Source organism: Lepidochelys olivacea (assembly GCF_965140295.1).
Source record: "Lepidochelys olivacea isolate rLepOli2 genome assembly, chromosome: 2".
NCBI classification, from domain to species: Eukaryota; Metazoa; Chordata; order Testudines; family Cheloniidae; genus Lepidochelys; species Lepidochelys olivacea.
In genome coordinates, this window is record NC_140412.1 from 260,614,679 (window position 1) to 260,686,767 (window position 72,089).

At 43.6% G+C, this 72,089-nt stretch overlaps 1 protein-coding gene across 1 annotated transcript; it reads left to right on the forward strand.

The window, feature by feature from the left end:
* The first annotated feature begins 19,204 nt into the window (after positions 1–19,204).
* Positions 19,205–45,730, forward strand: AQP1 (aquaporin 1 (Colton blood group)). The gene is made up of 4 exons (XM_084621985.1): positions 19,205–19,674; positions 40,655–40,819; positions 42,181–42,261; positions 43,952–45,730. The coding sequence occupies exons 1-4, from the start codon at positions 19,285–19,287 to the stop codon at positions 44,129–44,131; spliced, it is 816 nt and encodes a 271-aa protein (XP_084478111.1). The 5' UTR covers positions 19,205–19,284; the 3' UTR covers positions 44,132–45,730.
* Positions 45,731–72,089: the final 26,359 nt, after the last annotated feature.

The following is a 72,089-nucleotide window of genomic DNA, read 5'->3' on the forward strand; positions in this document are numbered from 1 at the left end:
GGTATTCATTGGTGCTGGCTGGGTATGGCTCACCTAAGGGCTTCAGCAGAAACACCTGCTGGCCTTAGCAGACAGGGGGCTATATAAAGCTGGCAGAAAGGAAGCTAAGCGGGGGACCTGGAAAGGGAGGAGCCTGTGGCTCCAGTTCCCTTCTGGCCTGAAGAAGCGAGCTGTCCCCCAGGGAGCAGCATGGAGTGGGCTGTACATAGACGGAGGTGGGAACTGACCCTGTGAATCAAAGGGCACTGGTGCTGGCATGCTACGTGGTCTCCGTCTGATTTGTGGCACGAGCAGCGAAGGGCTCCGTTAACAGTGGCACGGGGTGAGAGAGACACCACTCACCATAGAGCACAGCATGCCATTGGTGCCATAAGGAAGCCAGACTCTGGCCTGTCACCATGTGGGTGAATGTCGGGGACTCCCCTACACTTGTGACCCTGCTCAAGGGTTTTTAGAACTCCGTAAGAGAGCATAGCCCTTAATTCCTCCGGCTGTGTCAGAGAGAGCGGGGTGAAGGCGACGCCATGTGAGACTGACCAGGCATCGAGGGGCAGGAGAATGCACCTTCTCTCTAAAGGTGGTGTAGGTGCCATGCTGTGCCCTACCGGGGTGTCACCAGGAACAATTCCTCTCAGGAACCCCGAGTGCAACATGGTTCCTTCTCATCTCCTCTGCTATGCCTGCCCCACATCTTCTCAGGGTGTGTCTAGACTGCAATTAAAAACCCATGGATGGCCCATGCCAGCTGACCCTCGCTTGGGCTAAGGGGATGTTTAATTGCAGTGTAGACGTTCAGGCTAGGGCTGGAGCCTTCTAAGACCCATGAGGGGGAAGGGTTCCATGGCTCATGCTGCAGCCTGTCTATATTGCAATTATACATCCCCTTAGCCTGACCCCTGCAAGACCGAGTCAGCTGCCACAGGCAAGCCACAAGTGACTAATTTCAGGGTAGACATACCCTCAGTCACAGGATGTTGGCTACCCTCCCTTTCAACATGCTTGAGGAGTTCAAAAGCTTCCAGGAGAGAGATCTCAAACCATTTTTCTGTTGTAACTAGGGGTCACGGTATGGAGAAGTTCAGAACCATTGATGTCCTGTACAAGGTAGCACGGCCTAGATAAGTAATACCACTAAATAAAAATAACAACATCAAAGTGTGTACCAGGCTGTCTCCTAAAATAGAAAATTAGGGGCTTTCAAAAAACAGACTTTCTTTTATGAGCAGCTTGCAAAATATCATACTCTCCATCCAATATATTTGCATACGTAATTAGACCATAATCTCTGAATACTTTCTCTGCTATGCCATATATATATTACTTAGTAAACTGAAAAGGTCGATTCTGCTTCCTTTATAGGAGCTTGACCTGCATAGCCAATAAAAGATTGCCAATTTTGCAAGCACTTGCAGTATGTTTGGGTTTCTTTTTAGATGAGTAAGCATTTCTACAGCCAGAATTCTCTGTTCTTTGAGCCATTTATTTCTTTTCAGAGAGATGTGCACTGAACCAGTCCCAGGCAGCAGTGAGTCTTCCAACTGTCAGTTAAATAGCACAGCCAGGTCATTCTCTTTTTTTCCTTTGGATTCGGAGCATTCACACCCTGTGCAGCAGATGTGATTTTACTCTGCTTCCTCAGCGGTTGCTTCTTCCCCCTTTCCCTGTTCAATTTCCCTTTCTCATTTTGTAGGACTTTTATGTATCTCATCTATGCTCTTCTGTTTCCGTGCATCCACTCCTCATCAATTATTCTACAGCACAAAAAAGTGTGATAGGTGCTTCACAGGACACATAAGAAAACATAGTCCATGCACCTTAAAGCTTGCAGTCTAAGGTCCTGCAGTTTGTCACATAGGGATGAACTGCTGCACTCAGATGGAGCTGCACTGAAGTCTGCTTTCAAGCAATTAGTTGTAGGATTGAGCCCTAAATATTAGACCTGATGAAGCCAAGGATGATGATAAAAACAGTAGGAATGGGAAGGGGAATGGAAGTATGTTGTTCTCTAGCAATCTATTAATACAATATTACTGTTAGAGCAGTTATTATGGGGATCATGAATAACTAAATTTTCAGGAGGGACAGCCTGGCCATATAATAAAATATTAAGAACAATACTTAGCTATTTTAAAACATGTTTTATCAGTCAATGTCAAAGCACTTGGCAAAGGAGGTCAGTATCACCATCCCCTTTTTTGCAGATGGGGAAACTGAGGCACAGAGAGGGGACGTGACTTGCCCGAGGTCAGCAACAAAGCTGAGACTAGAACTGTCTCCTGCATTGCAGTCCAGTGCCAATAGGCAACACTGCTCTCCCACTTAATAGATATCTCACTTAATCAATTCCTTACCATGGCTGGGGCCTCAGCCACTAGTGCATCTCAGTCCCTCCTGTTCTCTGCATGTGACAAGAGAATTCTTTGGTCTAACTTCGGTTGTTGGGCTTGCTGAGGAGATGGCCAAGCTTGTGAAATACAGCAAGTCTGATTAGATGATCAGATGGTCCCTTCTGCCTTTAGACTCCATGACCTAAATCTGCAGCTACTTTCTTCAAGACATTCAAAAATACTGGCTTGCTGGTTTTGTTGTTGCTGTTACACTGTTCACTACTGCAGATAACTTTATTTACACATTATCACATTCTAACTAGCAGCGAACAATCTATTACATTGGGGGCCTGATTCCAATCTCTCACCAGTTTTACAGTGGTGCAAGACCCCTGATTGCAACACTGCTTTGCATTTAGAATTATCCTCATGAGATTTAGCAGTATATTTTCATTCAGTCAACGGCAAGAGAAGAATGCAGCTAGGAGTTCATAGAATTTATTTCTGACTGATTATTTTATTCTAATTACAGTATGTGGTAAGAATAATAAAGAACAGGAATTTTGAGTTCACAAAGATTTTATTATGAATAGCTTGAATTCCACTTTGGCAAAAGACACTGTAAAACCATGAAAGCATTTTGCTGGACTTCTTAGTTCCCTTCAGAATGGACCCAGGCACCTCACAGAACAAAGCACTGGCTGATCTAGAGCTGACAGAATCTGATGCCGACGCACTTGGCTTTCTGTGTTTAGGAATTAGGTGGATCTAAGAGTTCAGGAAGCAGCATTGCTGTGATGTTAGCGTGGAGACTGGCTCAGCAGAAAAGGAATTCATATCTAAATATGGCATGTGAAAGAGTACATATCCGCTGTTTCAAAGTCCATGCTTCTAAAGTAAGAGCACCAGAAAGATGTAGACAAACTAGAAGGAATTCAGAGAGGAAGAGCAAAGAACTAAAGGCTAAGGTTTAGGATGAAAGACTTTAGCCCTCCCAACCTGCTGATGGTCCAAGATATGTGTGGATTTCCTATGAATCTCAATCCATCCACTGAAGCTTAGTTTTTCCTAACTGGTCTTCCCCATTGGGAAACCATGATCCTGCTGGGTTTCCACTAGTGATGGCCATAGATTCTACCTTCCAGAAGACATTAACACAGGCATGTCAAAAAAGTTTATGCTGAAATATCCCTAGAGTACTGAAGCAGGGAAGGGTTTATGCTGCAGGAAACAGTGATCTTACCACCTATGGATCCCCCCCCAAGTTTCCCATCAAACCAGGGGGACCCCAGTTCTGTGGTTTACCTGCAAATAAGTTTCTACAGGGAGAAAGGGAGCATTCTGGTGAGCTTCTGCTCTCCTGACATGACCCCCATCTCACTACAGCTCTATTCTAATGTATTTATCTCCCTGCTGCCAGAAGAACTGGAGGTGAGCCTAATTTTGCTCCTGGAGTTCTCAGAACAGGAAAAAACTCATTTAAAAGTCATCTCAGGTCCTGTGAGAATATCCCCAGTTGGAATAGACTGAGAATCCAATTAATGAGCTAAACTTTGTAGGGTTGGTGGGGCTCCCATGGAAATACACCCGGGTGAGATATTTTCATGGACATGGACAGGAGACTATCACAGCAGCCCAGGGTGCGTCTTCATTTTTCGTGCTCTCTGAAGAGGCATAAAGATTTCAAAGACTAGGAGAGCAGAGGAAGAAAACCCCCATCTGAAGAAAAATCGTGAAATACTCTCGGCCACTGCTAGCAACAAAACAGTCTCTCAAGGGCAAAAGGAAATAACTTAAGAAGGGAGCTTAAGGAAGCAGTGAAATCTCACACACAATCATGGTACCCTCTATCCCAAATGGCCGCTGTGTACTCTCTCCCTTTCTGGGAAACATATCCCATATAATGAAATCATATCAGATGGACATTAATGAGCCTCAATGGGCTCATTTTCCCTATGCTGTTTGCCAGCGCTGAACCTTTGAAATGTGTAGCCGAGTAAAAATAATATAGGGGATATTAGTCCCCCATAGACCGTAACTGAGCATGCATCTCAGTCTTGTGCAGCTAGCCCCCCATTATCAACAATGAAGGATAACTGTGAAAATCCTACCAGCATTAAAGGGTAGACTTTAAACTCTGTGGGTTCTTTCAAGGTGAAATTCACCCCCCCAGTGTGCGGAGGGCCAGCGCAATCCTACACACCACTGAAATCCCATTTGAGATCCCAAATAGGACATAGGTGGGATTTAAATGATGCATAAGCTTTGGGTTGGGCCTCCGTACAGGGCTGAATTGCTCCCTCAGCCATTAATGGAGGAGTAAGTGGGCGTGTTTCATAGAACAAAACATAACGTGTCACTGACATGATGCTGCCAATTCCATGGCCGTAAAAGTTGCTACCTTCATATTCCCTGCAGCAGGAATCACTGCACACTTTGGTTAGCTGGGCAAGGTCCCCCCAGAGTCTGTTACTTGCCATTCTGCTATGTTTTAAAAAAAATCCTTCCCATTTCCAGCAGGCAGAGATACCCGGTGTACAGGAATCCCAAACATTGGTAGTTGCCCTATGTCACTGTATAGACAGGAGCTTTATCTATTGTGCAACACACACACAGCCCTGATTTAGCATGAGAGGGACAGAAAGGTACCAAACCAGAACTAAAGAACATGTTTTTTTCTTGTATTGGCCACTGTAAACTGGAAAAATACGTGCTATAGTGTAAGACTTCCACACCTAATATTGATGGGACAGACGTGTGGCAAAATACACTGGGGACGCTGTTCAAGAACATTTTATCCTAGTGACGATATTACCTGCGTACTCCTGTCACAGATATTGAGAACGTAGGACTAGGCTGTATAAATGCTGGCTGTGCAACTTAGACCAAACTGCGCCTTCAGCGGCCCAGGCCGACAGTGCACATGATTATTAATCCGCTGGCACTTTATGTTCATCTGTCTTTGTTTCATAGATTTTAAGGCCACAACAGACCACTATGAACGACGAGGCTGACTGCCTGCACTGCACAGGCCATAGAATCTCAATCAGTGATTCCTGCCTCAATCCGTATAACTTGCGGTTAAGCTAAAATATAGCTCTTAGACAGTCACGTGGTCTTGATTTAAAGACTCCGTGTGCTGGACAATTAATTTACCACTTCCCTTGGTAACCTATTCCAGTGGTTCTACCTTGAACCACTTCCCCCTTTTCAGCATGGGTCTCTCGGCTCATGTAGAGGGCTCAGCAAGTGGCCCTTAAGATGAAAGTAAACACAGAGATCCAGTAAATTGTCTCCTCTCAGATCCCAAGTGAAACCCTGGCTGTTGACCAGCGACTAAGCAGGTGGCAAGCTCTGATGGTTCTTCTTCCCCTTGCTTCCTTTCAAACTTCCTTTCTCGGACCAACTCCCCCCCTATTCCTATCCCAACATTGGTAACAACAAAACACACCACTAACTCAGCTGCGCCGATCATCACCACATACATTTGCTTGTGTGTTATTTTCCCGTCCTTGTCCCTTTGTCTCCTCTTGTGTCTTTTAGATGGTGAAGCTCCCTGAAGCAGGGATTGTGGCCCAGGTCATCAGAGGTAGCTAGGCACCCCTCTGCCATTAATTCAGTGCCTAAATAATTTTGTGTCCTTACCTGCATTTGTGTAATGCACAGCACAATGGGGCTATGACCCTGCCTAATAGAAATGTTATATAATAATTATAACAATAAACACCTATCCCTGTGGTTAGCAGCTTGGGATGCACTCTACTGCCGACTGAGGAATCTGAGAAGCAGGCTGAGCCAATATTTGCATTCAGACAGCTGACCCGCTTCTTTGAGGTATCTGGTGGAGTTTGTTCAAGTCCACTAAATCCTATTATCTGGATCGTCTTTCTGAATACAGTCAGTCATCCAGCTGCACTTCATCTTCTCTTCGCACTGACAATCCAGGCATTATTGTGAGGCACATTAATTACGGGGACAGATTCCATTATTTTGGGTGTTTGCAGAGCACAGTTTAACCTTGGGTGGTGAGCTGCATCTCAGACAACCAGCCTAGCTAAAGTAGGGCTCATGCTTACAGGACTAAACCCTGAAGCCCCTACTTTGTGCTTATAAGCCCACCTCTGCCAGCTCCTTCTTTCCCTTCACAGAGTGAGGGGGTTGTGTGGGCTACATCTCTCACAGCCACAGGACGAGGAGGTGCATTGTTTTCCTTTGCCCCCTGTCCCCTGCTGCTCTGCCACCCCCTCCCCGGAGACCTTCGCTCCCTTCCACACAGGGCAGCAGAGGGGAGTCAGTAAGATTTCCCTGCCACCTCACTAGCTGTGGATGTAGGGTGCGGGTTCAGTGGCTGTCTGCTGGAGTGCAGCATTAGTCGTGCTGTTCATTACTGGCCTGATCCATCCCTCATGGAAGCCAATGGTAGTCTCTTCATTTACATCAGTGGGAGCTAGAGCAAGCCCTATTTACTCATCCTTTTCGCTTTGCTCTCTCTCCTCTTATACATGGTAATAATCTTGTCAGTGGTGTGGCTGATGGGGGGGAGGGGGGAAGGGAAGGGCCAGTCCTGAGGCTGACTTTTATCCTAAAGCCATCAGTGATCTGCTTCATTTTCAGATTTTCTATGCCATTTGAACAGGAAACTCCTTTTGGTGCCCTCTCATTTAGATCACCCACAAAATGTTGTCCATTGTCCTTAACTTACGTGCCACACAGTGTCAGTGGCAGGGCTGGGCCTGGATTCCACCACTTCCTGGCTCCCTCTCATCCCACCAGCTGCTTCTTTAACTCAATCTACATATTGATAGATATTGATATTTTAAGACAACTTGCACTACTGTCTGTTGATTTTTGTCCAGATTTGCTCAGCCTAGGCTTGTTTTTCTGAATGGATTTGGCCTTTTTAAGATACTTGTTTCCAAGCCCCCCTGTTGGCGTAGGTAGCATCTTCACTGAAGCGCGAGAGCTATGCACCTGCACTGATGCACCATTTAAATGTAGGCCTACCTTTATACTAAAAGCCCTGGGTTTAGGTCAGTGGGAATCTCTTCACTCGTGTCAGTGTGGGTTACATCCTGGCCCACTTGCATCGTATCTCCTCATTGAGATGAGGGGGAGGTGGAAGAATGGAAGGGACTTTGAAGGGAACCCTTTCTTACTGGGGAGGTTAGGACAGAACTGTGAAGACAAGAACAGCCACACTGGGTAAGACCAATGGTTCATCTAGCTCAGGATCCGGTCTTCTGACAGTGGCCAGTGCCAGATGCTTCAGAGGGAATGAACACAAGAGGGCAATTATACAGTAATCCATCCAGTCCCCGCTTCCGGCAGTTAGAGGTTTAGGGACACCTGGAGAATGGAATTGCATCCCTGACCATCTTGGCTAATAAGCATTGATGGATCTATCCTCCATAAACTTATCTAGTTCTTTTTTGATCCCATTTATACTTTTGGCCTTCATGACGTCCCCTGGCAATGAGTACCGCAGATGGACTGTGCATTGTGTGAAGAAATACTTCCTTATGTTTGCTTTTAAACCTGCTGCCTATTAAATGCATTGGGTGACCCCTAGTACTAGTGCTATGTGAAGGGATAAATAACACTTCCCTGTTCACTTTCTCGACACCAGTCATGATTGTATAGACCCCTGTGATATCCCCCTTTACTCATCTCCCTTTTAAGCTAAGTCCCTGTCTCTTTAATCCCTCCTCCTATGGAAGCTGTTCCATTCCCCTAGCCATTCTTATTACCTTTCTCTGCAGTTTTTCCAATTCTATTCTATCTTTTCTTGAGATCAGTCCCCAGACTGCACTCAATATTCAAGGTGTTGGCGTACCATGGATTTATACAGTGGAATATTAGCTTTCTTGACTGCCACTGAACACTGAGTGGATATTTTCAGGGAACTATCCACAATGCCTCCACGATCTCTTTCTTGAGTAGTAATAGCTAATTTAGACCCCACCATTTTGTATGTTTAGTTGGGATTATTTTTTCATTTCATTCACCAACATTCAATTCCATCTGCCGTTTTGTCACCCACTTTAGTGAGAGAGGAGACTGCAAAATGGACAAATGAGATAACGTGGGAAAGATTGAAACTTATTTTTTTTCCTGGCTCTCAGCTGTATTTCCCGCAGGGAAAGTTGGGATTAGTACAATTAAGTGATTCTGGTATTTAAAGCCATGCATCTGAGGCCAAGGTGAAACCTTTTACTTTGGCAAGGGCTTGTTATGGATCCTGTGGTTCTGTATGCTGCTATTTCTAAGGGGATGAAGGGCTATGATATCTTGTGGTCCGAGAAACAGCCCCGGGGTACCACCACTGCTTGAGCCTGGACAGAGTAATTGATCTCCTCCCAAAAGGATATCGTTTTATGGTATCTCAAGCTGCAATGACCTCTAGAGAGTTTGTCTTGATTAGTGTCATCTAGTGAGGGGGAGCTGGTTACAGTGTTTAGCCCACTTTTAGTGAATTGGCTCCTATGCTGATGGCTTTACTGGTGTCATCGCGTTCTCATTAAGAGATGCAGAAAAACAATATTAAAGCGCACCTCTCGCTCCTGGAATGTGCTATTGGCGTCTAATGAATAGGACTCTGAGGACATGAAGGGGATTGAGAAAGAGAGAGAGAAGGAGCTGTCGCAGGCAAAAGAGGAAGACTGGGACTGAGGGATGAGTGGGGAAAGAGGGAGGATAAGAGATGTGGGGAACTGTAAGAATGGGCATAAAGGGCCCGGTCCTACCTGGGTGCTGGATGCTCCCGTGGAAGTTGAAAGAAACTGAGGTTGCTCAGCATCTTGCAGGATTGTGTCCAAAGTGACTGAAAGTATCCAAAATAGCATGGGAACTACAGTGTACATTGCACCTCCTCTAACACAGAGCACGAGCACTGTGGGGAGGGTTTGCCAGGGCCACAAATAGCTGTGACTGGGATCGTTGCTGCTCACCAAAGTGTTGCACAAGCAAGATCAACAGCGATGGGAAGCAACCGGGCGGATCAGGGTTATGCCTCCTGCATAGACAGCGCGACAAGGCAGCAGAGCACTCGGAGACCTGCGGAACGTGGGACAGCATGACCGGGCACAGGCTGCAGTAGGGCATGGAAGTGGTCCCCAGGAGCACATGGCATGTGTGGTGCTGTGTGATGACTGTGTCATGACCGTCCCTTTAACCTCTGCCTGGAGAAGGATAGCAATGAACTAGGACTCTACAGGGCTGGGCTCAGTTCCCGGCTCTGCTACATTCTCACTGGGTGACACTTGGTGTGCCTCTCTGTGCCTCAGTTCCCAGTTTGCAAAATCAGATCAAAATCTCCCACCCTTTGTCTGTCTTGTCCATTGAGAATGCAAGCTCCCTCGGCTAAGCTCTGTCTCTGACTATGCCTTTTTACAGCTTCTAGTATGATGGAGCTTGCTCTTGGTTGGGGCTTCCATTTTAATAGACATCATAAATAACAAAGAATACATTGTCCGTACAGCCTAACAGAGTGGTATCTCAGTGCCCCAAAAGCAGGGCTCAGATTCAACCAGTAAGCACAGGTGCAGTACACCATCACCTCGTTCATGCTGCCTTCTTGCTCTACAGTAGCTAAGCTTTCACTGAAAAACAAACAAACAAAAAGTCAGTCTCTACCTCGCCTGGCTGTGGGGATGGCCCTGAAGACATGAATCAATTGTAACCGATGCCAGCGATGTCCGCTCGCTTTTGCGGAACCCTGAAACAATAGCTCTGAGAGGAGCAACACGCCTCATTCATCTCAGCGAGGGCTAGCTCAGAGGCCCAATCACAATACTTTAAATGTACACATGGTTTCCACCGTTTCACTGCCCTTTGAAGCATGTCGGAAAGGAGAGGGGAGGAGGTGGTGTCATGAAGACGTCCAGCCCCTGCTCTGAGGGACAGCTCATTTTGTGCTTATGAGTGAACTGCCACTTTTTGCTCCCCACCCGCCCCAGTCAAGACAGAGACACACTTAAGGAGCTCAGTAGAGCCAAGCTGGACATCTGAACACTCCTGGGGGAACCGAGCTCAAGGAGCCCAACTGGGCATATGAGCCCTATAGCTTGAGGAGCTGAGGCGAGCCCATGTGTGTATTCAGCCCCCCATGCATGTTTTCAGAGCCAAAGAAGCCCAGAGAGCATGTGTGGTCATATTTCAGCCATTTGCACCATCCATGATGAGCGGTGTGGAGAGGTGGGTGGAGTTTATTTTGTGGGTGGAGCTTGGGATAGTAGCACCGCCTTTTTAGTTCCACTCTGACCTCTGCCCCAAAGTAACGCTAACCACACTGCAGGTCTCTTGTCCTTATTGTTACACCACACTCTTTGTTTTCCCTTCCCAAGCTGCCCTTTCCCTTGAAGATCACCACATTTCCCTGCCATCTGTCCTTACAGAACGTGCTACTGGGGATCTGGGGCTTGCATCCCCTGTACAAAGCCCCTGTGCAGATGTTTTACCTGGAGCCACACAGCTGCATGCAGCTCTGCATTGCAAGATGCTTGTTTTACTCTAATCTAATCAAATCTGTTTTAATACATTCATCGCCAGGGCATCTGAGCCCTCACTGCACACAGGCACCATTTGAGGAAATCAGAGGGTGCAGGACTTTTGGCAAAGGGCCATGCCCCGTCTTGGTATGGCTCTGAACGCTGCAAGGGAGTGCAGCCAGTGTGAAGCTCAGCCTGCATCTTGGGAACCAAGGGCAATGATCACAGGCTGAAAGATTTTGATGTATCTGCCCTGTCTTTGTTCAAATACAAGCAGCTTTGGCTGCATTCATCCTTGCTTGTGCAACTGATGGAACAATCAGGTCCACACAGTGTAACAGATATGTGTGTGTTTGTGTGTGCATGTGCATTTGTGCATGCATGTCGTGGTTAATCCCGCGGCTAAGCATAGTGCTTGCTATTGACACGCAGGAAACCAGGCAACAGCACATACCCACAAGACAGCAACCAACGCCCAATCTCAAAATATGCCTTTGTCATATCTGGAAGGTGCAATGCTGGCTCCCTTTTGTTACCACTTCCCCTCACCCCTTACCTCCCCTCCCCAGGTCCCCCAGTGCCGGGGGAAACATGACAAGATTTGACCAATCTTTCAAATTACAGGTGTGTACAAAAACCTAGTTTAAGAGTCATTGAAATGTGCCATTACCCTACCTAAAGATACAGGGCCAAATCTGTAGCTGGTGTAAATGGCATAACTCCATTATCCTGAGTGGAGCTATGCTGATTAACGCCTGCTGAAGAATTGACCCTGGTATATTAATTTAGATGGAGTAAATGGGTCCAAAGAGTCAAAGATGTTAACATAACGCAATCACTGTCAAACGTTAAACAGATTCAAACAAGGTTTGGGGTTCGATATACAGACACTTCTGCATGCTTAGTACCCTGGCAAACACACCTTTAAAATTCCTTTATAACCTTGTAGGAAAGATACAGAAAAGAAGGGAAAACAATTAAAGCATTTAAAATTTAAAGCATAAGATAAGGCTTTCATTTTAACAACTTCCCTTTAGCTGGAGAGAGTTTTTAAGAGGAAAATCATCCTTGTTTGACAGTCATTTATGTAGTGCCAAAGACAGTAGTACCTGTCCTTTTTGGGGAAAAGAAAAGAAGTTACTTAAGATGGGCTGGAGCTGTCCTTGCTGCTCTTGTTAAAGTCTGGTCCCGTTTCCTCAAAGACAAACGTATACACAAAAATGGGGAAAAAAAAGACCAGCAAAGATAGAAAATGCAACTTGCACTTGCAACCTCATTGCCGGAGAACCACAGCACAACACATGGTCTTATCAGCCACTCTGAGATTTGGCAAACTTGTACCAGCATGGGGTTGTTTAGGGCACTGCTTTTAGCTGCTGCTCTCTGGCCCAGTATGATCAGGACACCTTTTCACAATTAGAATGACGAAGGCTTGGGGTCACAGGAGATGGTGGGGTGGGCAGCCACGATGGTGAACCTTGTTCCAGTGGTCAATTTTTCTCCCCAAAGTCTCTTCCTTTAAGGACCCCCATCCAGACTCCTGTGGCTACATCAGGCTAGTCATGAGAAGACATTTTGGAGTAAGAAATTCTCCAGTGTTGTTGTGTCCTACTGTATTTTATATTTCACCGGGATGGACACTGTGACCATATTCCAAGAACTGCAGAGATACAACCTGAAAAGCAAACCAGAACTAAAGTCTCAGCTATTCTTCCCCGGTGAATTTGGCTTGATGTCCATCAGATGCCTCATGAGCTGCAATCTATTATACAATCATTCTGGGCACTTATGGGCCCAAATTCTCCCCTGGTGTAAATGTGCTCAGCTCTGTCAACTTCAGTGGAGTTTCATCCCCTTATGTTCACAAAGAATTTGGTCCTTCTTCAGGTCTGTTTTTTATTACTCAGAAACTGTTGAGTATGGAAATGACTGTCCAGAGGCCTATATGCTGGTGTTCTCTGTCCAGATGTTCACACCACAAAAACCACAACCAATGGTGCACACTGGGAAACTCTAGGCTGCCTCTGTCCTCTGTTGTTTTCCCATTATGACTGTAAGCTCACTGAGGCAGGGACCATGTCTTCTATGCCATCATATGTAGCACCAGCCAGTGCCAATGCTAACAAAATAATAATTATTATAAGTCGAGCTCTTAGCACTACCTACGTTTAAGGTTGCTCAATGCTCTCCAGCATAATACTGCATTCTCAGATTTTGCTAGCTTAACCACTGGGGCTGAAATGCTCCATGCTGGGTGTCTGCCTTGGGCTGATTTTTTTTAAAAACCATTTCTAAAAACAAGACTAGGGGAAAATATGTCACGTTGCCTATCTTTAAAAAAAGCCTTACAGCTGTTTTATAGAGACGCCCTTGCGCCTCCAGGCTTTGAGGCAGTGACTTGACATTTGGCAGTGGGGGGGAGGGCGGGGAAAATCACCCTAATTCTCTCATAGGCTTTTTTGGCATCCCTGTGAAAAACCACTCAAATTTCGCCAAGCTACAAGCCTTTGAAAAATCAGTTTGCATATGTTCAGTAGAGACTTGTTGGAGTTTGGCAGCTAAAGACTTAGAACAGTCTCTGTGTACCAGATCTGCTTCATCCTGGGGCTTCAGGAGCTGAGCAGGTCCCTGAAATTGTTCTTCTTGGCAGTCATGGGCCCTTGTGGCACCAGAAGTGGCATCAGGGCAACTGTCTCTCCTGAGCTCTAAATACCCTCTTTGCTGGCACCCAAGTAGCATGAAGAAGGAGCAATAGGAAAAGTTAGGCTTTCTGTGTGTAATAATATAACAATAAAGGCCTGAAGACCTCTCTTGTGCAGAACTTGCTGGGCATTTATAAATGGACTTACTGCATATACCTGCTATCTTAACAAGTAGGAGAGGGATCCCTGCTCACTGGAAAGCAAGCTGAAGCCAAGAAAGGGCCAGCAACCTGATTTCAGTTCCAGTGGTGTAAATCTGGATTAACACTGTAATCAGTGGATTTACTCTCGCTAAACACTGGTGTAACTAAGAGCAGAATCTGGGACAAAGCACCTGCTCCAAAGCACAGCTTGGATTTATAATAAAAAGCAGACAGTGAACTCCCACACTGAAGGCCCAACTCTGCTGCCACTGACTTTGGGCAGAGGGGAGGAGTTGTCAGTGGCTCTAACACTCTGTGTAGTAAAATCACCAGAGCAATTGCCAGTTACCCACTATAGCAGCACCACCTATCAGGTCTGGCTTGGGGGGCAAACCACTGCCTCAGTTTCTCCCCCATGAGCTCCCCAATAATTTAAACATGGGCTTTAATTTGTCAAGAAACACACCTTCTTGGGGTCTAGCATAGGCGGCGGGTGAAACTTCCCCTGGGGGAGGCTAGTTCCCTGTCCCACCTCTTCCACTCATGGCCCTGCCCATACTCCACTCCTGCTCCGTCCCAGGCCCTGCCCCCACTCTGCCCCAGCCCCACCCTCTCCCCTGCTCGGCTCCCTCCCCACTCAGCCCCCCCGCTGCTGCTCACTGAATCCCTCCTCTCCTCGACCCCGCTCCCTCACAGGGGTAGGGGGTGAGGAGGGACATGGCAAGGGGCGGGGGGCGGGGGAGTCTCAAAGGGAGGAGGGTGGAAGAGAGGAGGGATGTGACGAGTGGCAGGGACATCTGGAGATGGGGGCATGGAGAGGAGGGACTCACCAGGCAGTGGCAGGTGGTGGGGGCGTCGGGAAAGGGGCCGAGCAGGGAGGGGAAGAGGCAGAGTGCAGGTGGGGACACCACAACCCAGGTGGGTCGTCAACAGCTGCACCAGGGGAGGCTTAGCACGTGGGGTCTAAGTTTATTAACAAAGTTCACAAGGAAACTTGAGGACTCCTAGCCACAACCCTGGCTGTAGGGCTCCTTAATCTTGTCGCTCTTGAGGCTTTCCGCTAGCGTCTTTGCTCTCTATCAAGCAGCAACACCGAGGGCTTCCTATCTGGTATCTCCCTTTTCTCTCTCTGACTCTCTACGATCCTCTTATCTATGTCCTGGAGGCCTGATGAAGCCACATGAGCTGTCCTGATATTGCTCATTTTCTCCACCTCCATCGGGGGGGTGGGTGCGCTAAACATGCCACTGAAGGGCCAGTCACGCCATGACATCCCTGAAAATGTTTGGCTGGTAAAGTTGCAGGATCGCTCTACTCCTTGTAAAGAGTAACGGTAGCTTGCTGAACGAAGTGTGCCTTTTTACACTGATCACCTGGGCCTCCGGGACTGTGTGCATTCCTCCCCCCGCACCCGCTTTGACTTTTACACTTCCTTCACATAAGTGGAAAATTCCCAAAGATGCAATGTTCGCTTTGTTGACAGACGAAAACACATTTTAAATGAGAGCCCAGTATCGCGTTTCTCATTCAAATGGTAGGGAAATCTGAGCAATTAGGCATATCAGGGATGATATGAAGCAAATGAACTAATTTGTTTTCTGAGGGTTTGTTCGCTTGGAGCAGTAATGCGTTCTATGGACTGTGATTTCTAAACCATATTAACATGATGCACATTAATTGATCTGTGTAGACCCTGCTGGTGTGCACTGAAGGTTCCCTAGTGTGCTTTAACACCGTAATACATTAATCATTTAGTGTGAGACGTGGGGTTGCTTGCTAGGATTTGGGTATATCTCAGCAAATCAATTCCCTGCCATTGCAGGGGCCTTGGGCACTGGTACACCACAGTGCTTTCTGTTCTCTATTTGTGGCACGCAATATTTTAGTCTTTGGAGGGCTGTAATACTTTGATCTAATTCAGGTTGTTGGGTTCACTGCAGGGGTGGTGGGTGAGGTTTAGTGGCCTGTTGTATACAGGAAGCCAGGCTGATGTGCTGGTCCCATCTGGCCTTAAATACTATGACTTTTATGCATGTGGGATTTGAGGTAGATAAAATAGCATCACAGGATTATTTGAATGGTATAGCATAATATTCCAGAGGTATCATATGAAAATACAGATTTCTTCCCGTGCCTGTATCTCATAAATTCTTTCTCCTACTGCTACCAGTTTTTGTACTCTCACTCTGTATTATTGATTTGTTTGTTTGCACTGGGATAGATCCCCACAGTGCTAGGCATTGTACAAACACAGAACAAAAACAGGCCCAAAGAGCTTACAACAGGGACCGGCAACCTTTGGCACACAGCCCACCAGGGTAAGCCCCCTGCCGGGCCGGGCCAGTTTGTTTACCTGCTGTGTCCACAGGTTCGGCTGATCACGGCTCCCACTGGCCACGGTTCGCCGTTCCAGGCCAGTGGGGGCTGCGGGAAGCAGCGGCCAGCACATCCCCCGGCCCACGCTGCTTTCCACAGCCCCCGTTGGCCTGGAGTGGCAAACCGCGGCCAGTGGGAGCTGTGATCGGCCGAACCTGTGGACATGGCAGGTAAACAAATCGGCCCAGCCCGCCAGGGGGCTTACCCTGACAGGTTGCGTGGCAAAGGTTGCCAATCCCTGGCTTACAATTGAAATAAAAGACAAGAGACAGGTGGATGCAAGTGGACAGAGGGGTAGCTCATGTGTCAAGGTTCCTCCCCCACTCTGAACTCTAGGGTACAGATGTGGGGACCTGCATGAAAAACCTCCTAAGCTTATCTTTACCAGCTTAGGTCAAAACTTCCCCAAGGTACAAAATATTCCACCCGTTGTCCTTGGATTGGCCGCTACCACCACCAAACTAATACTGGTTACTGGGGAAGAGCTGTTTGGACGCGTCTTTCCCCCCAAAATACTTCCCAAAACCTTGCACCCCATTTCCTGGACAAGGTTTGGTAAAAAGCCTCACCAATTTGCCTAGGTGACTACAGACCCAGACCCTTGGATCTTAAGAACAATGAACAATCCTCCCAACACTTGCACCCCCCCTTTCCTGGGAAATGTTGGATAAAAAGCCTCACCAATTTGCATAGGTGACCACAGACCCAAACCCTTGGATCTGAGAACAATGAAAAAGCATTCAGTTTTCTTACAAGAAGACTTTTAATAAAAATAGAAATAAATAGAAATAAAGAAATCCCCCCTGCAAAATCAGGATGGTAGATATCTTACAGGGTAATTAGATTAAAAAACATAGAGAACCCCTCTAGGCAAAACCTTAAGTTACAAAAAAGATACACAGACAGAAATAGTTATTCTATTCAGCACAGTTCTTTTCTCAGCCATTTAAAGAAATCATAATCTAACACGTACCTAGCTAGATTACTTACTAAAAGTTCTAAGACTCCATTCCTAGTTTATCCCCGGCAGAAACCAGTATAAGACAGACGCACAGACCCTTTGTTTCTCTCCCTCCTCCCAGCTTTTGAAAGTATCTTGTCTCCTCATTGGTCATTTTGGTCAGGTGCCAGCGAGGTTACCTTTAGCTTCTTAACCCTTTACAGGTGAGAGGAGTTTTCCCCTGGCCAGGAGGGATTTCAAAGGGGTTTACCCTTCCCTTTATTTTTATGACATCATGGAAACAACGAGGCAATAATCTAAATGCCTTATCTATCTTTAAATTGGTTTGGAAAGCAATTTGTGAGAAAGATGCTGTACATGAGAGAGTCTATTGTTTAAACTGTAGCTAGTGCTGAATTTATTTTCTGTACTATAATGCCCTTGTTGCATATGGGTGACTTAATTTGGTTCTGTTTTGTTTGTGGGTCAGATTAACCCTTACTGCAATCAGAAAGATAACATGAAGGATTAATTTGTAATTTTTTCTATATTGTTTTTTTGTTTCATTGATGCAGGTATGGAGTATAGGCATGTTCTATAACACTATGAATAAAGCTGGTCATAAAGAAAACCAAGCACATCTGCTGAACAGAAGGTATGCAACCACAGTGCAATAGATTGCAAACAGCTTAGCATCTGGATTTTGATTTTTTAGAAAGTCAGCATTTTACATTAAATAAGATTTAAAAGTTCTTTATACAAAATCTCCTTGACTGTATAACTTTATCTGTGTGTGTATCTGTCAGTGGTGGGTTTATTTTTCTTTTTTTTTTTTCATATACATAATATGTGCTGTACCAGTTTAAAAGTCTCAAAGGGACTGTAGGTACACACTAGAAATTTACAGTAATACATATTCATAGTAAGCTTTTTTCTTCTTTTTTAAGAAGAAGAAAAACAATTAGGTTGGTTTTAAATTTGTTTATGCTCTAAGAACTGTTTCCCCACCCCCTGAATCAGAGTCAACTCACAGGAAAACTTTGAAGCCAGTATTTGAAAAATGAAGAGACTTTGACTTAGAGAACAGTGAATTGCCAGACTTTCAAGTGCACATAGATCTGACAACTCAGGGAGTTAAACCAAGGGAATTAGGTAGGTCTTAAAGCGGTAACAGCCCAGGCTCTTAGACCTTTTGCATTTAAAGATGTTTTGGTATCATTGGAAGATTAATTTTGTATACAAAATAAAGCACATCGTTTTCGTCTCCCTCTCTGGCCAGTATTGTTTATCTGCAGCAGAAGTCAGTCTCCCGGGGACAGCAAGGACAGCTGCCCTCTGGAAGAGGAGGGTTAAAAAAAAAAGTGTGTACACTACTTTCTCTGCAGGACTTGGGTAAGTAGATCCCAGAGTGGCTTATTTACTGCTAATAGGGGTGTCAACTGGGGAAGATTTGAGAGACCCAAACAGTCCTTACAAGGACATAATATGGGTGCATAGAATATAGGTTATTTGTTATATATATATTTATATATTACAAGCACATAAGTGACAAGTGCAACACACACACACACACACACACACAAAGTGCCAGATTCTGATCTCAGTTACACCAGTAAAAAACGGAATAACTCCATTCTCTGCAATTGAATTGTTTCTGATCATAATTACACCTGTATAAAGCCTCCAAATTACTTCAATAATTTTAGATTGACACTGGGATAGCAAAATTGACACTGCCTGCCTGGTTTAAAATGAAATACAATGTGATCTTTACAGTCTCTGGAGTGCACTTTTAGCTGTCAGTTTAATTTACCCACTTTCAGTTGTCACAGCCAGCCTCTGCTGAAATCGAGACCGATTAAAATACAAGCCTGCACAGATACCTTGTTTTTTGGTTGAGTCCAAAGAGAGAGAAATCCTGTAAAACCTTGCAGCCCAGCTTGCATGCTGAATTACCACATAGAGGGTAACCAAGTGATGGTAAAACTCCTGAGGCACCCCGAAGCACTCTTTTATAAGGATTTTAAAAAGCCTCTTAAAAATGGCAGCAGAGATCAGAGTCTCTGAGAGGAGGGGAAGTGAGGGGGAAAAAAAAAAGAGAAGAAAAACTTTGGCATGCATGTAGTGCCTTACATCAATCTATGTAGATGTTCTTTCCTCCTTTTGTGTAACACCCCTTTCCTCCTACAGACCACCCAAAGCCCTATAAATAATCCAAGAACTCTGTTTTTTCTTCAGCTTTCTCCTCCGATCTCAAAAGAGAAATATCAAGCAGGGGAAGGGAGGGAGAGAGAGAGAAAGAGAGAAAAGATGGCTAGTGAATTCAAAAAGAAAATGTTTTGGAGGGCAGTAGTGGCTGAATTCTTAGCCATGAGCCTCTTTATTTTTATCAGCATCGGCTCAGCACTGGGCTACAATTTTCCTGTAGTCGGCAACAAGACAGCCACAGCCACTCAAGACAATGTGAAGGTCTCGCTGGCTTTTGGGATCGCGATTGCAACCATGGCACAAAGTGTGGGTCACATCAGTGGTGCCCACCTGAACCCAGCGGTGACCCTGGGTCTTCTGCTGAGCTGTCAGATCAGCGTCTTGAAGGCTTTCATGTACATCGTTGCCCAGTGCCTAGGAGCAGTGGTAGCCACGGCGATTCTTTCTGGAGTCACTTCATCTCTTCCAAACAACTCCCTTGGGCTCAATGCGGTAAAGCTGATAAATTTTTCTTTCCCACTTTCAAGCAGAAGTTTTAATGTAAGATCACTAACCTACTGAGGAGGGCAATCTGGTGTCTGGGGATTGTTTGAGGCAGCCAGTCATAATGGAAGACACTGTGTTTAAAATAAAAAGAAAAGGAGTACTTGTGGCACCTTAGAGACTAACCAATTTATTAGAGCATAAGCTTTCATGAGCTACAGCTCACTTCCTCAGATGCATATCGTGGAAACTGCAGCAGGCTTTATATATACACAGAGAATATGAAACAATACCTATTCCCACCCCACTGTCCTGCTGGTAATAGCGCAGGACAGTGGGGTGGGAATAGGTATTGTTTCATATTCTCTGTGTATATATAAAGCCTGCTGCAGTTTCCACGATATGCATCTGAGGAAGTGAGCTGTAGCTCACGAAAGCTTATACTCTAATAAATTGGTTAGTCTCTAAGGTGCCACAAGTACTCCTTTTCTTTTTGCGAATACAGACTAACACGGCTGTTACTCTGAAACCTGTGTTTAAAATAGGGCTTCATCCAAAGCCCACTGAAGTCAATGGGAGCCTCTGCCTTGACTTCAATTGCCATGGGATAAAGTTTTTAGGGCTCATGCTGTCACTTGCTAGTACAGCTACTACTGTAAGCTTACAGATATACAAACCATCCTCTATAAGACAGAGATCAAGGAGAAGGTCCTCTTTTTCCTGAAACAAGGTCGTATGTTACTGGTTACTGGAATCACATTATGTTTGTGTTTGCTTTTGTACGTCAAGCATGAGATATTCAAAGTTGCCTAAAGGATTTAGATACCCAATTCCCATTAAAAATATTGGCAATTGGGTATCCAAATACCTTAGCAGACTTTGAAAATCTCAGTCTACATATCTTTTCTGGTGATGTCATTTAATGTGCATAGATGAATATATATTTTTATTTTTTTCAGGTTACTCTGTATAGGCTACCTAATTAGGGGCTCAGATAACCCCAGGATGGAGGCTAAGAACATAGGTACCTAACTAAACACAGAGAGAAAAAGGTGGGGGGGGAGGAGGGAGCGAGATCTGTAGCAAAGCAAATCCTGTTGTCAAAAATCTACAATGAAATGTACGTGTTGCATTACCCTGAGAGCCGAATTGCTCTCTGACACCGAGTTACAGTTGCCACTTCTTGTGTTTTTGTTTGTTTAGAAATACACTCATGGAAATGTTGAATTCTGCATTGCTCTGTCCAAGAGGTGGTGAGGCAACTGTCTATAATAGGAGCCCTGGTTTCAATACTTTTACAGCCAGATGTTTGTGGCTGTGTGACTGTGGACAGTAATTTCAATAAAGCTGCTCCAATCATTTCAGTGAAGCTGTTCCTCCTTAAAACACTGGCATTTGACCAGAGTGGCAACTAAATGGATCCACATATCTTTAAGCATTTGTTTGGCTTAGAATGAGCCTATTTTCAATGTCAGTCACATAGCCACAAACACCTTGTTAGTGTTACCTACAGGAATATTAAAACTGGGATTTCCCTTATGGCTAGTTTCAGAGTAACAGCCGTGTTAGTCTGTATTTGCAAAAAGAAAAGGAGTACTTGTGGCACCTTAGAGACTAACCAATTTAAATCGGTTAGTCTCTAAGGTGCCACAAGTACTCCTTTTCCCTTATGGCTAGTTACTCCATCTGATTCTGTACAGTGCACTTTTTTCAAATCTTCTGGATGTTCCCTCCCATATAAAAAAATTAAGGTGGCAGTTTGTAACATTAATATTCAGCACCCAGTTTAATTCACGGGGCATATTTGCAAGAGAAGGTTTTGATCAGAATGTGTCTTTTGCTACAGGTAAGCCCTTTATGGGCAAGAGAAAACAAACAGAACAAGTCAAAGAGTATTAAATGAACAAATAATGTGTTGTGGTTTAACATGCGGTGGTGTCTACAGGCAATTACAATGAAATTATGAAAAATATAGTAAAAGTTGGTATTTAATAAGTTACTCCAGAGAAACAAGTGGGTGTCATTGGTCTTCATGCTCCATTGCAATATTAGGTTTCAAAGTAGCAGCCATATTAGTCTGTATCCGCAAAATTACTCCTTTTCTTATTGCAATATTAGTTGCTTGTTTACCTCTCTGGAATCTGTGGATACAGAGGATTTGATGATCCATCTATCCACTCAGCTTCCAAATTTTGATGATAATTATGGGCCTGACACAAAGCCCATGGGAATCAATGAGCATCTTTCCATTGACTTCAATAGGCTTTGGATCAGGGTCTAAAAATGGTATGTACTCTTTCCCTCTGAAACCAATGTTGGAGGGAACTAGACCATGCAGGAGAGAAGCACATGGGACATGATGTAACCAAAGAGGTTTCCTGCAAATACCTAGCGGCCAGCTGCCATTAAATGCGGGTGGTCTGTTTCCCAGAGTGTTAGCATTTGGATTTCCCCGTCTGCACGCTGGCCGGCCATGAAACCCTCATGCACTGGTTCACCCTAAATCGCAGAGCCCTGAACCTGGACTTTTGTTGGGTGGATACATGACACCAGACAAACCCCCTTTTGTTTCTTGGACTACCCCCTAAATTATAAGTTACACTGCACGAGCTGGGAGCTGGGGGCCCCAAAGAGAAGAGTCTGGGAGGCAGGGGGCAAGACTGGGAAGATAGGGCTGGAATGACAAGAAGGCAGGGAGAAAAGCCTACAGGGATAATAAAGCAAATACAGGTTGGCTCTGAGAGGGAAAGAACCATTTCTTGAGAGAAAATGTTCCCTCCACTTGGGCATGTGCCTCAGCCTTTCGGCACTATACCACAAAATCAGGGACTATTTTTTCCCCAGATGAGCCAATATTTTACCCCATTGCCCTCCCAGCCAGCCAATGTATGTACTAAATCTAATTGCATATGCAAAGTGTCGGGGTGGAATCAATGGTAATTTTTCCATTGGCTTCAGTGGGACTCGATTTTACCCCAGGAACCTTAAAAATTCCACCCGACCTGCAGGAAGGAAGCCTCTGAGTCTTTACAGCAACTGAGTGGAATTCAATGGAATTTGTGCTTTTAGGGGAAGAGAGTACCCTGCAGGGGAAAACCATGGTATTTTATGGCTCCAGCGCCGTGTGTGACCATATCCCCAAGTTGGAATTTGTCCAGGACACTGGTCAGAACCCTTATCATGCAATTAATGTAGCTCTCTAAGGTGACATCGCAAGTGTGGGTATCAATGGTCTTCATTGTCAAATATTCAGAAGAAATGATTTTTCATTCAGTGCTAAATGTTCTGGCTGGAGTCTCGGTGGGGGAATCTCTCTGGAGATGGGGAGAGCAGCAGCTGTTGTTTTCCCTTTGAGAGAAATAGAGAGGAAAACAAATTTATTTGCTTCCCACTGGCCAGTCCAGATTGGCTGGGTGGCTAAGTTCGGTGCCGGGGAAAACAGCACAGCAGCTGCCCTGACAAGAAGGGTTTTTCAGAACCTGTCACGATAGGTCACATGGGAAAAAAACGCACAGGTCAAGCCTCAGAGCAGGCTGGATCCGCCCTTAAACAGAAGATAAGCAGAAACAATGTAGATCTGCCTTTGCACAGTGCTGCCCGCTTTAACTAGAGTACAATAGGGAAGGGATAGAACTTATATTATTGCCAACAGCTTCAGCTGCTTGTGCTTTCAGTGGGAATAAGAGGGTACATGACTCTGAATGTGTGGAGGAAAAAAAAGAAGGGGCTTTTAGGCTGGGCTATGGTTCCTAGAGGAGTGGTTTCTGTTGTAACATCATCAGAGTTTATTAGGGTCAAGTTTTCTCAGTTTTCATGAGCCCCCCACTCCCCCCAAAGGGCAAGCACCTTTGCACGTGACAAGGGTGAGTGAATAGACCACCTGCTGTGGACACGCAGTCTCAGACCTGTATGTGTGCATCGTGGTAATAGTGACCCTCTCTGCCTATCAACAGCAAACCAAACAGACAAAAAGAAATGCAAGCAAACTGAGCAAAATGACAGCAGTTATAACAAAACACACCAAGAAACATGCAAGGGTGCAGAGAAAGAGGGTGCAGGGAGGGAGCAGGGAAAGGTATTGAACTCCTTTAAAGGGTTTACTTTTAGGGACTATACGGTGCTAATGGAACCCACACACCTGCTGGGTCTGGTGTTCTGTCCCCTCTAATGGCGCTGAGACCACTAGGAGATTAATGAGTTTGCTCTCCAGCCTTAGCTAAGAGCCATATGGCTTGAGGCTCATGCATTTAACTCTAGAAGTCCCAGGTTCAGTCCTGCCCGCCGATGACTGGGGCCTGTCAGTGTTACACTAAGATGACCACATTAAAAGGGCCTGATCCAAAAGCCACTGCCATGAAGGGAAATATATTTATTTTGTTCAGCAGGCTTTGAATCAGACACTAGTGCTGAGGGCCAGTAAGAGACAAGCTGGGTATGTGCAATTCTAAAAATCTGGCCCTCCCTTGTCAGTCTTTAACACAGTGTTAACACAGGAAAGGTATCTGTTTGCAGTTCAGATGAAGCATCTCTTTCCATCAACTTGCATCTTTTTTTTTTTTTGATAATTTCAGCTTCTCACCCCAAACTAGTTTCCACATGGTAGAACTGTAAGAGCAGAGTAAATCCAAGACACACAACCTTAGCTTTTGAATGTAGCTGATTATTCTATGTTTGAGACAGATCTGTAAGCTATGGATTGTTAACGTGTCATTTACTTACGCTAAACAGACTACTAATGGTCAACAACCTGCTTAAGTTAATGAAAAGCAGGCAAGAGGCAACTGATATGTGGTCAGATAACTGCTGTAGCAAAGATATTTGCTGCCCATCAATGATTATCTCAACACTTCTATCAGATTGCAGTAAAATATGTTATGCCAATTTTAAGTCAATTTTTCCTATGGCTGAAATTATAAGATTGTGAAAAATGTATGCACTGCTTCATGAATTCATAATTTACTGCACTTTCTGTGGCTTTGTATACTTATTAAAGCTGCTGAGAACCCCACTGTGAAGCTTAGCAAGCAAGCTCCTTGCTTGTTCTAAAAGACCTTTCTTCAAGTTTGGAAAACTAGTGATAATTCTGCCTTAAATTAAATGAAAGAATTTAAAGCAAGGAAAATAAATATGAGTACTAGAGGAGATTTAATCTAGACAGAGGAGGAAAAACAAGAACAATAAATACAATCAGCTCTGTTTTAAGGGAGCATGCAGTGGACTAACAGAAATTGGTTACATAAAGGAGATGTCTTTCTAACAAAGCCAGAACGCAATTGGATTCAGTATATTCAGAGATATTTTGGAGCAGTCTCCAAGGAGATCACACTAATAAAGGTGTCCTTTTGTATGGGTTTCACTTCACGTTGTTCCTCGAGTGTGCTTTGGACTTTCTCTCTAATGGATAGACCCTCTGCCACACCCATAGTCAAGTAGGCTGTGTTCCACTGATGAATCAACAGTGGCAGATGCATGAATGTACAAGCTGGGATGCAAAATGGTTTTATGGTGTCTGGTTAACCAGGCCTGGAGATGACTCAAAAGTCTTGCCCAAAAGAGGAAGGAGGGGGCTTCACCACAACAGCAGCTCTTCACCACAGCAGGATCAGTGCTCGCAGTAACCACTACTTTCATGCCCCTTCCCTCCCCAGCAATTTGCAATTACAGGGCGAATCCATGCGCACCTGTTCAATGCAAGTAACTCTCTGAGGAGAACAAGCCGTGGTCTCTGAGTCTTGTTCAGCACCAGGACTGATTTCTCAGCCCAGCAGTCATTTTGATATTTTCTAAACAAATCGTTTCCGTTTTTCAATGTCAAATGACTTTTCGTTTTGAATTTTACTTCGGCTGACTTTTTGAAAGGACTTAAAAAAAACCTCCTTGAAAAGTAAATGAAACGTTTTGGGTTTGGGTCAAACTTTTGTTCTGTTTTTAGTTCATTGAAAAATTGAAAAAATTTCAGGGTTGGGTGGACCCAAAACACCTTTTTTTTTTTTTTTTTTTGGTTCTGCCACCAAACCAAAGAATTGGTTATTCACACAGCTCTTATCACAGATTAGAGAAAGCTCTGGTCTCTCTGAGGCTGTGTTATCACCACTGTGCCAGGAGTGGCTTCTGTGGATGGTAGGAGGGCTCATATGTTGTGCTGTGGTGATTCAGTTTTTCCTGTTTCCCTCTTTCATTATGGCTGCTCCCTCAGACTGTGATCTCATCCAATCTTAAACTAAACAAAATCAGATTGAGTCAGGAGTTGGGTGGTGGAACTTACAAAGAAAACCCCAGTGTTTTAGAAGTCAAGGATGGTGAATAAGTAGGCAGGATTTTTTCCTCTGAGCCAGCCCCGTGTTATGGAGTATTGGACTCCTGGAGGTGCCACTGGACAGATGAGACAGAAATCTGAGGTCTGGACTTCTTACAGACATTATAGAGGGCATGACACTCTTTATAAGACAAAGACTTGAGTCCTTGCTCCCTGGTCACATTTCAACATAAGTAATTACATTCTGCATACCTAAATTCCCTCTGTGGTTTCAATTAACCACAGTATTCTCTCTCTCCTGCTGGCCTAGCCTGTTGTGTTGTTATGTTCTGCATTATTAAACACACACTGTAGCTGCTGTATTGCATTCCAGAGGTGGCTGCATTTCAGTGGTGGGCAAAATGATCCTTGCATACAATATATAATTTGTAGAGCTCTTTGAGATTCCGGGGGGATGAAGAGACCTATAGAATTATCCTTATAATATTTCAGTCTTTTAGCTGAACTTCATACCAGAGTAGTAGCTAACAGCATTCGGCTAGGGAGATGGGTGACTTTGATAAGATACAGAGCACAAGAAAATCACTGTTTGAAAACCGCAGTGGTGTTGCTATGTTAGTAACTTGTTTCTATAGTGAGAGAAGATCCACCTTTTGAATGAGACATACAACTGGAGCCCTCGGCTAAATGTTATAGTTAATTTAGGAAGAACAAGAGCGTTAGCCATTATTTCCTGGCTATGTTACCTTTTTAGTGTCCCGATGCAGTTTCACTTGGAGAAGTTATTCTTTCCTTCCCTACCTAAAAATGAGTGATTAGTGTTTCTCATGCAGCATAGCTGCTCTCTACCACCCCAGAAATGTCCTGTGCTCTCTGCAATGGGCGAGTCACGCCCAATATATGTATTTTGAAACCCTTTTGGTAAAAGACACTATACTTATAACTGTTTGCAGTGTTGTTGGAGCTGTGTTGCTCCCAGGATATTAGAGAAACAAAGTAGGTGAGGTGATATCGTTTATTGGACTAACTTCTGTTGGTGAGAGAGACAAGCTTTTGAGCATACACAGAGCTCTTCTTCAACACTGCGTCTGGGAAAGTTTCTCAGCATGTCACAGCTAAATACAAGTTGGAACACATTGTATTTAGCTGTAACACTCTGAATATCTTTCCCAGACCTGAAGAAGAGCTCTGTGTTAGCTCCAAAGCTTGTGTCTTTCACCAACAGAAGTTGGTCCACTAAAAGAAATTACCGAACCCAGCTTTTTTCTCTACTATACTTATGAGATAGCCTTATCACTAAGTAAATGAGATCCTTGCACAACGTGCGTAGTGTCTAGGGAATACGGTTTGGCTGGAGGTATTAATTCCACCCAAATCAGCACATCTGCTTAATGCATGGAACTATCCCCTCCTGACCGCTTCTTAAGAAAATATAATTGACATGATGGCCCTGAACCTACAGTATGATAATGCTCCTATCCAATGGAGTGAAGCAGCCATAAAACCAGCTGAACGGGCCGCTTGAAGATTTCCTCAGTGTGGGAGCTCCTTAAATGGCACAGAGCTACAGTGGCAGCTGCTAAACCGCACCCTGGCTCATAGTACAGTGGGTGTGGATGGGGGAAAGGGGTGTAGCAATCCTTGGCTTCTAGAATCACTTTTTGGGACCATCCACCTGCCAGTCCAGTCTCTAGGCTTAGAATAGAGCACCCCTGGGGATGTTTTATGCCCGGAAGTGGACCACTAGCAGTTGGATGGTGGTGGCTAGAGGAGTATTAGGAGGAGGTAAACATTCCTGTTTGGAAAGTGCTGTGAAATCCTCAGAATAAATGTGCTATTTAAATACAAAATATTATATTCTCTGACTTTAAATTTTGGGAGAAAATCTATAGACTTGCATAAGAATGGGATACAATAGACCTAATCATACCTATTAGTTTTGTTCACGCTACTAAAAGGAAATGTGCAATCTTTTAAAACCCCTTGAGGAGGTCCCAGCAATTTAAGAGTGAGTAGAACTGTCTGGAACATATTTGATGATTTTTTTTTCCTCAGTGAAAAACCAGAACTTCCTCCCCCCACGCCCTGAAAATTTTTTGGTGAAATTTGTTTTCTGATCTAGAGTTTTCCATTCTAAAGTGGAGACGTGTTGGCTAAGATTTGTAGGAAACTCTCACTACCACCACCCTGTCTGTTTTGTGGCTAAGCAGTGAATGTTACTTTCTAGAATCTTTGATTTGGCGTCTTTCACTTTAGGCTCAGGGCAGGCCTATGAGAAGCATAGCAAGCATCACAGATTTCACTGGAAGAGATGCCCTGGCAGAGCTGTGTATAGGTGAAACTTGCCCCAGGCCACGCAGGGCTACCAAGCCTTCCTTTCTAGGGATGAACCAAATTCAGTTGAGATTCACTAGGCATGAAAAAAGTAGCTATCTGTATTGATCCAGACTGGGAATCTGGCACATGAGGGAGTAATCTGGAAATAAATGGGGAGGGGAAGAGGTCTTTCTGGTGAGAGGCAGGATGGAGGGAAGGAATGAGGTAATGGAAGTAGCTTGTGGGAGTCTCCGAGTCCAATTCTCCGCTTGTGTAAATGGGTAAAACTTTATGGAAGTCAATGGAGCTGTGTCCACTTATACCAGCCGAAAATGTGGCTCTCTGGGTGTATGGAAGATGGCAACTATTTAAAGGATAAGAGAATCCTAGAAAATGTAGGAATCAGAGTTGTATAAAGACATATCTATGACAACCCTTTTTTTTTTCTCTCTGAGCACCAAATTAGTTCACAAATTTTAAAGGAGGAAAAAACAGCTGTAGAAAATTTCCTGTTCTCATATAGAAGTTTCCTGCTTTTTTCACAGTGATTTATAGTCAATGAGTGTTTGCTTTCCCACTCTCTAGATTAACTGGAAACACTAGATAACAATAGGTCCTACTAACTGACAAAGGCCGATAAAAAATTCAAAATGTAAAAGTGATCTTTATTAGCCATTTTAGGAATCCGGCATTCCAGGATTTTTTTAAAAAATAGGTATCATGACGCAAATTTCATTTTTGAGAAATGACATTTATTTTGTACATCCAAATTGTCTCATTGTTTCCTTGTGCTCCCCTGTTGGTCTGTCTCCATCTGTTGTCTCTTGTCTTATATTTGATAAAAAGCTCTCAGGGACAGAGCTTGTCTTTTTGCTTTTATAATTTTGGTTTTGTGTTTGTACAGCACCCAGCACATTGCGGGCCTGGGTCTATGACGAGGGTTCCTAGATGCTGCCCCAATACAAACAGGAATAACAATATAATAGCAATAACAACAAGAACTCAGTAAATCCCCTCTGGATTTACATACGTGGGAACCGGGGCAGAACCTGATACCATGTGTTCTAAAAGGAAAATCCCAATGAAAAATAAATAATTACATTGAAATTTAGAACTGAATTCAGAGCTGATGGTAAGTGGGAAGAGCTCCACTGAAGACAATGAAATCTGAGTTTAGGACATCATATTATTCCATTAAATCAATTACACGGGGCCTGTCCTCTATCTTGGACAGGAAAATAAATAGACAAATAAATAAATGGGAGGGGAAAAGTGTCTGAATATCTCAACAAAGTTAAGAACATAAGAATGTCCATACTGGGTCAGACCAAAGGTCCATCCAGCCCACTCTCCTGTCTGCCAACAGTGGCCAATGCCAGATGCCCCAGAGGGAATGAACCTAACAGGTAATGATTAAGTGATCTCTCTCCTGCCATCCATCTCCACCCTCTGACAAACAGAGTCTACGGACACCATTCCTTACCCATCCTGGCTAATAGCCACTAATGGACTTAACCCCCATGAATTTATCCAGTTCTCTTTTAAACCCTGTTATAGTCCTAGCCTTCACAACCTCCTCAGGCAAGGAGTTCCACAGGTTGACGGTACGCTGTGTGAAGAAGAACTTCCTTTTATTTGTTTTAAACCTGCTGCCCATTAATTTCATTTGGTGGCCCCTAGTTCCTATATTGTGGGAACAAGTAAATAACTTTTCCTCATTCACGTTCTCCACACCCCTCATAATTTTATAGACCTTGATCATATCACTCCCCTTAGTCTCCTCTTTTCCAAGCTGAAAAGTTATTCTCCCTGACAGAGGCGCAGGTCTGTAATCCACCACTTGGGTTAGGGGATGCGGCCTAGAAATCCTGCTGTGTCCTGGGTTCCACCGGGAAAACCATCTACACCTCAGACAGCCGGTCTTTCTCTGATTCTCGAACTCTTCCAACTCTCAGCACAGCTCCCTTATTATTGCTGCTCTTCACTCTCACTCCCATGTTCTCTCCCCAATCCCTTTCTGATGAATCTAAAGACAATATATGGTGATGTGGGCCACAGGATATCCTGAATAGAATAGACAGAGGTGACATGGATGTAATGGAGACAGAATTTGGCCCTTAGCCCTTTTTCTCATGTTGCTTCTATATTGATGCTCAGGGCAGAGAAATGAGAGAGCAGGAGTTGCTGTCTTTACTCCAGAAGCCTATTTGAATATTAATATGGCCACATTTTACCTTTAGAAAGTGGACTTTAAAGGTATAAACTACCTCGGGCTTGAGAAGTCTCTGAGTATCCCCTTAATTCCAAGGAAGATTTCACAGTTTCATTGGCGTTTGGGTTTAGAAATATAAAACTAACGCTACTCCAAGGCAATCAACAAGTGCCCACACTGTGGTGTTTGTACAAAGCCAGATAGTTATTCCAGTGTCTAAATACAGTGGGAGATTGTCATAGTCACAAGTTACCAATGAAGTAAGTAACAAATAGTTTATCTGTATAATTAAGTCCTCCAAACAATCTTCTAAAAAGGATTTGTTTACTCAGTTTTAATTCAGTTTAGAAAACAAAAACCTTCCTAGTTTATTCCCAAACAGCAAAATTAAAAATCATTTTACAAGGAAACTTTCCCACGGGGAATACACAAAGGTAAAGTGGAATGAGACTCTTCCACAAATGCTTTGCCTCACACTGGCGATGTTTAATGAAAGCCCTGTAGATATATTGACATTTACTGTCTGCCACTGGACGCATATGTTAGATTTATACGTCGGTTTAATATAAATGAAGCCATTATTCTTCTCTTTATAGCATGTGGGGCCCTGTAACACAAAAGGAATGACTAGTTTCTCACCATGTAGTGGAGAGGGTGGGAGGATGGTGGTTGGGTCTTATTATCTGAGGTTGTCTACTGTCCAAAGAATGGAAGACAGCTGTTGTGCTTAGCGAAATGTCTGGGCTGGCACCTAGAATTCTCTCATCTGTATTTGTTGGGAGGGAGTCTGGCAGAGGACAGGAAGTTGTGCCCCCATATTCTACTGCAGGTCCTATCACTGACCAACAGGCTGATGAAGTCTTTCCAAAGATTTCCATTAACTTCAATGGGCTTTGGAGCATGCCCCTGTTGTGTGGCCTTAGACAAAAAACCAGTTAAACCTCTCTGTGTCCCAGAGATTTGTGACAAGTTGCACTATATAAGTCAAAACCAGATAAATAATGGGTGTAATAATGCCTGTCTCACAGGGATGTTGTTAATGAATTAGTGTTTGGCAAGTGGTTTGAGCTCTTCCACAAAAGGCCATTCAGAAGAACAATTATTAACATCATGTTACTAATCAGTTACCCAACTTCTGAGGATTTAACATCATTAAATAGTCAGCTCAGGGAGAACTCTCAATGCTTTACCTGTTGTGTAACAAACAAAGATAAATCTGAATGGCAAAGCCTTTGCAGAGTTATGAAGAGGACAACTTCATCGCAATATTAATAACTTTATAATAATTCACAGAATCTGGGCCCTGGTTTGACAAAGCACTTAAGCATGTGGAATTTTAAACATGTGAGTAATCCCACTGATTTCAATGGGATTGAAATTATGCACATACTTCTGTGCTTTGCCGGATCGTGGACATAGTGCATTTTTACCCTGACTCAACAAAATACTATGCAACAAAGCAGGGACAGGTCACCGCCTGCGAGGAGCCGCCTGAGATCCAGCACCCTGAAACCCCTCCAGTGCCCCAACCCCCTGCCCCAAGCCCCCTCCTTCACCCAAACTCCCTCCCAGAGCCCGCACCCCACACCCTGTCCCACACCCCAACCCCTAGCCCTGCACACCCCCCCCGCACTCTGACCCCCTTGTGACCATTCCTCCACCTAGGAGCAACAGGGACATGTCACCGCTTCCAAGGAGCCATGTGGAGTCAGGTAGGGAGCCTGCTGCCCCTGAGCCAACTGGACTATAAACCGGACTTTCAATGAAGATCAGAAATGTTGGTTTGTAGAGCTTTGCGGTTGGTAAAGTGCCTGATAACATAGCTTGTACTAACTTCAGTCATGTGAGCAGTCCCACTGACTTCAGTGCTGTGATCCTACAATATCTCAAAGTCCTTTAAAAATAACGGTGTGACATAGGGGGATTGTTTTGGTCCCCCATTGAATTGCCACCATCACTGGGACTAAATGCTGCCACAGTTCCACAGTGCATAAAAACACTAAGTACAGGCTAGGACAGGAAGTGATGCTGCTCATATCCAATTGGAACAGCAGCATGAATTGTGGTGGTCGGGACATAGTTACCTGAGTTAATGGAAACAACGGACGAGCCAGTCCTAGGAAAGGTATCCTGTATCAACAAAATAACTGAGGGACTTTGGGGTCGAGCAACAGAAATGGCTGTGTGGGGGGACTGCAGATATTGATTTATGAGATGAGAATCATAGAATTTAATATGAATCTCTGTAGGTTGGCTAAACAATGACTAACGGGTATGATAATAGTGTATCGATATTTGTAGGGTATGAATAGAAAAGAAGGAGATGAATCGTTTAAGATGGTACAAAGAGTTATCATTAGAAAGAACGGTAAGATTAAGGAGGGGAGTGTTTAGGTTAAATAGTAAGGACCACTTTCAGAGAGTGAATGTCTGTGAAACAGCCTCCTGAAAGAAGTGGGGAGAGCTGCATCACTTAGGATACTTCAAACTGGGCTGGGGAAAGCAGCAGGAAATGTTCTTTAGGGAACAGACCTGCACTGGGAGGGAGATGGACTGGGTAAGCTAATGTCTATGGTGGGAAATATAGGGATGTCTAGTGCTAGTTATTAGAAGCTTCTTGAACTTAACATACTAAAGAATGAGTTCACTGTAGGGAAAAGATATTAATTATTTATTGGTTTCAGAGTAGCAGCCGTGTTAGTCTGTATTCGCAAAAAGAAAAGGAGGACTTGTGGCACCTTAGAGACTAAACAATTTATTTGAGCATAAGCTTATGCTCAAATAAATTGGTTAGTCTCTAAGGTGCCACTAGTCCTCCTTTTCTAATTATTTATTATAAATTATTATTATTAGTTTATTATTTTATTATTATTAAGATACATATCACAGTACTGCCTCAGAGATGCTAGGTTCTGTGCACACTGCATTTACATTCTACAAATATTAAAAGAAAGTTTGGGGGAATTAAGGATTTCAGTGAGCCCAGCACAATGGAAGAATCTTTTAACTCTCACGGTCCTATATAGGTCTTTTGCAAGCTATGCCATATGTGGGGTTCTTCAGGGTTAATGCATGAATATGCATTACCTGTTAGTGGAAGATGGGAGAATAATTATTTAGGATGGTCTAGGGAGACTAACTTGCAGTAGAGATGGGAGACAGAAAAGTACATTGCAGCACACAGTTTAGTCTCCTAGGATTACAATGCTTTGGCCTAACCAAAACCTTTGGGCTTAATATAGGGGTATATAGATATAAATTAATTACCTGTTATACACAGGAGGTCAGACTGCATGATCTAAAGTTGCTTTTGAGCCTTAAACTCTACGAAACTATGCAATAGATTCCCAAGAGAGGTGATGGAAATCCCTTTCCTTAAAACCAGACTAGATAAGCCATACTATAGGGAAAATTCCAGTACTGCTAAAGGAAAGACCTAACAGGTCTTTTCCACCTGTAATTTCTAGAATTGAATGGCACTAAAAGTAACTCTGGAGGTTATTGTCAATGAAATTCTACATTCCATATTGCTTAATTTTCATTCCAGGAGAAAATATATGAGTATGGCACGTAGAGAAGTGTTTGGAAGAGACAAAGATGAATATGTCCCCTATGCAAGGGTGACGTTCTCATTTGCAAAGAGTTCCATATTTTTAAGGAATGATGAGAAACTAACCAATCCCCTGATATATAAAAAAGTAAATCGAACCCCTGGAAAATACGCTACATAGCTAGAAGGGTGCTAGATGATACAGGGCAATTCCACATGATAAAACCACCTTGGGTAACAAATAATAATGTCCTTTCTATTGTCTTGTCCATGTAATTGGAACCATGTTTTGACGTGATGTACTTTTGTCCCTAATGCAAAAAATATGAAGCCCCCAGAAAAGTACATAGTCAGGTTCACCTTGGGCCAGTTTATTTTCCCATTCCCTGTTTCTGTTTTGAAGTCAGACTACTAAGAAATGTCCTTCTCTGATAAAACAAAAGGAAAGAAAACATGCCATTAATTGCCCACATTCCTGCTCAAAGTGGTGGAAATGGGTCAGCTAAATATGTCCATCAAAAGCAACAGCAAGAAGGCAGCTTGAATACCTCCACTCATGGACAAATCAAAGAGCGAAGCATTTTGTTACATCTAATAGCTATTTGCAATGTGGTTGCCATATGTTTCCCACAACTGCATAGAGAAGGAATTCTGCTCACTCCATGCGTGATCACTAGCGATCACTGTTTGAACAATAAATGTACATTGAGTCTTGCAGGCTGTTGAACCATCCCGTCAGATTACATCACCTGCTTGCCTTCACCAAGACTTGAGATGGGCCGTGTGAACTGAACTGTGGGTGATGTAATCCCAAGTGTTGATTAAAATAGACTGGCAAAAATAAACAGCTGTTTCTTGACATTATCTACTTTAAGTCAGGAGTGCGCTGCGGTAGAACTACCTGCAGTTCTGCATGTGAACGCCAAAACAGATTTACTTAGAGCCCACACTCTTCTACGTGGCCATGGAGTCAATGAATGGTTGTCAGTGTTATATAGATAAAAATAATCGCTGACAGGGAGCGGTGTGCTCTCCCTGAGCAACGCTTAATAATCAGTGCTCAAGTAATGAAGCTCAGGGCATTTAACCATGCCATTGCGGAAATGGGCAATTGCGAAGCTTGTACAGATGAAGATTATCTCTGGAAGAGGTAGATGTGCTGTGTCTGAGTGATACTGCCCTTTCCCTCGGATATCACTCCATAACAAAATCAAGAGGACCTTCCTGAATGTTTTCTGACCCTAGTCAGTGTGCAGACAGAAGATGGGTTTGGGCTGAAACCGGAGTCAGAGACCAGGCTTAGTGTGCAATGTAGACATACCCTAGGAGCCTGAGTCAAGGAGCAGAACCCTATTGTGCTAGGTTCTCTACAAGCAATGATACTTCGTTTCCAACATGAAACATTTCCTCTCTCTTCTTAGAGTTGGTATTCTTCAAATTTGTGTTTTGAGTGGTCATTCTTTGTTCTTATACAGCACCTGGTATAACATGGACAGTGGTGTATGCTCTTTCCCATTTCCCATTACATTTCCGGCATTCTTTATTCATTTTTGTTCCATTTAGGCAAGGCAGTAACAAAGAGAACACGGAAATGCACTAGTATAACCCAAGCCGTTGCTTGCATTGTATGACTCTGATGTCAAAAAATATTGCAATTATTACTGCAATTATTAAAATCATACTGTATGGTTATTGACAGGTTTCAGAGTAACAGCCGTGTTAGTCTGTATTCACAAAAAGAAAAGGAGTACTTGTGGCACGTTAGAGACTAACCAATTTATTTCAGCATGAGCTTTCATGAGCTACAGCTCACTTCATCGGATGCATACTGTGGAAACTGCAGAAGACATTATATACACAGAGACCATGAAACAATACCTCCTCCCACCCCACTCTCCTGCTGGTAATAGCTTATCTAAAGTGATCATCAAGTTGGGCCATTTCCAGCACAAATCCAGGTTTTCTCACCCTCCCCCCCCACACAAACTCACTCTGCTGCTGGTAATAGCTTATCCAAAGTGACCACTCTCCTCACAATGTGTATGAAAATCAAGGTGGGCCATTTCCAGCACAAATACAGGTTTTCTCACCCCCCACCCCCTTTTTTTCAAAAAACCACACACACAAAAACTCACTCTCCTGCTGGTAATAGCTCATCCAAAGTGACCACTCTCCCTACAATGTGCATGATAATGGCCCACCTTGATTATCATGCTATTACCAGCAGGATCCACTGGCACCAGAAGCCACAATACGACTTACCACGACTTCGAGGTGTTACCTGTAAATGTAAGAGGTTAGTTGCTTTTCCATCCTCTCTCATTCTCTGCTGAAACTGCCAATCTAGAGGTGGGACTGGGCTAGTGGGTTTTGCGATGTGAACATGAGGAACTGGACAAGGACCATCTACTGCTTTCACATAAACCACCGAACAGCTGGCAGGTGGGACTGACTTTTGCTGAGTGCCAAACAGTTCTATGATTCAGCTTAAGACGTACAGGCGACAGGCCCTGCCCTTTATTACCACCTCCTCAGAACCAGCTGGCCCCCTTTCTTCCTAATTTTCTTTTTAGCATATTAGCTTAAAAAAAAAAAGACCAAAGGAAACTCACCTGCCAAAAACTGTCAAGGGTTTGAATTGAAACCACAAAAACATAGTTTAAGGGGACACATGGGCTGCTCCTCACCGCACTAGAGAGGTGATCAAATCTCATGTTGCAGAGCATTAGCTGACCACTGCAAAGGCCAGGAAGGAATACTTCCTAATAAAAACATTGCATACCTGGGCTCCGATCCTGTAGAATTGCCATACAAGTCCAATTGCAGGACAAGCACCTTGGTCAGGTATGTGGTACATGGTGCTAGATGTGGGATAGCAGATATGTGGGACCAATGGAATAATTGAACATCAGAACCGCATGTTCCTATGAAAACAGTGTGTTTCTTGTTACATATGTTCTGATGGTTAAATCCAGTAGAATGTTTGTCATCCTGAAATACTGTATGCTACTAGGTTCAGATGAAGGCATAGGCAACCTCTGTTCATGCCTAGGTCCTCAGATCCTGGAGTCAGGTGATTAGATAAAAAAATAAGCTTTCATTTAAAAAGAAGTTTTTAGCTCTATGGTTGTGAAGAAAACCTTGCAAACCTGACCCAAGTGTAACCAATATAGTTATGTCTGCCTGAGTCTGTAGAGAGCCTGAAATAACAGCTCTGAGTGGCATGAACTGCCTCATGCATCTCAAAGGGGTGTGAAAGAGGTAACTCCATCAGCACCACCCTGGCAAGGGGGCTATGTATTTGGAAGGGATAAAGGATTTCAGCAGGCCCGGCCTACTCATCCCAGCAGATACACCCCAGCTGAGCTGCTGAGGTAAGTATGGGGAGAAGTTACTCTGCTGCACTTTGTGCGGGAAAAGTGGGCTGCCTGCTGTCTCCACTCCAAATGTATGGCATGGTTGTGGGGATGGAACCATAGAGTACCCCATGTTGTGGTGCACACAGGGCCCCAGATTTCCTTAATACAAGTTTGTATATCACTGTAATGACCCTCTAGGACAGGGCAGACAGACCTCCGTAGCACCGCATGTTACTGACATCTGACCAAAGGAATAGAGAAAAAAACAGGGCAAACCATCACATGTTTGGTCCAGGTTTGTAGAGTTTTGGAACATGGCCCACCCTCCTTGCTATTCCAGTGAAAATGCATGTGCCTCTCAGGCCAGATGTAATTACGTCTGACAAGGCCATGCAAAAGGAAATGCTTTCCTATGACATTGGTAAAGGTTTCCTATGACCTTTCCAGGTTTTCTTTGATTCCACAGAGCCCATCAATAAGTGTTGATTTACACAGAGAATGACCTTTGAACATGGGCCTCTTCTGGTCGGGGGGGGTGGGCGGAGGGGGGAGGAAGAATATGATTTCCGCCTCCCATAGATAAGGATTAAAGCTGTTTTTCAAGGTGCAATTTATTTTAAAATAAATCTTTTGACGTGAAGGGCAAATCTAGTTGTTGCTCTGCTATTGAGGACTTCAATGATACACCAGCAGAGAATTTGACTCCATAGCTGTATTTGGGGACCTATGTCTCACTGTTCTGATTTTCATAGGTGGTCAGCACCTGCACCTGCAGTTGGCTTCTAAATTTCAACATTTGGCTTTGCAAATTCAATAGATAGGTGGGATATTCAAAAATACCTCAGGGTACATCTCCACAGCATGCGGGAGGGATAATTCCCAGCGTGGATAAATGTGCACACATTATCTCTGCTCAAGCTAGCACCTAATAATAGCAGTGTGGCCATAGTTGAGTATAACCCTGGAACAAGACCCTCGGTATGTACTCAGACAGTCTGAGCCGCTGGCTGCGGCACCATATCCGGTATTTTTAGTGCATTAGTTCAAATAGAGCTAGCACAAGGACATCTACCCGAGCTGGGAATTACCCTGCCCAGCTGCCGTGTAGACTTACCCAGAGTGACTTAGGAGCACAAGCCCCATGTATTTGCAAATAATTAAAGTGATTTATTTTTTGAAGGGAGGGCTGGTGGGCCAGCTGGGATGAAATAAATAAACTGCCTTTTTGGAATTGCTGGGTGGGAAGGAGCAGATGCAATGGGTTGATAACCCATAGATGAGCGGGGGTGGTGTGGCTCAAGGGTTTAGTATGGATACTTGGATAATGGAGGTTTTCATCTCCGAGCCATCAATTCTTATTAAGTTAAGACTAGAAGCTCCCAACTGTTACTACCGTTCAGATGGATGTTTGGTTGTCTCAATTCACTTCCTAGAGAATGGGTGTCCACATCGCACAATAACACCATTGCAATTGACGTAACTCGACATCTGTGGAGAAATAGATGACTTCTAACTGTAGGGCTATCAATCCAGCTCTTTTCATGAGCAACATGTAAAAAAATGTGTTATTCATAAGCCAAACCCTCAACTCGTGCAAAGAGATGAAGCTCCACTGATCTGAATGGAGTTGTGCTGGTTTAGGCCAGATGAGACTCCAGCCCAATCATTTTTCTCTTTCTCTGGAGAGACGGAGAAAGCCTCATAGCAAAGGCAAAAACAGGAAAGTGACTAGTGAGGGGTGAAAGTTAAAGGAATTTGTTAAGCATCCAAAAGTTTGGATACTTTTCTGAAGTTATCCAAATGTCTCTCCTAAGGAAATTAGGCTGGAAAACTCATGAGAACAGATTTTCAAACATGATTTCCTGTACTTTCCTTGTTCCAGATGGGTCACAATATCATTATAATATGTTATTGTCATGTATGGCCTTGCACTTTTTAATGCAGATACTATGACAGATGGGATAACCTACTGATAACAGTGACATTGGGTTTAAACTTCGCAGAGCAGGCTTGTTTCTCAGTTACATTGGCCTGATTCCAGTTTCAGTGTCACTTAACATTGAGTTCAGTGGAGTTACTCCTCATTGAAACCGGTGTAGCTGAGATCAGAAAGAGGCCCTGTTTTAGTAACAGACAGAACTAGTACAAACAGCATTCTGAATGTACTCTGCATGATCCATGTGTGTTTCCTGAGCACAAGTTTTCCAGGGAACTTCCAAAAAATGAGCAAATTTCATTTTTTTCTAAGCAAACCTACTCATTTTGCAGCTCAATGACGTGTTAGATACTGAGGGCCTGATCTGATGCATGCCAATTTTGTGGGGATGTAACACTGTGGATTTCAATAGTTAGTTCTGATTTACTGGAGTGGAAGCAAGATTGCTGTGTCTATACCTGTCATTGCTGGTCCATCCCCACAACTTGCTTTCCTTCGGAAGGGTTCAGCAGCAACTGTGTGGCATTTTTGCATTGTGAATGTTCTCTTTTTTTCAGGTAGCACTGAGAGGCCTCAAAAGAGCGGGGTCTCCAGAAAGCCAGGCATTGTACAAACTGGTAGTAATAGATAGCCCTTGTCCTGAGGAAATTACAATTCAAGCAGATGAAAGCTAAAGGGTGGGGAAAGTAAGATACAGAAAAATGATGTGACTTGCCCAAGGTCCCACAGTAAATCAGTGACAGAGTAAAGAATAGATTCAGGTCTCTTAGCCTCCAGACCAGTGCTTTACCCAATGGACCACACCACCTCTCTTTCTCCTTGCCTTATTTCTTCCCCTTGCATTTATTTGGCATTTGATGCTGTATGACGACAGAGCAATGTGCAATCTGTTTCTACAATGCTTAGGTTTTGGGAAGAAATTAATATGTACACTGAACACTCAAAGCTCAAGTCAATGGATAGGATGCGTGTAACCTTAAACTTATAGATGGCAGATTCCGGGTTCTTTCTGTCTCTCATAGGCATAAAAATTATGTTCTTATTGCAGAAACCTGCAATTGGCTGTGTTACCAAAAGCCACTGTGTCTAGAAGCTCAGTTTTAACTTGTGGCTGGAAGGGCTTATAGTTTTACAGTATCATCTAATAACAGTTCCAGGGCATGTGATGAGTACAGTGGCTGGTATTTCAACTCTAGATTTTCTCTTTTTGGTCAATTAAAAGCAACATGAGAGATGAAATTGCCTGACTGGCCTAGAATTTCTCACTGAGGAACTAATACAGTATGAGTTTTTAACCTCAAGTCTCACCTGCATGTGGCTCAGAATGTCAGATGAAATTATTCTTCTTGTCTCCATACAGCTTGCAGAGGGAATCAATTCAGGCCAAGGGCTGGGCATTGAAATAATTGCCACCTTCCAGCTGGTGCTGTGTGTCCTTGCCACCACAGACAGGAGAAGAAATGATATCTCAGGATCAGCACCTCTGGCTATTGGGCTCTCTGTTGCCTTAGGACATCTTCTTGCTGTAAGTTTTAATTCTCATTGTAGATACTCTGCAAATTCCCATGTAATGGCCCTTGGAAGGATTTTTCCAGGAGTGGCTAGCATATTCTGTTCATGGCCAGAAGGCCATACATTCCAACCTGCCTGCCAAAATACCTTGCACAGTCCCTATCTTCCCCTTCAATCTCCCTTATCCTGCTGGTATCACCCTGAAATGCTCGCCAGCCCTGCCAACTGAAGACTGAATATATCATCTTTGCAACCCACCCTTATAAAGTACATTAATACAAAGTAGGCTCCTGAACTCTACAGGTTGTATGGCATTACTCCTTAATACAGTACTTTGGGACATTGGTATACAATTATAAAGACACAGGTCAAACAATGCCTTCATTTCCAAATGTAACAGCCATTCCTTAGACTTCAGCATGAACCTAGAAGCAGCAGAGGTGAAAGACACAGTTTGCTCACCAAGAACTGCACTAAACTAGCTCTGCCACTCTCCAGACTCTGTTTGCTTCTTTTTCCCTGACCACCTCTGCACTCCTCCCCTGCTGCTCCTGGAATGTCTTCCCAGGTTCTGTACGCCATGCAGCCCTTTCCTCCTTCAAATCCTTCCTCCGAACCCCACTCCTTCCCCACAGTGATTTGCCTTGAGTCATCAACATTCAATATTCTACGTTTAAAAATAGAATTATAACAAAATAAGATAAAACAAGGAATTAGCTTTTTTGAAGACAAGTAACATCATAGCTTTGTTTTGTGAACATGTCCCATTCCCCAACCTGGCCTGATGTCATCTCTTGTGGGTCTCATATAATCTCAGTGTTAAGCTCTTTGGGATATGAACCATGTCTCTGTGGCCTTTGTAAGGTGGCATAGACTCCTATGGCATATGCAAATATTCAATAATGACAGTAAGAGAAACTATCCAAACTAGACAACCTCAGGTTTTAAGAGATGATTCCAAATACCCAGTTGCACCAGGCAAGGTCCTCACAGGATATATATTGGCATAATTCCATTAAAATTGAAACTACATTGATTCACAACTGCTCTGAACCTGAGGTGAGATTTTGGTCCGATTAAAGTAAATGGCAAAGCTCCCATTAACTTTAATGGGGCCGGATTTCCACCGTTGGCCCCTTGAGTACAATTTTGCTCCATCTTCCATAGAAGTCTCCATTCTTATTCTTTTCCATTCCATTCCCTAGAAGACTCCATAGATGATTCCATTCAGAATCATATTTGGTTGGTCACAAACCTGCTAAGTGATCACTAAGTATGGATTTAACTGTATTTCAGACACACATATTTTGTTGGTGTGCAACACGTAACATTCTGAATCACTTCCCTAACATAAGTTCTCTTTCTTTCTCATAGATTGATTACACCGGTTGTGGAATTAACCCAGCCAGGTCTTTGGGTTCAGCTTTGGTTGGCAGAAACTTTACTAATCACTGGGTAAGTTCAAATCATTCATTCTACAGGAATTTATTTTAGTGACAAAAACCTAAGATGAAGTTCATGATAATTGTTAAGCATTGCCATGTATACCGACTACTTTAAGTTCTTTGGATAAAAAGCATTATGAAAGTATGACTGCACTTCAAAAATACGAACATTAGAAGATATATTATCATCAGAGCTGAGCAAATAACTTAATATTTCATTTGTTAAACAAATCATTTTTTCAGTCCATAAAATAACTGCATGCAGATCACAAACTCCTCAACTTTATTTCTTATTCAATATTATCCCATTTATCTTATTTTGCACAATCTTTTAACTTTGAACAGACCTACTGCATAGTTCTGGCCATGTACTCAATATGCAAGCTGTGTTTGTGAGCTGTGATTGGTCAATTACAGTGGGAGCACTTAGGCTTAGATCCTTCAACGTATGTATGCGCCTAAGTCCCATTGAAATAAATGGGAATTAGTCACCTCAATGCCTTTGAATATATGGGGCCTTTGACCCCAATTCAGGAAAGCACTTTAGCTTATGAATAACTTTAAGCATGTGAGTAGTTGCTTTGAAGTCAATGGGACTATTCATGTGGTTAAAGTTAAGCATCTGCTTACATGCTGTCCTGGATCAGGGCATTGGAAATACTACAGATTTCAGAGATGTTCCCTATGCTTAAAATGGTGAATGCCACTAGAACTGCTACAATGTCTAGAACTTGAATAAAGTCTTTAAGTGTGTCCATTTAAAATCACATGATAAAGTGTCTGTTTCCTGATTAGATAAGTGTACATGTATTATTGAATTGAATACTCATGCATGAGAATTTGAAATTTGGTTTCCACCAGTACAATTGCACACAACTTTCAAAATCACTTTCAATGAATATTTATGCCTGTAAGATCTGATTGCACAAATCCTCATGCAATGTGAATTTATGCAGTATTCTCCCCTCTCTTTAATGATCACTATGCTACACATTAGCGAGTAGGGCTATTCTTAGCATTTGGGGCATGCAATAAATCCCAAACTGAAGGATAAAAGAAAGAGTTGAGAAAACTTGTATAAATCTGCTTACCATGCCATCCATCTCCCAGTTACAAAAAATGTAACTTTGGTTATAAAGGAAAGTTAGTTTAGTTTAAAATTTTCAAACTTGTGTAGCTAAAGGTAGGCACCTAAATCCATAACAGGCACTTAAGGTAAAATTTTCAAAGTCACCTAAGCAATTTAAAGCTTAAGTCCCATTGAAAATCCAGGGGATTTGGGAGCTTATGTCACTTAGGCACTTTTGAAAATTTTACCTCAAAATGAATGTGGCCTGATTTTTGGAGGCACAGAGCACATGCAGTTCCCATAGTTTCAGTGGAAATCAGACCACATTTACTTAGGAACATGCAAAATGTTTTCCCTGTAAGTGCCTAACTTTAAACACCCAACAACTTTGGCAATATTGGCCGAAGTGACCTGCTCAAAGATACATAGCAACTCATTATCAGAACCAGGATTAGAACTCTGGAGTTCCTGGCTCCCACCCCAATGCATAATCCATTAGGTGACCACCTCCAGGTCTAATCCAACGTGAAAATGAATGAATAACATAGGATGTTTCCAAGAATGGCTCTAAAGTGAATGAGTATTTTGGAAAGCACTGAAAGAAATACCAGAGTTTGATGTTGTATTTCAGATCTTCTGGGTGGGCCCAATGCTGGGAGGTGCAAGTGCTGCCCTGATCTACGACTTCATCCTGGCTCCCAGAAGCAGTGACCTGACTGACCGTATGAAGGTGTGGACCAGTGGCCAAGTTGAAGAATACGATCTGGATGGGGATGACGTTAACACAAGGGTGGAGATGAAGCCAAAATAAAGAAGAATTCAGGGAAAGAAACACATCAATTTCTGAAGATGTTATCACTATCATAGACTCTTTGTAAACACACAAGCAGTATTTCCAGAAGGTTTTTAATTCAGGTTTTCCATTTCCTCGCCCCCTGTCACTCTAGCCTTTACTATCTGGCTCTTAAATACAATGGGCTTGAGGCCAAAATCACGAGACACTTGCGTGTGAGCTAGCGGGTGAAGTTAAAATTCTGAAACCCCAGATTTATGGCACTGTATGGAAAGGAATCGTTCCTCCGATGTCTCCATATATGATGACGACATTCAAATCACCAGTGTAAGTGCTGTGACAGTGGAATGCTAGGACACATGATCTGTCTGTACCCATAACAGGGATTTTACTAGACAGAAAGTTTCAACATAAAATACGAGGCATAATAGCACATGAAAAAATTCTCTCCAATTATTCGCACAAAAGAATCCTTTAGAAATAAATGCACCTAAATTGGTTATTAGTGATATGGAACATGGCTGAGCTTTCTAGACTGCATGCAACCCCCAAAACACTGCACCACAAATGTTCTCAGCAAGCATCAAATCTGCAAGTGCCAGAAACGTTTGCATCTTCCAATCTCCCTGCACAACCTCGATGCAGCCTGCAGATATAAAATGAAATCTGAATTTTCGGACTCCAGGGAACTAATAACTAGAAGTCAAATTGGAGCGCAGCTATAACAATGGCAACGAGAACAATACCTCGCTAATGTGTCAACAGGATTTGCCTAGTCCTGTGACTCGTCTGCTTTTGTTAATCTTGCAAATATAACTGTGCATCTTAAAACAAAATGGCACAAAATCAAACGCACCCCACGTTGTTTGAGTAGCTAATACTGGGAAATTCAGGGACACTGTAACACAGACTATATATACTCAGTATATGAGTATATTCTAAATGGGCACAAACAAATACATTTTTGAACCTAAACACAGTTTTGGGGTCATTTCCTGGTTTTTTATATATATGTTTTATATTAAGAGACTAATAAACTGTTTTGTAAGAAAATAGGAGAAGAAAATAAAGGAAAAGGATTGCGGTAAATGTTAGGCAAAATAAATGGCACTGGAAATGGAGAGAAAACTAACACAAAAATATGTAAGACTATTTTCTGTTTTATTTTTGTGCTACTTTGTATTGCCTAAGTAATACACAATTGTAGACGGTTGTGTATACTAACCGCAGAATATATTTGAAGCAGATATGTACTAATATACCTGTTCTATACTTAGACTATCCCCTTTAGATAAGAAACGAGGCCTGGGGTGTATCTATATAAAAAACTGCACACTTTCAATTCACCCGACGAATCAATCAATATCGCTATTGATCTGTTCTCATGTTAATGAAGCAGCATTGATCAGAGAGCCAAACCAAGATTCCAATCGATATGAAAGTTGAAGGCAGTTCAGGACATGTACAGCACATAAAACTAAAAAAATAAGCAAATGTGGAATACGTTTTTCTTTCTTGCATTCAAATTTGGTATATTATCCCATGTATTATCTATGTAAATGTGGCATGGCTGGATTTTGGATCAGTTTAGAAATAAACAAAATCAGTTGTACTACACGAACTGATCATGATTCTTGATTTTAACCTGCCATCCAATACAGTGCAACATCATGTTGTATGGCATCATTCAGTTCTCCTCCCGCCAACCCCATAAAGTGAGGATGATAGTTCTGTTCTCCTACCCTTGGAGGCCCAAATTAAATAGTAAGCTTTTGGGGGAAGGGATTGTCTCTTATTCTGAATTTGTACTGCATTTAGGACAGGAGGGGCCTTGAGTTTGATTGGGATCTTATGTGCTACTGAATAATAATAATAATCATAATAATTAATAATTATATTTTATTATTTTATTATAAATAAGCATATATCAGAGTAAAATATTATAAAGTGGCACATGTAGTGACAGATGGAAAGGCATTAATTGCAAGAGGCGTCTGTCGGGAATGGGGTAGAGAGAAGCAGGAAGTAAGAGCACGTTTGGCTTTATCCACCAGGACACACTGGCCAGAGGTAGTGGGGCAGGTACACAGAGGTGGGATAAGCTGCTCCATGTAACTTACTCATGACTCAAAGCAAAGCGTAGTACAGAACTATTCTGACTCCAGGAGTCACAATTTATTTTCTGGTGTGCCCCTGGCACAGCACAGAATGTAAAGCAGCACCTGGGCTCTGAACGTGTAAAACTAGGTTGTGAAGCCCAGATCCTCACAGATATTTAGCTGCCTAACTCCCACTGGGCCGCTCCTCTTTGAGACAAGGACTTTATCCTTCTATTTGTTGTATAGTGAGCCTAGCACACGTTGGGCGCCGTACATCGGTAATGATTCTTAATACAATCATATTAATAAAAGATTTTTTTAGTAGTAAAAATATGAAAATAACCACTTCCCCAGTGTGAATCTTGGCACATTACCACGACGGTTTTCCTTGCAAAGGGTTCATTCAGGGCCGGTATAACCACTAGGCGAAGTAGGCGGCCGCCTCGGGCGCCAAGATTTGGGGTGCCAAAAAGCGGTGCCCCCCCCCTATTTTTTTGCTTCATCCAAAATGGGAAGGGGCGCAGTTGGGTCCTTTCCCCAAGCCGCCTTCCCCCGTACCCGTGTCTCCCTTGCTCTCTGTCGCTTCCACACACTACATTGGGCAGCTCTGTCCCATTCTGTGCGCAGGTTGCCTCATGGCAACCCAGCCGTGCACGCAAGGAGGGTTCATCTTTGCTCCTTTCTCCTGCCAGGGGAAACCTCTGTCTGGGGCAAATAAATCAAGGAGCCGGAATCCAGGGGCTTGGGAATCGCCCCCATGGGCAACGTCCAGCCTCTCTTGGCCAGGGAGAAGCCCGCAGCAAGGCGTGGCGGCTCATACTTCATCACAAGCCCGTGCCCTGGACCCGAGGCAGGGTGCATCTTCTCAGGGGCCAGCGGGGCTGGCTCTCCGGCGACCTGCCTCAGGTGCATTTCCCAGGCACTTCCCTTATTTCTGGAGAGGGAGCGAGGGAGGAAAACGCTGGAGAGGAGGAGGAGGGAAGGAGACACAGTGATGGAGGGAAGGGGGGAGAGGACGCAGGGGACAGGGAATGCTGGGTCGGAAGGGGAGAGGTGGCGCGCGCAAGGCTGACCCTCCAGGGTGTGCATCTGTGCCCCCCCCCGCCTTCCTTCCCCCGGCGCTCTGCTTCTCTCCATTCCAGTGGCACTTCTGTCCCCCCCATCCCATTCCTGCCTGGAGCTTCCCCCCAGCTCCCTGAAGAGCCTCTTCAAAGCGAGCGAGCCGCTGAGGTCCCTGTGCCTTGCCATGGGCTTCCCCTCTCTCCGCCAGGGCTCTGCGTTCCATCCGATCCCGCTTCGCATCCAGCCTGGCCTCGCTGCGGCTGCGGCTGCAAACTTCCCAGGAGGGGTGTGTGTGGGTGTGTGATTGCCTGCCTAGGCTCCTCACCATGATGACTCTTGAATCTGGTGATTTATGTGTAACCAACAGCACAAACACTAAGCACCGCTGCCTCTCCCCGCGACCCCTCTCCCCCTTCACCACCCAGCTCCCCGGTGGAGCAAAGTTCTCTGGAGAGGCTGTGCTGTGCAGTTCTGAGCGCTCCCTTTCCTACTGCAGCTCTCTGGGGCTCAAGGTGGAAGTTTCGCAAAATATCCTTGCACCGGCCCTGGGTTCACTGCTGGCACATCAAGGTAAATGAATTACAGCGTGGTTTATTATTATGACTATTGTTATGAATGTCTTTGTCCATTGCAACAGAATTTGCACTTATTGCAAATCCCCAGAACAGCCCCTTGGAAATTGTGGGCTACATTCACTGAAGGACTGTGGTGACTAACTGCCACTTTAGGCACCTAAATCCACAAATCAGGCCCCTCTGGGATTCACAAAACTGCTGCTCAGCTGCCCCTGAGTCCCGAAGGCACCTAAACTTGCTCAGTGCCAAAATGTTTGCAGCAAAAGTACCTTAAGCACCTATGATTCTGGCTCTGCAGGACATGGGTTGTCAGGTGGCTGGTTTTTGTACTGCCTTGCTGGTTAAAGGGATCTTTTGCCCTCTGCCTCTCTGAGGGGGAAGTAGGGAAAGAAATACTCAGATCTCGGCCTACTTTGGAGGACCTGGCTGCCTTCCCCTCCTTCCTGGCATGCTCTGGGGTCAGGCAGGCTCTCTGGTCACTATGTTGGCAGCAGATGGGTGGGTTTGTTGTTATGGGGCCACCCCCGTTGCCAGCTGCTGGTGAATTTGACAGGGGCCCGTAATGCAATGACGAGTGGAGAAGGTAAAGGGCAAAGAGGCCTGGAGCCACCCCCAGCTCCCCACGTGCACCGCTGTCTGCGTTGGAGGGTTGGTCAGGCAGCTGGGGCATGGGGAACTTGAGGGGGAAGAGGAGGGTCAGGCTGGTGCTGCTGACACTGGCTGCTTTTTCTGCTTCTCAGAGGAAGTAACACTGCTAAGCCCCAGAGTGATGCACAAATGAGCAGAAGATAGGCGTTCCTCAGCCTAATTCGCCAGTGGGGCCTAACCCCGTGAGCGTGATCAGATGTCCCTTAGCAGACTGGGGCCCCATAGGCAAGCTGACACGAAAGGACAGCAGGAGGCGCCCTCCCTCACAACTTTTAGCCCCGTGGCTAGGGTGCTCAGCTGGGAGGTTGGAAACCCCTGCTTCAAATTCCTCCTCCATCTGGAGGGGAAAAGGGACTTGAGGTGAGATCTGCCACATCTCTGATGGGTGCCATTGCCACTGGGCTTTATCCTGATGGGGGTAGGGAGGCTCCCTCTGTCTCTCCCATGGAAGCTCTTCCTCTGTGGAGAAATAATTTTTTTTAAAAAGTCATTGGAGCGGGGGACGAGCTGAGTCTGCCAAAGCCCAGACGTAGGGCACGCACCTGCAAAGTGGAAGAGCCCTATTCAAATCCCTACAAACCCCTCCATGTGGGTGGGAGGGGGACTTGAACCAGGGGTCTCCCACATCCCAGCTGAAGACCCTAACCACTGGGCTAAAAGTTATGAGGCAGCTGCTCTGCCTTCTCTCACTTCCTGCAAAAAAATGGCACCGGCACCTAACACGGGAGGGTTTGCAGCGGGGAATGCCAAACAGAGGGAGGCACCTTCCTGTAGCTGGGAGCTTGGGGCCGATCTCTGTGAGAAGGGAAGGGCTTAGGACACACTCCTCTCCTTGGCATCTCCCATTGGCTAGCTTAGGCAAGGAGCTGCCTAATGCACTGGCTTTTGTGAACCCCATTCTGAGGCGCCAATCTCTCCCCATTCATTGCACAGGAGGCATAGGTGCAGAACTCAGACTAAGGTGATTTTCTAGGCACCTATAAGTCAGGCGTGGTGATGCTGAGCGCTGCCTTGCCTATGTTTATTTGCAGATCTAAATAGCTAAATAAAGCCCCCGAGTTCCATGTTGCGGAAACGGAAAAGCTTAATGATGAATTCAAAATTCTTGGATCCCGAACTGGGAACGTTGGTTTCTAAACAATGCAAGTCAAGGCTATAATTACTAATAATTTCCCGTTCTGTTCATAGTACAAGTGGTTTGGACTGTGCTGGCAAAGACCCTTATAGCACTCAATTTTAATACACAGTATTCCAATTAAAATACAATGTTAGGAGGCTGCACAGTAAACAGATTCAAATCTGAAATGCAGTAGTAGGTATTGGGCACACGGACAAATGTCCAGACACGAGGGCACCAACACCCACTGAAATCCATAGCCAGACTCCCATGGTTGGTGGTGGCTCAAGTTCTAAAAAAGGCAGTTGTTGATCAACCATCTTTCTGCTCTGCATGTAATAGCTCTCAAATGGAAATGAACTGGATAAGTTTAGAAGCCTCCCGTAATGATTAGGAATGCAGCGGATACCTGACCCCCCCAAAGGGTGCCTGTCAGTCCCCCCAATTGGGTAGTCAACTAAACCAGTATCAGAGGGGTAATTGTGTTCATCTGTATCTACAAAAACAACGAGGAGTCCGGTGGCACCGTAAAGACTAACAGATTTATTTGGGCATAAGCTTTCGTGGGTAAAAAACCCACGTCTTCAGATGCATCAGTGTTTCTCAACCTTTTCAGGTTAGTGACCCCTTATTCGAAGTCAAACATTTTTCAAAAAAAGAAAAGGAGTACTTGTGGCACCTTAGAGACTAAATAAATTGGTTAGTCTCTAAGGTGCCACAAGTACTCCTTTTCTTTTTGCGAATACAGACTGACATGGCTGCTACTCTGAAACTAAACATTTTTCAACCCCCCCTTACATTTATTCTAAAAGTGAGGGCTTGTCTACACTTGAAACACTACAGTGCTTGTGCTTCAGTGTAGACACTACCTGAACTGATGGGAGGGGTTCTCCCATCGTTCTAGTTAATCCATCTCCCAGAGAAGTGGTCGGTAGGTCAATGGACGAATTCTTCCATCGACCTAGTGCTGTCTACACCGGGGCTTAACTACTCGGCACAGGGGTGTGGATTTGTCTCACCTCTGGGCAACGTAGCTATGACGGATGTAAATTCCAAGCATAGGCCAGCCATAAGAGTTAAAAAAGCCTATGTAACTGATGTGTGTGTCTATGTATTTCGAGAGGTTGATAGAGAAAATTTGACCTGGAAGGTTAGGGGCGTGTGGGGAGTAGGGGAGTCAGATTTCTTTTTCTTTACATTGTAATAACATTTTTAACACCTCACAACCCTCCGATGGACTTTCATGACCCCTGGAGGTCGTGACTCTGTGGTTAAGAAACACTGAACCAGATCATCAACATAGCCTTGGAGAATTCTCCTTTACGCCTTGTTCCCATTATTAAACTGTATCAGAATCAAGAACCTGTATGATATTTTTAGTGAGCTGTTCTCTCTCTCCCAGAAGATTATGCCTTTCTATTACTCACCTATCAGAGAAATACAGCTGCCATTCATTCTTCTCTGTACAGTCTAGTTAGTCCTGTATTAGCCTCCTAATTTAGCACTTTTATAGCTCTTTATCTTCAAAGTGCTTTATAAGCCTTAACTAGTTAACCCACACAACACCCTTATCCTGGAGGTAAATGTTATAATCCACATTTTATAAAACGGTAAACCAGAGGCACACCATCATTAACTGTCTTGACTAAGGCTAGAGGGAAAAATCAGTGGCAGAGCCAGTGTGACATCCCCAGGTTGGTATTGGACACAGAGACAACTAATGTGGGCCTTGTCTGCACGAGAAAGTTGCACTAGTTTGACCTAAGATGTGAATTTAAACCAATGTAGCTGAACCAGTGCAATCCCCTGTGTGGACGTTCTTATTTCTGTTTAAAAGTTGCATTTGCAGTTTAGCTTAAGTCACTGGGGGGGGGGGGGGAAGGTTTAAACTAAATCAAAACAAACCAAAAATGGAGCATCCACACAAGTGTGCAACATTTAACTAAATCAGATTGAAAACTGACTTCAATTGAATTGCTGTAACTTTCCTGAGTAGACATGGCCACCTACACAGGCACAACCCAGCTAGTTCCAATAAACTGCTCTTCACTGCAGATTGCTCAGTGATCATGCTGCATGAACTATGCCCACACCCAACCTGGTGGGGTCTGCTACTGGGTCTCTTAAAGGCACATTCTACTACAGCTGGGATTAGAACTGAGGTTTACAGTTCTCCGCTCAGGCCAGCAGACGGCACCTTACCGTCTCCATATCTGCATCTCATTGTTACAGCCTGCGGCAAGTTAAATTTAGATTCTTATTTACTTGGGTTCACATAGACTTAAAACATATACAAGAAGGAAAGAAAGGCGACTGAAACACAATGCGAAGAGAGCCAACAGGACGGGAAGTCGCCTTTGTGTTCACATATACACAAGCTGCACCAGCTGTCCACCAACTACAATTTGCGGGTTAAGTATTTTCTTAAAATAAAATAAAAAATACAACAAAGCTAGTAATCAGCTCCCAAAGTAGCTTTGCATTTTTACTTCCGGTCCCAGCTGAAACTGGGAAGTGCACAGAGACCCTTGGGAAAATGACAATAAAAGCCCAAACTTTTGGACTTAAAAAAGTTTGGGTTTGGTTCAAGTTTTCTGTGAAGATTTGAATTGGGTTTTGTTTCATCTGACCTCATTGGCTGGGCCCTATTTATTAATAAATTGATTCATGTTACAGAAAGAATTTGCCCCAGATATGAACCCTCCTTGATAGGGATGAATTAGGTATTTTACAGAATTTCTAATGGCAAATTGTAAAATGCAACCTATATTTTAACAGGTTGATTGACATGTGAAAATTAACTCGATGTGGATTACACGACCTGAGGCTGGGTGCTTCCTAAAGCTAAGGAAGATGGTCTTGTAGTGACGGCAGTGGACTAGGCCTCAGAAGGTGTGGGTTCAATTCTTGCCTCTGTCACAGACTTCCTGGAGGATCCTGGGCAAGTCACTTATTCTCTCTGCGTGCAATCTTGGCCTAACTGAAGCCTCCGTGATTTTATTTACTTCACTGAGGACAAGATTTCACTCTCTGAGCCTCAGTTTCTCACCTGTAAAATGGAAGCTCTTCAGGGGAGGACTGTGTGTTTCTCTGTGTATATACAGCATCTAGCACAATGGAGCAGCGATACCAACTGGGGCCTTTAGGACTTACAATAATACAAACAATAAAAAACATGCCATCATATTGGATGGAAACACCCAATGAAATTAAACATGCTGCAGGACAGGGTGTTGGTGATTCAGTTTGTACCACTTTTCCTTCTGGATCAGCACCACAGCATGATGGGAAGTGCCATAGGTGACATTTTTTGGAATGAGATATATAACCAGTAATGTGACTATTCATAGTCTCACAGCACTTGTCTTGACTCCAAACCATGTAGATTTTTTGTAATGGCCAATATAGAAAAATTTGAAACGTTCTCAACTCTCTCGGGATTTTGAGGGCTGCTCCTAATTGGAGAGGCCAATGGATACTCTCATTGACTTCAATTAAATTTGGATCGTGCCCTTACTGAGCTGCCCTGTTCCCCTTTTTAAAAAAGATCAAGGATCATTGTACATAGAGCAAACACACATCAGTAAGTGTAAGATACTTGTAAATAAAATCCCCTTTCTTGCTCATTGGCATGGCAAAGAAATGAGATAGCCAATGTTTTAATATTATGATCTAATCTCTCTTGTATTTCAGTATCTCCTTTCTTCTTTCTGGTTCAATAGACTATTGTATTATTTCATAAAAATACCTTATCATCCTTCCACACAACCACGTGCAAATGTAGTGCTCAACAGAATATTCCCTGGCAATGTGCATTGCTATCCTCACAACAGATACACATACACACAACGGATGGAGGAAGGCAAATTTCTCTAAAGTTTGAATTATCGACAATTTTAATTCAACCCAAGTTTCGTACAGAATGTATCAACTCTTCTGAAGCAAGGTAAGTTGTTTTACACATGCAAACTCCTCTTTTGCGCTGCAAAGCCCATGACTTCTATTGTCTCATATATATTAGGGAGCAGAAGGAGGTGCACAGTAATTTGAATAAAAATGGTTGATTGAGGAACAAGTATGTGTGTATCTATAAAACCCATATGCAGCAGAGCTCTTGCTTATTTTAGTAAGTTGTCCCACTGAATTTAGTTTTTTTGTTTCATTTTGAATTATTCACAAACTAACTCTGATTTCTGCAAAGATATTAGTCAAAGTAGGTTATTTCAACAATTTTTAACCTATGGGATGTTCGCTGTCTTATCATATTGACTATTTGCTATTCACTGTTCATGGTGTATGAATTGACACTTAAATCACATAGTATCTTTGGTTTCAGAGTAACAGACGTGTTAGTCTGTATTCACAAAAAGAAAAGGAGTGCTTGTGGCACCTTAGAGACGAACCAATTTATTTGAGCATAAGCTTTCATGAGCTACAGCTCACTTCATCGGATGCAGCTTATGCTCAAATAAATTGATTAGTCTCTAAGGTGCCCAAGTACTCCTTTTCTTTATAGTATCATTGATCCTTCTTGACTGGTGGACTGACAATTTTTAAACAAGAGAATAAGGAAAATCAAACAACAGACAGTGAATAGTTGATTATGAACAACAAATAAAGACTAGGAAACACTCTTTTTTGCACATGGCCTTGAGCATTTGTATGAAGAACAATCCTTCTCCACCCATTCGTGTGTACAAAATCTCATAGAATCATAGAAATGTAGGACTGGAAGGGACCTCAATAGGTCATCGAGTCCACTCCTCTGCACTCAAGGCAGGACTAAGTAATAACTAGGTCGTTCCTGACAGGTGTTGGAGACCTGCTCTTAAAAACCTCAAATGATGCAGATTCCACAACCTTCCCAGGCAATTTGTTCCAGTGCTTAACCATCCTGACAGAATGTTTTTCCTAAAGTCCAACTTAAACGTCCATTGCTGCAACTTAAGCCCGTTGCTTCTTGTCCTATCCTCAAAGGATACAATGAAAATGATGGTAGAGGAACATTTTGTGAATAGCTCAGATTCAGAGTTCATAAAAAGCTTGCATAGTTGATTTCAAGAGCTTTCAGGTATAAACAGCATTAAAAACTAATTCCCTGCCATTTCCGTCCCCTCAGCCATGGGCAAACAGAAGATCAAACATTCATTCTAATATAAAATGAAAGCAGACCGTTCGTGGTCAGTGAAAACCATGACTTCCATGCACATTGTTGGTGAAAACAAACCACAAACTTTCTATGATGCTGATAAATAGAAGGGCTGACCTTGTGTCCCAGGGTTACTTTACAAAAGTGAAGCTCAGAAGGATACAGTCCGTGCCATATAATGACCTTCCTTAGCTGCATAAAAGTATCATCTTTTCTCAAGAACTACTAGACATAGTTCAGTGGATTTTTGATCTTCAGAGTTGGATACCCCTTTTAGGGCAGAAGGACTTTATGGATTCTATGTACCCAATCCTCCCTTAAATATACTGGGACCAATCCTTAACTGGTGTAAAGGGATGTAACTCAGAGCCGCACCTATTTACAACAGCCAATAATCTGGTCCTGTAACTAAGAGGGTAGATGAAACGGTTACACAGTGCAGACCACAAGTCCACACAAATAGAGCAACTGGATAATATACCAATGGTACTGAGGGCCTGATTCTCTTCTCATCTTCACTGGGTTTAACGCCACTGATTTTGAGGGAGCTGTTCCTGAGTCACACCAGTGAAAATCAGGAAAGAATCAGGCCTCAGAGGGGTTGACTACTTTGACTCTTTGAATTAGAACTCGTAATATGTGATTCAAGGATTGTGATTCCTAGGTTCTAAGGCCAGAAAGGATCACTATGATCATCTAGTCTGACCTCTGCTAGTCTATTAGCCAGGATGGGCAGAGATGGTGTCCCTAGCCTCTGTTTGCCAGAAGCTGGGAATGGGCAATAGGGGATGGATCACTTGAGGATTACCTGTTCTGTTCATTCCCTCTGAAGCACCTGGCATTGGCCACTGTTGGAAGACAGGATACTGAGCTAGATGGACCATTGGCCTGACCCAGTATGGTCATTCTTATGTTCTTATGACCTCCTGTGTAACACAGGCCAGAGAACTTCCCCAAAATAATTCCAAGAGCAGATCTTTTAGAAAACCATCCAATCTTCATTTAAACCTTGCCAATGATGGAGAATCCACCATGACCCTTGGAAAAGTGATCCAATGGTTAGTTACCCTCACTGCCAAAAACTTATGCCTTATTTCAGTCTGAATTTGTCTAGCTTCAACTTCCAGCCATTGGATCCAGCCATTGGATCTTGTTATACCTTTGTCTGCTACACTGAAGAACCAGCCCATCATCAAATACTTGTTCACTGTTTAGGTACAAGTAGATTGTGATCCTGTCACCCCTTAAGCTTCTTAGTTAAGCTACACAGATAGGCTCCAGGAGCCCAACTACTATATCACTATGTTCCAGAGAGATCTTTGGTCGCCAAATCGTGCTGGAAATCAGGAAAAAAAAAGTGGAAGAAACAACAACCAATAAACCAAATTTACAGTAAGATTTCTTCAACTTCGTGGTTGGTCAGATTCAAAAATATGCCATGAATGGCTTTTATTGCACCATTACCATTGTTCTGTTTCTATTCTTGTCTGAAAGCAGGAGTCAAGAGGCACATGAAAACTAATCAGCACAATGATCCCATCTATCTTTGATATCACATCTTTCTCAGGCCTCTTCTTCAGTTCCCTTCTTTTTCCATACTCCCCCCTTTCTGGCTACTGTCCCAAGAGACGTTGCTAACATTTAAAGAAGAGTCCCCCACAAAATTGCCCCCCAACTTGTCTGTGATAAACTCCCTGTACGAAGGTGTGCATGAAGGGCGGGGGGATCGGAAAACTGATTCATGTGTTTTTGCCATTGAAAACACACACCCAAAGTTTTTTTCTTCATAATCAAGGGGAGCGGGCAGCAGCACTTGGCAAAGAGGCTCATGTTAAGTCCAATTGCTGGAAGTGTTAACGCTTTTCTTTCCTGAAAAAGTCTCTGGAGCCCGAGCAAGTAGCAGTCTGACCACTGAGCGGATGCTGCTATAAACAGGCTGCAGCACTCATGCACTCTCTCTGGGGCAGCTCTGACTTTTTAATGTTGCGCCATTTCACTTTATGAGTTTAGTCAGACAGCAGCCTAAGATCAATTCAGGGAAGTCACCAACTCCATCTTCCAGCCTTTATTACTCAAGTGGAACCTTTCAGCCTTCTGTTAACATTGTGTGTGATTTCAATGAGTGGCGGGAAAGGAATGAATTTCACCGTCTCTCAACACCCTGGAAGGCAGGGGACACTTGTATCGCAGGAACATAAAATTGTTTGTACCTGATTCAAAGTTGGGGAAGCCTCACATCATCACGGCATGCAAGAGAGCTTGCTTGCAATATGCCAATATTTTATCGCTTGAGACCTGATTCATGCTTATACTAACACCCCTTAACACTGCTCTGGCAATGGAAAGGGGCCTTACAGTGACAGTAAATTACATTCACACCCCCTCAAAAGCCTCTTTACCCTGATGGAATGGTGCAAAGGACCCTTCCTGTCAATGAGAATCAGATCTCAGCTCTCTAATATCTGCTGGGATGGCACAATAGTGCTCTGTGATGGCTGCTGTCTGTCTGTTGATCTCCAGGTGGAATCTGAAGTATTGATTTTGATCTATAAGACCCTAAATGGCCTGGGACATGCCTATTTGAGAGACTGCCTCTGTCCCCAGGCTATGCCACCCCCAACTGCCCTCAGTGGAGAAGCTTGAGTAGGACTGTTGGCTGTTCTTCTGCCTGGGAGCCTGTGAACCTAGCAGCATTCCAGTGCAAGAGGGGAAGGGGCTCACTGGGATCTGCCAGTGGGTTTCAGCTGGCCTGACCGGTTCAGTGTACCCCAGTTCATTAATGTCATACACTGTACCTGATATGTGTCACGTAAGGCATCACTGGAAAACTAGTAACACACTGATAATCAGCGGTGGAAGTAGAATTCATTTCTTACTGGTATGCTGCACCAGCTACAGGGCAGCGGGGGGAGCACATGACTTCTTTGGCATGGCTGTACCACCCCCAGCCCTGTCATCCTGTGGGGCTGTTGTACAGGCCCCAGACAGGACTCCGGAGATGCAGCTGCATGGAGAGGCTGGGGCTGGAGGATGTGCAGCCACGCTGGAGGAGCTGCCGGTGTGGGGTCGCCTAGCGGCCCCACGTTCTGCTCCTCCTGTGTCTTTCTGGTACGGTGTACTGGCTATAAATATCTTACTGGTATGGCATACTGCACCGGGCTGCCCTAGTTGCACCACTGCTGATAATTAATATTCTCCCATGGTGTCTGCACGATAAATGCCCAAGGGATCATTCACATATGAAGGAAATGTGGAACTAAAATGGGTTTACCAGACACATCTGGAGGTTGGGTGAACACAGCTACACCACACAAAGGACAAACCAATGCCACCAGCCAGGTGTCATCAGAGTTGATTGGCCAACACATGACTAGTGGCCACTCATTTGCATGGAAGAGGGCAGGTGAAGGTCAATTTACATTTCAGCAAACACCAGCATTGAACTTCCTTCTCCTCCAGTCTCCATGTCTTCTTCCTTTCTTGTGATGGAATGAACTTTATTCTGGGGGCTCGCCTGCAGAAGAATCCATGTCAAAGATTCAGTAGATTATAAAAGAGAGGGGCAAAGTATCCCAAGTAACCTTTCACCTAAAAAGACAAAGGAACTAAGCACTTTGTCTTTGGAGAAAGATCCCAAGCAAGGCAGAAGTCAGCCATCTTGCTGGAAGGGAATGTGGTAAGAACCTTACGTTGAACCAAGACTGTAGTTTTGTTAAGTCTTAGTCTCTAGAAAGTTTTTTCACTTTTATTTCCTTGTAACCATTTCTAACCCTTTATACTTGAAAATCTCTTCAAATCCTATCTCCTTTTGTTAAGAAACTTGTTTTATTTTTAATCTAAACCAACCCAGGGCTGTGTTTGAATTAAAATTATTGTTAACCTCAGTTAAAGTAATAAGCTGTGCTTTTTGTCTCTTTAGAGGAGGCCACAAACCTTCCTCTGCATTGTCCAGGAAAGGGCGGGACTTTGCAGAGCAGGCAGTTTTGGAAAAAATCAGGGCTGGGAACGTGTTGGGGTCACTTGGCGAGTAGTAACCAAGGCTGGTGGATACCACTGTGCTTCTGGAGTATTACAAGCAGGCTGCAGGATCAGCATGCTCAGCCAGAGCTGCACAGGACTCGGATACTCACTGGATGCTTGTCTCCTGGCTGTCGGGGTCCATACTGTGAGCCACAACAGCATAGCATTTCAAGCATTCGGGGTTACAGGGCATGAAGCAACGCAACTGCGCACTGGTCTGCGTTGCACCCCAGGATGTGACAGGCCCTTCGGATGTTGGAATCCTCTCCTGCAAAGTAGCCAGTTCTGTATTCTTTGAGGTCATGCTGCAAAGCTTCTCTCTTCACCTAGGCTTTTGAAGGGGTGTGTTGAGGGCTGGAATTTATGTGTCAAGGGCTGGTATTTTGGGACATGGGTGGTTTTTGTTTTCTTTCATGGCTTTGGAGAGTAGATGGATTGACTTCTTTTTGTATATGCCTTTGTATGTTTAAAAGTGGCAAATGCTTTAGGAACCCTGGATAGATGCCGTCATATCTGTGATTTGTAAGAAAGATGTCTTGCTTCTAAAGGCAGCCACTATATCTGAGAACTTGTCTAGTCTTGTGATTGTCTACTCTTGTGATAAACTGTCATCATTTAAACATGTCACAGAGGAACAATGTTATTAGCCAAAGGCGAGTCAAAGTGCCCTGCCCTATAAAGTCTCAGTTGTTGCTGGTTTAAAATAAATCAACATAACATAGATCCCAATAGAAACTTGCGTCAATTCAGAATATTCTTAAGGATAAGGCACTGGATTCTATACTTAACTCTGTCACAGAATTCCAGTGTGGCACTGGGCAAGTCACTTGATGTACCCCTTGTCTTAATTTCCCAGGCTGTGAGATCAGGAATAATTCTGCATCACAAGGATGTTGTGACAATCAATTAATTAGTGATTGTGAGGTGCTGAAACGCTACTGGGATGAATACCACAGAAAAGCATATACATATATAAGTAAAAACAAGTGGTTGTCATATCAATCCAGGCCTTTTTGCTGCAGTCCCCCATTAGAGATAGAACATCCCTCCTAAGGAAGTCATAACTAATATGTTCAGCTTGCAAATCTTTCAATGCCTTATTTGTTGAGCCCTGCATATTTCTAATTGCTTCAATGTCTAATGTAGATATTCTGTAATAATATCCCCTTTAAGGCATCATATGCACGGTATTATAGGAGTATTATTTTAACTCATTAATTGAAACAAACCAAGGCTTTCCAGGTAAATTTTGAATATTACAAAACTGGGAGGACTTCTCAATAAGGAATAAAAGCCACCAACGGCTCAATTCCTAAATTCTATACCTGGCCTAGTAGAAATGGAATTCAAAGATCTCAGTCAAAATCCTTATCCTGGTTAATTATTGTGGTGGGATTTTCTTTGTCTTAACAATAACCTTTTCTTTCCTGAAAGAATTGTTTGTCCTGTTAATCATTTATATCTTATATTGTTAAGAAGCCTTGACTTTGGTTTCATGATAATAATAGTTGTTTCCTGTCTCAGTTCAAACATTGAAATCATTGTTACATTTCAATGCTGTGGACGTTCAACAGCACACATTTATTCCAAATATAAGCCATGTGAAATGATTTTGCCACAAAGGGCCCAATCCCTGCAACAAGTAAAACTCCCATTGCCTTCAGTGGGAGTTTTGCATGTGCAATGGCTGCAGGATCTGAACCTAAAGTGTTGCAACTTCTGGAACATTTAACCGAACAAGCAATTTCTGTGAATAGCCAGTGACTATGGCATGATAGAGAAGGTGCAAACACACCCCGTCATTTTCAAAGTGTTGTGCATAGAGGTCCAAATTGCATAGTTAGATGCCTGTGCAACTTGCTCTAAACTCAATGGGGAGTGTGCGAGGGGTGTGTGTGTGTGTGCGTGCACACATCTGAAGACTTGATTTGGGTCCCAGCTATATGAAATTAGCAATTGTAGCCTCAGGGCTAGATTGTGCCCTTGTCTTACTTAGTATAGAGGGGAGTAAACTCTCTCCAATCCCCCTGCTCAGTCAAGTAATGCTTACACAAATCTTGGGTCCAGATCTGGTGTGGAACACAGCTCCTGCTCTCTGGATATCTACAATATTCAATAGTGTTGGGGTTCTTTTTATTATTTTCCTTCTTGTTTTGGAGCCTTTTGCAATAGGGGCTGGGAGTGCCACCTTTTCAAGCTTTACTCCACAACCCTGAGGGCTAGAGCTTCCTAAAAAAAATTAAGGGTTGAGAGTCACATATAATCACATGACTCCAAGAACTTGGACATTCCATAAAATCACAAAAATGATGAGACTCACAATATAGTCATGAGAACTGATAATGCTTAACATTGTCCCCTAATACTCAGGGCTAAACCTAACTGCTCAGTCTACCTTTGGTTATTAAATTCACAGGTCAAAGTGACAGTTTTTCCCTTGCAAAAACAAAACAGCAAAACAAAGAAAAAACAATCCCTTTGCCAAAATAAAATAAAATAAAATTCAGGGCCACAATGAACATCAAATGCCCAGAAATGCAAAATCAGGCAAGGAAGCCTAGCTTGGGAAAGAGAAATCTCTCCTACTCAGGCATATCAGTAGCTGCCAAAATATTAATAGTAACTGGAGCTAGTAGGGAAATGATTCCCCTTCCCCCAACATGAAAAAATATTGACAAACAAATCTAATTTTTATTGGTAAAAATTTCCTTTATGTCAAAAATCCATTTTTCATTGAAAAAAGTATCAGTGGAAAATTTGCAACCAGCTCTTACAGGAACATAGAAAATGACTATCTTTTTAATATACATGTTCTCTTTTTAAGCCTGTCCCAGCATAAAAGCTGCTTGAAGGTTTCCAGTCCAGCAATGCTTTGGAACTTCATTACAGTGGGTTCTGCATTTATCATCCCTATTTACACAGAAGCTCAGTCCTACCTCTTCGCTGGCTGCAATTTAGATTCTTAGAATAAAGTGAATGTTAAATGGGACCTGGTTGCTTCTGCAGCTCAGTCTGCAGCTCTCACCGGATAAAAGCCGGTAAAAGAAAATACCAAGCAACCTGGGGTTTTAAAATAGAGTTAGGCAGCTGGAACTAAGGTTTTAAGGTCAGCTCTGCACTGTGGGAAATAAGGCGGCTGTGGTGTGTTGGAATCAAGGATTGAAAAATGAGCTAGACTTCTCTGATTCTTTATATGCTTTGGAAAAGTTATTCTGCTTTTTCTCCTATTAGCTTCCTTCAGCTGAATGATCCAAAGGCAGAAGTGCCTCCACTGGGAAGTGTCCTTGACCACAACTCCAACTCCAGTTCCTACCTCTCACCCTCGTTTCCCTCTGCTCTTTGAACCTAGGTGTCACCACTGATTTTAAGTCATCTTCTCCTCCCACATTTCCTTTGTCTCCAGACTTGATTATAACCACCTCTACTGCTTTGCCTGTATATGTCGCTATCCTGATCCCACATCAGCTGTAATATTTGGGTGAAACCCTGGCTCTGCTGAAATCAATGGCAAAACGCCTGTTGACTTGAATGGGGCCAGGGTTTCACCCACTTGTCCATGCCTTAGTTCCCTCTAATAATTGTTACTTCAGCTCCTTTCGCTATTGTCTCCTCAGAGCCAGTGCCGAGTACCACCCCTCACTGTTCCATATGTGCAGAACAGGGTGGCCGTTCACCCTTCATCTTCAGACACCTCATCTGGTTCCTGAGTCATTTCAGGTTGCAATTCAAAACCATCTTCTCTGTTATTTTTAAAAAAATACTTAATGTATTTACTCTAGTGTACACCACAAGCCTTGTTTATCTTTATACCCTTTCACTTCTCCCTCTGCTCCTCTCACACCTACCTCCTCTCACATCCTAATTCTGCCATGAGCTCGAGTCCAGGCCTAGTCGGGGAAGCGCTTGAGCATATGCTTTGCTCTTAAGTGTGGGCCTAAAAATGTTGCTGAGTGCAGACCTCAATGTGGGATTGAGGAGCATGTAAGAGTCCAATCTTGAGTATGAATATGGAGGGAATCAGCAGCAGGGGATGGGGAGTCAGTGGGGAATTAAGGGTTGAGCTCGGCAGAGGACAGCAGCAGCAATTGGGAAAGGGGGGGATCTATACTGGGATTCTGTTGGGGTGGTGAAACAGCCGCAGCTGGGCGTAGGAGGCAGTGGGCATAATGTCTTGGATCCAGTCAGTGTCTTGTTATACTGATTAACTGTCTGATATAAATAATGGCATATGCCTTTCTTTAAATGCATATGACAAGCAGTAGTAATTATCCTACGAGTGACAGAGGCACAGCATTGATCTTCAAGTCTTCTTTGCTGATTTCTCAAATCCTTGGTATTGCCAAGTGGAATGCTATGGAGCTCTCGTCAAGGTGAAAGTCACCCCATGTCTGTGCACCATTAAAGCCCTATTTTGAAGGTTTAGGTGATGCATAGGTCTTGAGCTGGGCCAGCTCACAGGGACGAATTTCACTCACAGAGAATTACTGCTGTTTTTTCAGTAGTTTCCCTTGAAAATAGTAATATAACATTGGAAAAATCTGTTCTTATTTAACGCTCAGTCCACTGATTATCTTTCTTGTGGCCATTTAACAAAATCTTTGCTGAGGAAAAGGGACCAGTAGCTTCTCAATCATCAGCCTTGGTCTGCATCTCAGTCTTTCTTCCAACAACTGACATCTTTTCTGAACGCCTCCATTTGAGTTGCTAATCCTGGGATTGTATTCTTTCTTCCCTTTGGAGGTTAAGATAAATGATGTTTACAAAGATCTTACAGTGCCCACTACTACTTATTATATTGCACAAGGACACCCTACATGCCTGCTGTCTGTAAGCTGTTTAAAGGCATGTAATCCACCCTATTTATAATTGAGATATTCATGTATTTGTTATGGGTCCGGTTCTGTTCTAACTTACTCTGGTGTAAATCCCAGAAGAGTTACTCAGGGTTCACAGTTGAGCAATTGGAATTGAATGTAACTGAGATCAGAAGCCCACCCCATATTTTTCTTTTATTTTGGTTTATGCATTTATTTTGGTTGGTTTGACATGAAAAAGAGGTTTAGACTGCTTTATAGCCCATTCGTTTCTTTATCATTACTTATTTGACACATTCCTATGGCAATGTTTGCCATGGCAACAGGGTTCCTCGCAGTAAATTAAAAAGTCGACATGTGTCCTGTTTTTCAGAGGTGCTAGTCATCAGCAGCAACCACTGACCTCGGTGGGACTTGTGGTTGCTCGGCACCTTTGACAATCAGATCAGTAAACACAGATGGGAGCAGGACATGTGCTCAGCTGTCCAGTGGCAAAGCTCAGCTAGGGAACTGTGAATACTGGATACTCAATGGAATAGCAGCAATGAACAGCTTGTGAATAATCCATAAACTGATATATGACAGCAGAACATACTTGCTGTTCAAATGCAAAGAGAGACTAAAGCCCTAATCCTTCAGGGGGAACTATGTCGCAGGGCTGAGGCCTAATTTGCATGAAATCATACTGCTGGTGGACAATTTGTGATGAGAGGAAAAGGATGACATTTGCTGAATATGCTGTTTCTGGCTTATAGCATCATTTCACCCGGATGCTACCTACTCCTATCAACTCAGAGAAAAAAAATAGAGCAGAAATTCTAAAACAAACCTTTGTTCCAGCAGTGACATCCACATGCCTATCTCTCTTGGATATGATCATTTCCAGGTATTGCAAATCAGGGCCCAATTGAGCTTCATTAATGTCAAGTAAGTTAAATACGTGCTTAAGCACTTTGCTGAATTGGGGCCATAGCAAAAGGGAGCAAAGGAAATGACAACCGCTGAAATATGCCTGCAGTATGATAAGGGGGAAGGGTGTGAAAAATGAAAGCAGCAGGGAGGTATTGGGAATAATCAGCCCACATTTGTTTCACCTAGTGGCTTGGCTCTGAGCAGAGGTTCACTGTAACTGTAATTGCCATTTGTAGTTGCAGTGCATTGGGGCAATACGAGACTTTCCTTCTCCTTCACTACAAGTGGGTGTTTGCTACATCTGAGTTCCTGAGAAGCTGCCTGCAGTGCGTCCCATTTACCGTGTGGGAGAGAAGAGATGAGCCAAGTGCTCTGTGCACTGATACAGAAGAAATGCCCTTTTAAGACAGTCAAACACACAGTTCTGTTTGTCTCTGTTACTAAGGCTTGGAAAGTGAACAGTAAGTCATGCCAAGCTGAAGGAAAATTGCGCGACCCTGGGCCGAATCCTCTACTGGCAAAATTCCATTGAAGTCAGTGGAGTTTCCCCTGCAGAGAAATTGGGCCCCTGACTTTTACTGAGGGCAAAGTGCAGTTTTAAATCTCCAAGTGTGACACATTGATTCTTAGAACAAAAGATTCTGCTTCAGTTCTCCCCCTCCTTCCTCTTTTAGAGCCTTATCCCGGATGGTGCTGAGCACCCTCAACTCGTCCACAGGATGCCCTGAGCACCATCCAAATGGAGCTGAGCTCTCTGTTTGGCTCTTCCCCCACCTGAGCCGGAGCAGCAGCCAACGTGGGTCTTTTCAAAAGCGTCCCTTGACTTCCCTTTGGAGCTCAGAACCTCTGCTCGTTACTAATCAGTGTAGCGGGCTGCATTTGCCTTTTAAAAATGCCTCACAGACAAGTGAAGAAGACAAAATGAGGTGAGAGAGAGAGAGAGAGAGGCCCAAGCAACTTTCCAGAATATTAAAATTAATGCAGTGTCCAAACAGTCGATCCTTTCCCTAGCCACGTCCCCCGATTCCAAACAGGGAAAGCAAAGATGCATCCATTTTAGTAAACAGCAGAGACTGAGGAGAAGGAAGGGTGTTTCTCTGGCCCGGGTGGCTCGGAAGAGGAAGAAGCTGGATTTTAGCAGTATATATATATATATATATATATATATATATATATATTTAATTTAAAAAAAGATATGGAACAGCAGATCAGTGTCCTAAGATTGTTTCAGAGGGTGGTAGGGTTCGGGTATTTTGTGCATCTCAGACGATTGTGCCCCTTTTGTTTACCTTGCAGTCACTTCTCCATCTCCTGGGTTTATACCCTACCTTAGTGTTTGAAGTTGTATATAAAGACATTTCCTGCCAGGGTAGAGAGCAGAGAGGCAAAGCACCCACGTGATGTGAAGTCAAATGTTATCTTAATGTGGCAAAACATATGTCAAGTGCCGCATTCAGTTTATGATAAGAGTTTAACTTAAACACAACAAAAGCTGAGTCATCCCAAGCAAAAGCCAAAATATTGTGCTTAGCACGGACTGTGGTAGCTATGATATCACAGCCTGTTTGGTACTTCAGGTAACCTATCTTTCAAGAAGCCAGTGGCTAGAAAATGGGACTGGAATAAGGACTCTTTAGTTCCATTTCTGGCTCGGGCACTAATTTTGTGTGTGTGTGAGACCCTGGGTGAGTCACTTAGGCCAACATTTAAGGCAGCTATTTAAGGCTAGGCAATATATAAGTAGCTAAATACAAATGACAAATTTTTCAGAGGTGCTGAGTATCCACTGCTCAGACCACTCCAGATCATGAATATGGAGTCTAAATACCATTAGGTAGCCGAGTTTGAAACTTTTGGCGTTAGGGTGGGATTTTCAAAAGCACTTACCTTGTGCTCCTACCGCCTGTATTAGGGTTTGTGCTCCTGACTCACTTAGGCACTTTTAAAAATCCCGCCCTTAATGTCTCAGCTTCCCCATGTGTGAAAAAGAGCTAATATCTACCTCACTGTCGTACAACAATTATAACTTTAAAAGCAACCTCTGCATAAATGTTGAAGTATTAAAATGGCAATAGTATTGCTCTCCTATATCGCAGGAGTGGTATGAGCATTAGTTAATTAATGTTGGTAAAGGAATTATATGTGTTTTATTCTTATTATTTCAGTGACTCTACTGGTGCACAGGAAGGGTTAAGAATGCAGTTTCAATCTTAATTTGGGATCTCATTGTTTTTATGGATTTAAATTAGTTCCCTGATGTAGTCTAGTTTTGTTTGTTTACTTAAAATTTATTTTTAATCTATAAATTTCCTTTCCCTGTTTTTTTAACAGGGTGTTTTTATCATTATGGGTTGATATTCAGGTCAACATTTTGTGGAACTTTACAACATCATAAGAAACTATGCTTATCCTATTAAAGGGACACTCTTGGGTCAAATCTGCCCCAGCTTTAGGTTTCTTTTTTGTTTGTTTTTAAAAGAATTTACTGAAGTTAAGACTAATAAACTGCTTTTCAACTGCTTTTGTTTTTAAACAGTCCCAGTGGAAACAATTTTACCTCTTTCCTCCCCCAATAGACAAATCTCCCCTTGTGTTTGTAACCCAAATACCACAGCACCATACTAGTGGGATGCACTGTTTAGTACATACACCAGTGAGCTATATTAGTGTATGAGAGCAAGAAAGGGAAACTGCCTTAAAACTGGAGACAAAGAAAAGTGAAACTGACTAGGCTGGTTTCAGAGTAACAGCCGTGTTAGTCTGTATTCGCAAAAAGAAAAGGAGGACTTGTGGCACCTTAGAGACTAACCAATTTATTAGAGCATGAGCTTTCGTGAGCTACAGCTCACTTCCTCAGATGCATATCGTGGAAACTGCAGCAGGCTTTATATATACACAGAGAATATGAAACAATACCTATTCCCACCCCACTGTCCTGCTGGTAATAGCTTATCTAAAGTGATTTCCAGCACAAATCCAGGTTTTCTGACTAGGCTGTTTTCAGTGTCCAAACTGAGAGGAAGGCAAAGGGGAAATAAACATACAAAACAGTGGGACATAAATGAGATTTTTCCAAGGCGCAAGGATAATGTATGTGTGTGATTTCCACTAAATGTCAGTAGGGGTATGTGGCCTCACTACCCTTCGTGGTTTTAGAAAAACCTCTCCCCTACATTCAGTCACTCTTAGTAAATCTCAGGATTTATTAGTAACGTCGATGAGGATGTTGTTTCTTTTAAATATGATTTTTAACCTGACAGACTCTGTTTAAGACTGACTGGGCACCAGTGTGACCTGAATGGATCTCGGTAGTAAACCCCAGACTACAAACAGTTGTCCCCCTTTCTTCATAGCTCTTCCCTTTCACTCTCTTATTACGGCAGAGTCACTTCTCTTCTATGATTACTCTTTCTTTCCCCTCCTTCCTCTCACTGTCTGGGTCCAAGCAGAGTGGGCGCCTGGCTGGTAAAGAAATTCGGGTGACCAGACAGCAAATGTGAAAAATTGGGGCGGGGGGGGGAGGGGTAATAGGAGCCTATATAAGAAAAAGACCCAAAACTCAGGACTGTCCCTATAAAATTGGGACATCTGATCACCCTAAAAGAAATAGCAGTGGGCCAAATGCTCCGTTCGTCCTGCACCACATCTATCACAGGAACAAAGGGGGAGCGGCTTTGCAGTGCCTTTGCATTCCATATCCCTAGCCCTGCCAGGGCCCATGGAAAAATTAGAGCAGTCTTAGAGCTGGTCTGTCATGCTGCCCTTGGCCCCATCAAGCCTGAAAACAGCCAGAGTACCCCAGCACCACCCTTTCTTCTCTACCCGCCCCGGCACACTCCCTACATCTGAAAGGTGGAGCCCTGGAGTCATTCCAGCAGCTCTGTACTAGCTAGGTATCCCCTTACATGGGGGAGGGGTATCTCCCAGGGGTGCCAGTGTAACCCACACACCTTCTGGGTGTGGGGTTCTGTCCCCTCTAGTGGCATCGAGACCACTTAGAGAGAGATTAATGAGTCTGCTCTACAGCCTCAGCTAACAGGCGGTTGGCTTTTAGCTCATGCTGTAGAGGCTCATGCACTAAGCTTGAAGTCCCCAGTCATCCCCGTCCATTCTGGCTCCTCTATGCTGCTAGAGCAGGGGTAGGCAACCTATGGCACGCGTGCGAAAGGCGGCATGCGAACTGATTTTCAATGGCACTCACACTGCCCGGGTCCTGGCTACCGGTCCGGGGGGCTCTGCATTTTAATTTCATTTTAAATGAAGCTTCTTAAACATTATAAAAACCTTATTTACTTTGCATACAACAATAGTTTAGTTATATATTAAAGACTTATAGAAAGAGACCTTCTAAAAACATTAAAACGTATGACTGGCACGCGAAACCTTGAATTAGAGTGAATAAATGAAGACTCGGCACACCGCTTCTGAAAGGTTGCCGACCCCTGTGCTAGAGTATACAGAAATCTAGTCCCACATTTCAGGACGTTTTAAAGTATTATATAGCTCCAACTCAGCCAGGGCAGTAGCTGAGAGGTCAACATATGAGTCGTCACTGGCCCAGCAGCATGTAGCAATGCAGGACTGTATATCCTATGGTCGGTGGCCCACAGAACAGTCAGGGATTATTTATTGTTTCTGTTGGGGCAATGCCTGTAGACAGCATGAGCAATGTCATCATGTCCTTTTAAAAACGCTTGAGTGAAAACATGTGATTTCTATGCAAAGTAAATAACTCATAGTAAAAAGGAAAATGTCTCCCACTTCTAACAAATCTTTTCCCGAGAAGGATCTCAGAGCATTTACAATGTGATTTGTAAGCTACCCATGCATCACTCCCTCCACTATTCATATTTGGTGACTGTTTCATTAGCAACAAGGGACAAGCCGGCAGAGCTGTAGGAAACAGACCTTTACTACGTATGCCGAGAGGTCTGTGCGACATGCTGAACTCTAGAGTTCTGTAGCAGTCTTGCTCCAGCCTGCCTATCCAAGCCCCTTGTATCTTAGGGCTGGCCGAACTTATGTTCGCTCAAGATGCCCCCACAACCCACCATGAGCTGTGTCACACTGAACTAGGTCCCTCCTGAAACGTGACTCTCTTTCTCCAGTTCTACTCATCATATTATAGTCACCTCTTGGGGTGGAGAGCAACAGTACACAGTATTACTGCTTTTTGGGCAGGAAGTGTAGAACAGTTTCATTATTTCATGGGGAATTGAGACAATGTCATTGCCAGAAATTGGTGAATTGACTTGGAAGGCAGAGCCTGTTCCTCTACTAATACCTATGGAATCAAATAAACGAGAAATCTGTTTCTTTGCATAGTTCAATACAAAACAATGCATCTCTACTGCAACTTTCAGCCATCCCGGCTGCTGTTTCTTGCCACTACACAAGGCTGAATATGAACATCTGAAGTTTCTAAACACTCCGTCTGAAAATGTGTTATGCAGTATGTAGATGAGCGGTGGTGTTTTCCAGCCTATTGCTAAGAATATGCAAGGAGAAAACCTGGACTGGCCAGGAGACACACAAGTGCTGCCATATCTATGCCTTGTAACACCAACTTCCCAGCAACGGACAGGATTTCTAAAAGCTTTCCTGGCTCTGACAGGGCTTGACTGATGAGGTTAGAAGGCTGCTTTGTTTGTACTTTATTTTTCCCCCACCAGTTTCTGTCTCCACCCTGGATTGGAATTGTTATTCTGTAATACACTTGCATGTTAATGTGCTAAGTGGTGAGTGGGACAAGGGGCTTTGCCCCTTTCCACTGTCTTTCCCCATTCCTGATAAGAAAATGAATGAGCAGTTTCGCTGCTTCTCTGCTTCTCCTGTCAGTTTGTCACCTGTTTCCTTTCCCTGTGCTGCATTTCTCAGTGAAGGCCCCATCAGCTCGTTCCTTTCCTCTAGTCTTTGTAAGGAAGGGCACGGCAAGCCCTAAAGGGGGAAACCACAAACCAAGATAACACCCGCAACCTCATTCTCTGCTGAGTCTGGGTCAGTGAGAGAAACATTGTATTAGTCAGTCCCAAGAGTCACAAATCTCACTTCCCCTCGTTCAGGATTGAGGGTTTCATCCTCCCAGCCACCCCACTACTCTGGAAGTCCCAAAGTAGTCTGTTCCTCCCTCCAGCCCCCGCATTGCTCCTCCATATGTGGCGTAAGTAAGGCTTTCCATGTGGGAGTGGCCTTTTACTTTGAGTCGGTCAAGCTGTCTCAAGTGACTCACAAATGTGAGTACCAACCTCAGGGCAGACTGCCAGGGTCACAGAGTCAATGTTAGAATCTTTATCCCGATCAGAGGATGACAATGCATAAAAGTAAGCAAGGCCATTATCCCACTTTTCCTTGCTCTTTCTGAAGCACACAGCCCAGCTGAAATGCATCTGATCTGTAGGTTTTGATACACCTCAGCTATACCTAGGAAGTACAACCTCAAATGAAATGTATCTAGTGCTACTCAAAGCCGCTGTAGTTCAGTGCAGACTCCTCATACAGCTTATGCATCTCTTAGGCAGAGCTGCATTTAAGATTTGCATTGTGAGGTATATGATCTCATTTACATTGCATCTAAATCTATCAGGTATATTAATGGTTGAAGTACACAGTGCCTCCTGGTACTGGCTTAGGTCTCTGGAAGAGAACAGGGTTTAATTTTGGGCACCATATTTAATGGGACCCTATAAAGCTGCCCTGAAAACTTCTTTGTAAATCTGGCTGCTTTTTTTTTTGTCTTCTCAGATTCTTTAAGGTCTTATGAAGGGATTTCTCAGATTTTAACACACACCTCCAAACTAATTCCTTTTAAAATAGCTTTATACTTTCCTCTTCTTTGGGCACCTTAGAGACTATTATCTGTGGGGTGTTTTTTTAAAAACAACAACCACATTGCATTCTGCCTTCAGATAAGACAGACAGAATGAAGAGAGTGACTAGAATAAAAGCCTTGGAAAATGAGGTCTATGAGGTGAAACCTAAAAGAACTGTGTGTGTGTGCATCTGGAGAAAAACTGAGATGGCAATTATCTGGGAATGGTTAAAGATGTTATAAAGGAGACAGGAATCAATTATTCCCTCTCGTTGTTAGGGACAGAATAAGAAGTGGGTTTCCAAGACAGCAGGGAGAAATTACGTTAAATGTTAAGGAAAAACTTCATAAGAAAAATTAGGCAATGGAGCTAGCCGCCAAGGGAGGATGTGAATCAGCATCAGAGCAGATATTCAAGGCTAGACAGCCATCTGTTAAAGAATAATGAGATCAGGCCTGCCACAATGCCAAGAAACAGGTTAAATGACCTAGTTTATGTATCTTAGTATTTTGGCTAGAGTGAGGCCTGAGGAAATAGTAGCCAGAATGATTGGTAACTTAACTTGATAATTATTGGGTTATGCCCTGTGTCTCTGGGGGACCATCTAATAAACCAGTAGTTGCTGATGAGCTACCCAGATTCAGCAGTTATCAACCTGCTTCTTCACCACTGGAAGGATGTGGTAGGGATCTGAAGTGCTGGCTAACGTTAGGTTGTGGATGGCAAATGTAGCTCATTATGGGTTCATTACCTCTTCTAGATCATAGATTG

Bases quoted from the DNA above. Each gene is read 5' to 3' on its own strand.
- AQP1 (XM_084621985.1), top strand. From the start codon at position 19,285: ATGGCTAGTGAATTCAAAAAGAAAATGTTTTGGAGGGCAGTAGTGGCT. The intron at 19,675-40,654 runs GTAAAGCTGATA...GTCTCCATACAG, and splicing joins ACTCCCTTGGGCTCAATGCG to CTTGCAGAGGGAATCAATTC. The intron at 42,262-43,951 runs GTAAGTTCAAAT...GTTGTATTTCAG, and splicing joins GAAACTTTACTAATCACTGG to ATCTTCTGGGTGGGCCCAAT.